This window comes from Arctopsyche grandis, chromosome 3 (genome assembly GCF_051622035.1).
Source record: "Arctopsyche grandis isolate Sample6627 chromosome 3, ASM5162203v2, whole genome shotgun sequence".
Lineage (NCBI taxonomy): Eukaryota > Metazoa > Arthropoda > Insecta > Trichoptera > Hydropsychidae > Arctopsyche > Arctopsyche grandis.
In genome coordinates, this window is record NC_135357.1 from 19930298 (window position 1) to 20002386 (window position 72089).

Below are 72089 nucleotides of genomic sequence, written 5' to 3' on the forward strand. Positions count from 1 at the left end.
CATTTAGTCACTGTTAAAAACAAATACACAAAACGTTCATTCATATGTAAATATACGAGATGGGAAGCTGCGATTAACAATAACTTGCGATATATTTTGCTATAACTAAAAATATACATACATAATTTAATGTATATGTGTAGATAAAGAGAGTATTAAGATTTTTCATACATTTCATTTATTTGTGTACCTGCTTTTATTCATTATATTTATTTGTGTACCTTTCAAAATACGATAATTTTAACTTACTTATTTATTAAATATTAAGTTATTGTTTATTTTCTTAAACTCTTATCTATCACCTCCATAAGGTAACAAAAAACAATTAAAGAAAGACATTTTCCAGACCTATAGCTTAACCTAAAAACTATAAAAATGAGAGTGAAAAAACTAACTTTTACCACTGTTCTAGTTTTTAATATGTGAGCTGCGAAGGGGCTATAGAAAGTCGCGTTTGGATAGCTATGTGTCATCGCTTCGATCTGACATAAGATTCCGATGTAATCTTTAATGATTTCGTTAATGATTAAACTTATGTAGCTCCATGTCGGAGACATTAGCTTATTTCAATGTTAACAAACCCCCCCCCCCTGTATGTCGGTAAAATATCAAAGCGATCTAAAGAATGAAAGTGGTTCAAAATGAGACTAAAAAATTGAACATGAATTTCACGAAACTAACTGGGTGAAGCTAATAAAAGTCTTGTAAAAACTTTTTATAAAACATGATGAAACTACATATGTACATATATGCAATGCACAATGCAATGTATAAAACATTAACTTTATCGCTTGTTATTGATGCTATTTTCTTTTTATTAAATATCAATTTGCAAAGCTATACAAGCACAAGTTTTGTGCTCTGTTTGAATTTCGTTAACAAGATTTTGTAAATCTTTGCACCGATTTTAGAACCCATTTTCAACGTTAACATTGTGATATTTTTCGTAGAAAGGCGCTTCAGAACGCCGCCATTGTTGATAATTAAATTTGAATTAACGTTAACGACGCTTCGAAAAGCGACGCGATGATATCCTTTTGTCAGGACGCGTCGTAACACGAGAATAAATACAGTTTAATAATATTTTCATTAACTGGTCTCGTTTAATCCATAGGCACGGAAGCAATATCAGACCAGAAGACAAACCCCCGTTGTTTCGTCGCAAATTAATGAATTTTCATATCGACCTAAACATATCGCTTGTGATCCTATTTCCCCCAAATTATATTCAACGCGAGAATAATCCACGTGTTATTCGACTTAATCTCTCGCACGTGATGTGAAATATTATCTAAATTTGATGCAATCGCTAGAATTACTCAAAATTGTACCATCACCGTATCGATAAACTATTCAATGTGAACCTATCAATTGTCTATCGATTACTTATCATAAGTAAAACTGTCATTATGTTTTTATGGGTTCATTAATTTTAACTAGAAAATGAAATTTACCGTTCTATTGACATTTAATAAATAAATTAAATTAAACGCTCACTATTATACATATATTAATACTATTATCTTACATTAAACTTAATAATATTTTTGCAAACAAAAAACCAAAATAAACGCTTAGAATTCTACCATTTCGAAGAATGTAACAAAATGAAAATTAAAGGTTTATTTATAGCAATGTTTCTTAACCATAACCATATTGAGAAAATCGCCACCTTTAAGCACAGTAAAATTAACCAACATTCCCCCCACCCCCAAAAAAAAGACATTATAAAATTACTCTATGTATTTCACGCACTGGATTTCCTACTACAAATAAAAATTATAAGAATCTAGTGGTTTTACCCGGCTTCGCTCGATATTTGTAATTTAAACCGCTCAAACATGGCTAATCAAATGTAAACATTTTGTTAAATTTATTTGAATAGTTTTATTTTATATAAATTTATTTGAATATTCATTTTTTTTATTAAATTTAACGTCACGGATTCTACTACCCAATCCTTACATACAAAGTTTCTTTCGAAATTATATATAACATACAAATAAAACACATGATATTATAATAATATGTAGAAGTTCTTAAACATTATGCATTTACAGGTATTCCTCAACTTACGACAAAGATACGTTCCTAAACCTCGGTCTGACGTCGAATCTGTCGTAATTCGAATCTATATATGTTTTTTTTCGGTAGTTTTACTTACTTTTATTAATAAAATAATTCAAATGAATACATATTTAAATAGAAAAAAAAAGTAAACATCTATGTATGAATGTATGTACATCAACCGTACAAAAACCTTTTTTATTTTATTGAATTTATTTTTATAAATACAAATGAATACATATTAAAATTGAAGAAAAAATTAAACATCTACATGAAAAATAATTAATTAATAAAATATAATAATTTTTCGGTCGTAAGTGCGAACCGTCATAAGTCAAGAACTACTTGTATTACCATACAAGTCATATTATCAATACAACATTATAATTATATTTATCTGGTAGGCTGCCCTCATCATTATTTTCTTAATTTGAATGTGATGTATGAGTGGAATCTTAATCTACTCTCTTCCATTTGGTTCTCGCTGTGACTTTATTTATTTTTTATTTTACTTTCTTTCTCCTTATGTACATTTTTATGTTCTATTTTTCTTTTGTTATTTTTTTTTATTTTATTTTATCATGTTTTTGCTTTTGCTTGTTTCTTTTTATTTTATGTTTCTTACTTATTTTATTTTTTGTTTTTCTTCTTTTTCAAATGTAGGCCATTGTGGCGCATTAGTTCTTCCTGTAATGCTACAATGGTCCAAAACTATAAATGAATAATATTACTTCAATAAAAAAGTAAATGATATAGGCGCTATTTTCATAATATCGCCTATTGTATCATTTAAAAATCAACGTAAGTTCTTTGGCTTATCTATAATCGATTTCGTGTTTTTTTAATGTATACATTACTGCGCTAAACCTTTTTCTATTAAAAACGATTAAGGAAATGCTATAATGTGTAATTTCTACACTCTAAGTATAAACGGCAATAAAGGACCTAAAAAAACATAATAACATTGATTGCATATTATTTTAGCTTCACAATCATTTTGTAGCACAATAAACTGTTTTAAATTTTGACTGATGCTTTCTACGTCTAATAGAAATGGATTAATTACCCAATCTGTTACTACAAGTTCATGCAAGTGTTTGATCACATCGCCCACTCGAATTCCTGCACCGTCCCCCAAATGCTAGAAAACAAAAAAGCACTCCCAGACAGAGAAATGTTATAATAATAGAAACGCCATTACGAATATATAATTTGTTTCAATATTATGATGTACGTCTCCATAACTACGCTAAAACGCACGGAATAAAATCAGGGTCATCACATATTCACTACAAAAATTAAAGTTTTATTTTGATATAGATTTATCGACAATTTGAGTATATGGTGGTGTTGGGCGTTGGTGGCCAATCCGTTTCTTTTCTCAGTTGGTGGATTATTTTTATCCACCTTTTTGTATTTGTCTGTTCTTGGGAACTTTAAATTAACGTGTAATGTATAGTTTCAAAAAAAATATGTATAATATAAAATGAACGATGTTTATATTAATTAAACTTAAATAATTGGTTATTAATATAATTGAGTAATCGGCACCACTAAGAGAAATGTTTTTACATCAATTTAAAAATAATTTTTACATTTCTCTGGTGCCACCCCTGAAATGTTATGTAGAATGCGGGCGATCGCCATGACACTTTTAAAAACTGTCAAACGACTATGTTAATTGAATAATATGTTACTTAAATTATCAATTTACTTATAAAAATGTATCCCATGTTGTTTATTGTGTGTTTTTGAATGCATTGTGCAATTTTTAACGATGCACTTGCCCATTGCTCTTGCCCAGAGAAGTTTTTATCGGACATACGTCGACCACCAAGTATCAAATACGACTAATGCTAAAATTATTTAGGATTGTCTGTGGACAATCGTCACTTGACAACAATATAACGCCTAAAGCTACTTCTATTATTTTAACATTTCTTTGCTCCCAGACCTTTAAAACGCCCACAAAGGAAAGCCTCCATTAAGAACCACTGGTTTATAGTCTCAAATTACTTCTTAATATTTTTTTACCAGTTTCATATTGATCGTCTTAAAATATTCGAAAAATTTGGTATAATTGCAGAAAAGTTTTCAACCCAAAACAATATACATACATTTGTATGCATGAATGTACTATTTTAAATTGTTTACCCCGACATGGAAACATCTGTTTTGGAAGACTTAAATTTTAGTGCTTATAATCAGTAGCGTACGGTGGTGTCAATGTTGGGTGTGCTGTGTATGAAAAATTAAAAACAAATGATAGTTTTTCAAACGAATTTTATTATTATTTTTATTTACCCATTAATTCGATTATTCGGTCTTCAGACATGAATTTTTCAATTACGCTTTCGTAAAATTAATTTTTCATACAACATCAACACCCACCCTACACCACTGCTTATAATAATAATACAATGTTACTATAGAAAGTAAAATGACATTGTATTATTGAGTATAGTGTGATTTATATACACATATATGTATGTATGTATATATGTATATGTATGTATATTGTAATACATATTTACGTAAAATGAAAATATATTAATATAATGCTATGTACAAAAAATAGTTATTGAACAACAACATCTGTTGCAAGAAAACCAATAAATGGAAAACTTCGATTCTTTCATTCTTTTTTCATATTTACGTACGCATTGAAAACTCTTTTGGCAAGTTTTCGAGGCAATGTTCTTTTGATAAGCTTTGCATTTTCACACAAAAGATTTCCGAAAACTAACATCTAATATATACAATTTCGAAAGAGGCTTTGTATGTAAGGTTTCAAGGTTTGGGTGGGAGCATCGAAAACAAATCAAAATTTCTATGACGACGATATTGATATCGATATTCAAAGAATATATTATATATGTATATTATATATAAAAATCAATGTTTGTCTATTTGTCTGTCTGTCACATATTCCTATACTATTCAATCGATTGCGATGAAACTTACAGGAGTTATTGTGTGTATGTCCGCGATGGTTTCTGTAAAAAAATCACCCAAAAGCGGGAACATAAACGGGAAAAACCGGAATGCGTGGCATCGCAACGCAATAATTACAAATGTTTTCGCGTCGCCACCTGCGTTGTTAGGGTAAAATAAACAAACAATTGAATAATTTCAATTGTGTTCGCCGCCTGCATTTTTCCAACAAATTATCATTACTGTAATTTAATTTGATTATTAAGTATTAATTAGAAACTGAAACATTCACTTATCGAAACACATCGAGAAACGGGAACGGAAACGGGAATTGCATGCGTTATTGTGGCATTGCAACGCATGCCGGGTTCAGCTACTCTGTAAATAAATATTTTGGGAAGTGATCAATTCAAATATTGATAGAATATTTCTTTTTCATCAGTAATATTTATGTTTAAATGTTCATATTTTAAGAAAATTGGGTTAGTGCACGTAGTTGAAAAAATCCTTATGATGTTAAATAAAACAATGTGATTTACAAAATAAAAACAAATTAAATGTAACTTAAAGGTGTTTAATTAAACAATGTAATGAATTATTTTAATCATAATTGTGGTCTATGTATATTTATCAAACATAAAAAAATATATATTGCTGCCTCACTTTTTACTTAGGACTTATTATTTTTAGCTTATATTTTTAGCTTATTATATATAGCTTATTTAGCTTATTTTAGACTTATTATTTAGCTTATTTTTCGTATTATGTATACAAGGATGTTGTTGTGGGTGTTGCAATAATTCTCTCACCTTTTCAAAGTCAATTTCCAACGCGGCCGATCTTTGAAAAAATCCATTTAATTTTTTCGGTCTATAATCCTTGTCCGGAGCTTTTGAGCGATGAAAGCTCCCCGTAATGAGTATGTCAACTTTACCAGTGGCAGGGTAGGTACACGGGGAGGGGTTCGACCAGAAATGAAAAGAAAGCAATTTGGTTTACGATGAAGATTTACACGGGGGAGTTAATTGAATTCTGTCGCAGATGAAACTCATCGATCTTTCATGTCTCTGGATATACATTCATACATACATATACGTACGTTGACATTTTGTCTTGGTTTTATTCAATATGAAAATTGCATTTTTGCGTTTGTGCATTGGGATCTCAGCACGTGAAAATATATACCTAATACTATTGTAATACCTTCAAAGGCTCACATTCATTCATTCATTATGTAGTTCGCTATCTGGTATTATTAATACTCACGATAATTACGTATGTACGTACATTTATTTATTTATTTTACATATATTCCTACTCCACTCTACAAAACCCTTTAATGATCCTTATGTACTAAAATTACTTTATTTTTCCTTTGTAAGGTCTCACCTTGAATTTGCCTCAATTATTTGGTCACCTTTTTATTTATCCCATATTAATTGTATTGAGAAAGTTCAACTTAAATTTATTAAATCCTTACGCTACCTTTTTCCTACCTATACCCATTCTACTGTTTCCGACATTTTAAAAATCCTTTCTTTTAATAATCTTTCTGTCAGGCGACGACATACTGATGCTATATTCTTCTTTAAGCTCATAAATGGTTTCCTTGATTGTTCTGATTTACTGAATAAGGTTAATTTCAGAATCCCAGTTCGGTACTCTAGACGCGTTGCACTCTTTTCACTTGATCCTTTCAATACTAATTCCCAAAAATATTTTTATCTGCAGCGCGTTTATCGTATGTTTAACGGAGAGCTGAAAGAGGTTGATCTATTTGGTATTTCCCTACATCAATTCAGGTCTAACATCAAGAGAATCTTGACCGATTGATTCATTTCTTCTCCTATTCTATTTTTCCAATATTTCCAATATTTTTATACTTTAGTTTAGTTATGTAATGTGCTATTTAATCATATTATAGCTTTCATTCTTTTCCTTTTCATTTGTTTATTTTGTATTTACCTTTTTCATTTGTTTTATATTTGTAAATTTCAATTTCTTCTTATATTCTATTTTATAACCTTTTCCAAATATTTTAATACTATAGTTTAATTATGCAATGTTCTACATATTTTGTCATGCCTTTATTCTTTACTTTTTAATTTGTTTTCCTCATATTTATCTTTTTCATTTTTGTAAAAATCTATTATTGGACTCGGATGTTACATATATTATTTATTTACTATTTGTTTTTTTATACATATCTATGTACATCCTGTCTGTTGATTTTTCAATTAATAAAATAAAAATAAAAAAATATATATACCAGGAAGGCCTTACAGGTAAATCCCAATGCGCCTTCCTGGCCAATTACAAATTACAATTACAAATACAAATGCAGCATTTTTATTACAAATCGTTGAATTACGAGACACTGCAAAACTCGCAAATCTATGAATTGTACATAAATTTTATTGTACATCAATCATACTTCAAATAGTGGTAACATAGTAGGTAGGAAGGTTTTTTTAGCCTATTTTTTTTCCGGGAACCGTTTCAACAATGAAATCAGAGAAAATTGGCAAACTCTGATAGGAAACGATCAACCTGGAGTCACAAATCCAGTTCTGACCAACAGCATACTCTGAAAAATTCATTTTCATTCGAGGCCCGGGCCCAGGAATCGAACCCGGCGCCTCTCGACGCTAAGCAGAAGCTTAACGACCGAGCTATGCTGCTGGCTAAATATTGTAAATGTAAATATATACACACATATGTATGTATGTATGTAATATTATATCAATAGCATGCGAATAAATTATGGGTAAATTTAAATCCTGCAAAGTTTTAGATTGTAATAACTGCGATGAATTCAAAACTTCAGGACTCACTTGCCACATAAAAAGTCATTACGTGTAGAAGCTTAAAAGTTCTATCATCATTAAAAGATCCTCGTGCTTTCGATCGGTATTACTATACATTTAGGGCTATTCACGAAATCAAACTTATGTGATTCAATGCCGGTGTACGGGTGACTTATTCAAAATTTTCGTGTAATTGCTTCGAAAATGTTCGATGAATAAAGTTTAGGGTCATTTCGAACAAAACTGCCGTGAAAGTGATTGTATATGTGACTTTGAGCTTTTGCATTATAAAGCCTATATTTATCGAAGACCAACAATTCAACCTAGTCAAAAAACTCATTTATTTGTGTATATAAAGGATGATCCAACCATTTCATCGGAACTTTGTTTTTTTTGTATGCACCAATTAGTCCTTAATTTATTGTGTGACTTCTGGTGACCGTACAAAAAAAATCAGACCCTTTTTTTCATTATGCTAGAAATGCATCAACTGTACCGTCAAAACAGTGTTCGAGCGTCCGCTGAAGAAAACGCATCTACATTGTTTTTACGCGAAATCGATTGCCGATTTTAGTGATTTTATATCACTCAGTGTTGTCTTTGAATATTTCTGGTGAGTTAAATTTATTTTATCAAATATTATTTCTCATTCTGTGTTTATTAAGTAAGAAATCGATTTTCAAGAAAAAATGGGTGGTTCAGATATCTCAGATTATAAAAATGCAGCCATTAAGAAACTTTTGGATTCTGGGAAGCTATCCAAACGAGAAATTTACCAAATAATTGGAGTATCCGTCAATTATGTGAGGCGAATAGCGAAGAAAGTTGCATTTATGGTACCTCTTGAATCAAGAAGGGTCAAAAAATGTGGCCGCAAAAGAAAAAAAAACCCGCATAATTTATCTTCAAATTGTAGCTGAGGTTCGGGAGGATAGGACAACAACCACTAACAAAATAAAAAAAAAAATTGTGACCGTTGAGTCGACATATCTGGACATATCGACAATGCACGTTTGCGCTAAATATGTATCTGTGGAATATGATCGTATAAATTCATATTTTATATATGTTTGTATTGACGTATTGTATAAAAAAACTGTTTGCAATACACTTTGTAAAGTTTGACCATAGATTTCGTGTATATATAAAATAAAAATATATGATAATTATGTATAATATTTATGGTAAATGGGTTATATCCAGTGGCGGCTCGTCCATACACACTGCGGTACTGCAGCACCCCAAAGGAAATTGAGAAAAAATTAATATTATTATATACATAAATGTATGTATATTATATGAAAATATCAATATTATTTAAGCGTGTATTAAGGTCGTCCGCACACCGATACATCCAATAATGATCATAGATCGCGGTACTAATATCAGAAAGTGAGGCATCGTTTATGATTTTGTGCAGTACGGTTTTCGTTGGAATATGCCGAGTGGGTGAAGGAGGGGAGCGGGGAGGGAGGCCGCGCTAGAAGCTTGGTCTCGTACTGCCACTCCCGGCTGTACGAGACATATTTTGCGTCGTATGCGCGCGCCCGACACCTCTCAATTTTCGTCATTCTTCTGCTTTCGTCTTTCCTTCTACACCTCTTACACTTTCTACATTTCTACTCTTCCTTCTTAACCTCACTGTAACAGTTTTATTTCTTCTAATTTATTTGGCAAACTATTTTTTTTAAAAGCGATATTTGCACCTATTCCTATTTCGAAACAGAATCATGGCTGTTAATTAAGTGTATCAAAATGAAGAGAAGTTGAGGCAATATTTTCAAGACCTTAAATCTTTTTCCGAAAATGCCGATAAAACAATAACAGATTCTACCAATTTACTTTTTAATTTTAACAATAACAGATTCTACCAATTTAATTTACAATTATTTATTTTGGTTAGAACTTTTTCACAAATTAATACCGCATGTAGAAATTATTTACAACCAAATGCAATCTAGTAATATCGATGCATTTTGAATTAAAGAAAACTTTTATTCAAAATGCTTTACTAATGCCATTATACAAATACGAGATTATTACAGAGAATTTTCTTCATCTCAGTCTCAAGAAGCCAAAAATATGTGCGATGTTATTATTAAGGATATAAAAGAGAAATCTACTATTTCTAATCGATTAATAGCTGTGAAATTATTTAATAAAGAAAATTTTGAAAAGTACTGAAAGAAAATGCCAATGGAAGATCTACTACTAACCGTTGAATCATATCCAATGCTAGATAAAGAAAAACTTCAAACTGAATTAGAAGTGTTTTACTCAAGGAAAGAAATGCATAGTATTAATGATTTATTAATATTTTTAAAACTTATTTTTGCAATCAATTTATGTAAAGTTCGTGTGGAAATAACAAAACTTATTCAAATTCTGCTTACAACTTCAACTACCTCAGAGCCAGAACGGTGTTTTTCATCAATAAATAGAATAAAGACATACATATTTAAGAAACACAATGATTCAGGAAAGATTGACAGCTTTGTCTATGCTGTCAATTGAAAAAAAAATGATTATGAACAGTGAAAAATTTAACGAATAGGTGATAGACCTTTTTTCAAGGAAAAGGAAAAAAGACAGAAGAATCAATTTTTTAATGAAATAAAATACATATATTGTTTAATTTTGATGTTAATAGTAAAATATAATCCAAATAAACATTTTTTTTTATTTTTAATCAACCGCAGCACCCCCAGATATCTTATCCACGAGCCGCCACTGGTTATATCCCAAATGTGAATCGCTAACAGGCTAACCGCCGCTGTGAAAACCTTTCCAAATATTGGTCAGCAAATGCTTTTTTTGCGAGATTTGGGCAATTTTTGGCCAGTTTTCTGTACGGCAATTTTCCTGTGCATCGAATTTTCGTGCGACAGGAGATCCGCGCGAGAGATTTTCGTAGCGGTGGTTATCCTGTTAGCGATTCGCATTTGGGATGTAATCAGTGGTATAGTGCTAAATAAAAAAGAACCAGGGTGGTGTTTAATTTGTATGACCCCCCCCCTTCCCCCCATCTTTTTTTATCACTTAAAAAATATGTATCCTAATATTGGTAGTTCAAATATTTATTAAAAAAATCAAATGTTAATAAACACATATACATACTTGTTGAAATTATGAAAATATAGAAAAGATATTGGAAAATAAGAATTACAAAAATCGTTTATAAAAATATTAGTTTGTTTTTAAAAATATTATGGTTTTCAGAATTTATTACATTATTGGGAAGATTATTTCAAACTTTAACCAATATGTTTGAAAAGAAGGAATCTCTAATCAATTTATTTGATTTTTCTTTTTGGGGTCTGAGAGTGGCCTCCAAGAGTGCTTGCATTGAAAGTCATAAGTTTGGACGTAAGACGATTATTTATTATTTTAAAGACTTCGATTAAGTCGCCTCTTATTCTTCTCATCTCAAGTTTTATTAATATTATATAAGCCAAAATATTTTTTTAATTTTACTCATAAAATTATTTTCATATCAATCAAGTGCCAGGGCGGCGACCTGAGTCAAAAAGAAGTACCAGGACGGCGACCTGCCCCGACCTGGCCCGACTACACCACTGGATGTAATCGCTGAACCAATCTTTATATACATATAATCCGGTGTGTTTTTTATCTGTGTAGTACACTCGTCGCATTGGAGTGATCTCTAAGACGAGTGTACATATGTACATGATTAATTGAATAAAATAAAATAAATATATTATACAAATGTAGCCGAGAAGATTAACATCTTACATGTACAATTTCAAAACTATTAATACTATATAAAAGTGTTTACAACTTAAAATATGCTATATTGTAATTAAATATAAAATTGTGATATTAAATCGTAAAATAAAAGCTTCCCCAGTAAAACGCGAGCTCATTATTATTTTTGAGCTGTAAAAAACATTTCAGCAACGCCTTCGACTCAGCCATTTATTTCCGTCTGTCTACTTGCTTTCCCGGGGGAAAATTGTTCAGTGAAAAGTAAATCAAACGGAAAATCGAATAATCGGCGCGCACACATCGAAGCGAGGCCATCGCTTCAGGCTTGAAAATAAGCGAACGGCGTTATTACGATGACACTTTTTTTGACGACAACCTTTTTTTCAGTTTGATTTCGCGAACAAGTCCAGATGTTGCACAGCCCGGAGAACAATCGCCAAAATGTATGTACAATAGTTTTGGCTATCGGTCAAAAGTATACTGACGATATCATGAAATATTAAATTATCGGTATAAAAATATAATGGAATAATTTCAAAATTGTATACATAGAATTTATGTATATTATACATATGTACTAAGCCCGCTTTAAAGGCCAAGGAATTTGACCCTTAAAGCCCTCAACATGAGGCCACCACCCCCCCCCCCCCCCCCCAACGAATACAGTCTAAGAGACCCTTTCGTCGGAGAACGAGACGGTTGTTCATGAATATCGCATTGGTGGTAATGGTTTAACTGTTTAAGTTGATGAGTCACGATTTGTGAAAATAAAGGATAGAGTTGGTAGAAGCAGTACTGGATTTACACACATATGTACTAAATAGGCTTCAGCCTAAAGCTTCAAGATCTAGGGGGGCCTTCAACCGAGGTGTATTAAATTAATAATTAAATTTTACGCTCAAAATATGTACACATTGAAAATTTGATCGCCTTAACTGACAATGCATTGTTAATTTCACACGCTTCATTATAACTTTCTCGGAAAAAATAGATATACAGTACACTCTCGATTATCCGGGCTAATGCTGGGGAGGAAGGTCATGGATAATTGAAAAACACGGATAATGCGATTCGTCGAATTTTGACTTGGTTTCAAATATAATATCATATTTACAACACAAATTTTTGTTTCAAAATTTTAATACTCATTATTTATTAAGAAAAACTGTCATTTATTTATTTAATAGTTTTGGACCATTGTGGCATTACAGGAAGAACCTAATGCGCCACAATGGCCTACAGTTGAAAAATATATAAAAACATGATATAAAAACAAGTAAACTGTAAATAAAGGAAAAAAGCAAAAGCATAAAACATGGTAAAATAAAATAATAATAAAAAAGTAACAAAAGGAAAATAATACATCATTCAGAGAGGAAAAAAAAATAACAAAAGTGTAAAAATCAAAAATAAAATCCATAAATCCCATTCTTTGTTTACACTGAACAAAATTAAAATAGTATATAAAAATGTACAAAGGAGAAAGAAAAAGTAAAATAAAATAAAACAAAATATGAATAAAAAATAAAATCACAGCGAGGCCCAAATGGAAGAGAGTAGATTAAGATTCCACTCATACATCACATTCAAATTAAGAAAGTAATGATGAGTGCAGGTTACCAGATAAATATGTTAAAATAATATCCGATAATCTACGCTCCCCAAGGTGGAAAATATCACATTCAGGGACAGCAGTCGAATAGCTCTTGGAATAGGAGCCATTCGAAAAAGAACTGTGCGAGCAGCAGGTACAACCATCAAATGATGATGTCTACCACGCACATAATTATTAGGGACATTAAGTCCCAACTGTTCCAGCAACAACGGGCATGACGTATTACCACGCAATAGCTGGAGAACGAAACGAATTAACGAGAAGTTTCTCCGAAGTTCAAGGGAATTATACCCGAGCATGCCCAAAAGGAAAGGAATAGGATAGAGATATGGGTAGTACCCATACTCTTTCTTATAAAGAAAATGAAGAAATGCTTTTTGCACTTTTTCGATAATAAGAGAGTAGTTTGCTTCATGCGGATTCCACACAATTGCATTATACTCTAGCTTACTTCTAACAAGCGAATTGAAAAGCATGCGAGAAGACAAGGGGTTGGAGAATAATCTAGCATATCTCAAGACAAATCCAAGTCGACGAAAGGAAACGTCAGCGACTGTCTTGTTGTGGTTGTGAAAGGTGAATTGAGGATCAAAAGTGATACCCAAGTCGACCATAGATTCCACACGCTTCAACAATACGGATCCAATGGAATATCCATGACAATAGAGCGAATTCGCACGTCCATAACTCATAATGGCACATTTACTAGTATTCAGTTCAAGCCCTAAACTGGAACTGAACTTTAAAACAGCGTTAATATCCGCTTGAAGGAGAGAGGCTTGCCTCTCATTCTTAACAGCAAAGAATAATTTAACGTCGTATGCAAACAAGAGACATGAAGCATTGCGTAGAGCTTTAGGGAGGTTATTAATAACTATAGTAAATAATAAAGGGCCTAAGGTGGACCCCTGAGTTACACCAGATCGCGTAAAATATGAAGGAGATTCATAAATACCATATCTAACAAATTGCTTCCTATCACTAAGATAAGAAGCAAATAGTTTAAGAAGACGTGGAGAAAAGCCCACTTCAGCTAATCTGATCATAAGAGCGTCATTATTAACAAGATCAAAGGCCGTACGAAAATCAAAGTAGGCTACATCAACTTGTTGACCACCGTCAACTTTAGACATGGTATAATATGAAAAGCAGGCAAGATTAGTGGTAGTGGAACGACATGGTGAAAAACCATGCTGCTCATCACACAACAATCTTTTGAACTGCAAAAGAATCAAACGGTGAAGGAAAATTTTGGGAATAGCCGAGATGATAGCAATAGGTCTGTAATTTTCAACCTAATTTTTAGAGCCACTTTTATGAATGGGAATGACTCTAGATAATTTACTTTTTTCAGGATAATTACCAGAACCCAGAATAAGGTTAAAAATAAACTGAAGAGGCTCTAAGAGCGAATTACAGCATGCCTTTAATACGTCAGGGGGCACACCGTCAGGCCCAACAGACCCCTTCAGCTTCAAAATTGCTATCCTAACATCTCCAAGCGAGATCCGTCATAGTTAAGCAGATACATAAGTGGCCGTTAGTAGTTATGTAGTACTAGTGTTGTACCGTTTTATGATTAATGTAACCACTGGTATCTTCTTCACTTGTAGTGTCACTCTTATTTTCTTCCTTTTGAGAAACAAAAGAAACGATATCTGCATCACCCATGCGTTTAAAACCTGGATCAATTGAATCATGATTGAGCCACTCCTCGATGTTTTCCTTATCCACGTTTTCAAAACATTTTGAATTTTCCAATAATCCACATATTTCAGATATATTATGTGCTTCATTGTCTTCAGAATCCACTAAATCTATTCCCATGTCAGGAAGAATCTTTCTCCATGATCACTAGTGTTATTGTTTTTACTTTTGACCAAGATTGTGTTATTCCGTGTATAGCATTCAATATCATCATTTTTCTCCAGAAATTGATCAGGTTGCTATCTTCCTCAACAAGAGTTTTCGGAAGACTTTGACGATAAAGACATTTCATTGATGATATAACACCTTGGTCCATGGACTGAATCAAAGATGCCATATTAGGGAGCAAACATTTTGTAACCATAAGTCCAACATTTCTTTTTGAACCAATCTTCAAAAATCTCCCTGTCCATCCATGCTCCCTTTTGACTAATAATCGACGGAAGATTTTTCATTTAAGTTCCCTTAAAAGATCGAGGTTTCTTTGCTTTCCCAATCACCAAAAGTTTAATTTTATAAGTTCCTGATGCGTTTCCGCAACACATGACAGTTATCCTTTCTTTGGACGTTTTATGTTATTTGTTTATTTAGGAGCGGACTTTTCTCTCAATAAAGCCAGTGTTTTTGTTGGCAAGCACTTCCAGTACAGGCCTGTTTCATCTGCATTATAGATTTGATCGGGTTGCAAATTTTCTCTTTGCAAATATTCTCGAAATTCAATGCAGAATTTATCAGCAATTGAAAGTAATTAAACATGCGTATGTTGCGAAAAAATCTGTTCTGTACTTCTGTTATGTACTTCTTCGTACATACAATATGTTTGTAAAAGCGAATGAAATAATTAACGCAATAGTAAAAGACATTTAAAAAGGGAACGAAAAACATTTCTGTTGACATAATTTGTTTCAAATAATACGCGTGTCTACGGTCGCAATCAATCGGTGCGTCTCATAATCATATAAGAAAAAAATTGAATTAATTTAAAAACATTAATTAATATTTTTTAAGCACGGATAATCCGCAAACCAGATAATCCGCGCCCGGATAATCGAGAGTATACTGTAGTCTCAATGCCGACAAGAACCGGGAATTTACGTGCAACCAGGCAATGTTATAAACCGTTCTCCAATACCCGAAAAAAAACTGATTCTTTCTAATAAATTTTTGCTAGCACGAAACGAGTGTTAAGAAAATATTTTTAATGGAATTTAAAATTGCAACCTAAATTTTCATTTTTTTACGATTTTATTTCAATGAAGCTTAAGATTTTATTTTACGAAGCTTACCTTTAGAATCGAAAACCAACAAATCCATTTTCATAATTTTCTACAAATCGCGAGCAAAATTAAAAAAAAACTCTAAATTTGAAATTATTGAAGAGCTTTTGCATTGGAATCACTTAAAGATCAAATTTTATCCAGGATAAAATTTGCGAAAATTGTCCTGATTACAATTTAATTATATGTAATTCATTGTACATATTATACATCAACAAGTATTGAAAAAAAATGTGTTAAAAGTTGAACATATGACATCTTATATTATTAAACTTGTAAATTTAATACGATCGAGTGGCTTGAAACAGACAATTAATTGCTTTTCTTTAAGATATTGAATCTGAGTTCACAGATATTATTTATCATAATCATATTCGATGGCTTAGCCTAGGAAAAATACTTCGGCGAGTATGGGATACAAAAGAAGAAATCGTTCTATTTTTAAAAATGAAAAATATTATCGACTTTCCCGAATTAATTGATAATGACTGGCTGTGTGATTTTGAATTTACTTTGGACATCTTGACACATTTAAATACTTTCAACACGGTGTTCCAAGGGGAAAATTTGTATGTCCATGATATGGTAAAAAGTTTGAATGGATATAAATTAAAACTACGACTGTTTCTTCACCATTTATTTATTAAACGGGTAGACGGGTACTTTTCAACCATGAAATTGCTGAAGATACCAGAAAATAAATTTTTAGAATAATGGTGAAATTATCAACGATTTAAGTGGTGAGTTTCCATGAAGATTTGGCGACTTGAGATAGGCTTGGCAATTATACGAGATTAATTGCAATATATATTGATAGCGTATCGACGGAGATATAAATTAAGATTATATATTCACAGTGGGATGCTGATTTAAGGGAATTACACCATTATGAAGAAATTTGAAAAATATTACATCGACCTTAATTAATACGGAAAAATTCGACAAACTTTTTGAGATTTTGCTCAAAAAATGCTGGTGGTTTTTTGATCAACCTACATATGTAAACAAGCATATTCAATCATGAATATCAATAAAAACTCTTTACAATCAAGCATCACAGATGAAAATTTACAAGCATTTTTAAGAATTCAACTACAAAATTTTCTCCTGAAATTAAAAAACTGTTAAAGATGTAAAACAGTTTCATTCGTCAAATTAAATTATTTTTTTGTATGAAATTTAAAAAAAAATTATGTTTTAATTCCATTCACGATAATAAATAATGTATATCTAAAATAGTATTTTACTTGCGGCCCGCCGCTCATTTTTAATTTCTAATGTGGCCCTTCATCCAAAAAGTTTGCCCAGGCCTGTCATAAACCGTTCTCCAATACCCGAAAAAAAATTTTTGCTAGCACGAAACGAGTGTTAAGAAAATATTTTTAATGGAATTTAAAATTGCAACTTAAATTTTCATTTTTTTACGATTTTATCTCAATGAATAATAGTATTCTAATGTGGCCCTTCATTCAAAAAGTTTGCCCAGACCTGCTGTAGATGGATCACCTATTCAGACTATAAAAAAATTGGGCTAATTTTAAAATAAGGAGCTGTAAAAGAGAATTTTTAAATTCATTCTTCAAAAAAAGCTTAGTTTAGTATTCAATAGGTGCAGAATGATATTTTGTGCAAATACTGAAACATATTGCAAGTTATACATTAGACAAACAATAAATATTTGTGGAACTTGAGAACCATTTAAAAAACATTACGTGTGAAAATATTATAGTAGTCTCTTCTTGTAAGCAACGAATTTTTGTATTGCTTTACAAAACGAAAATTTAATTTAATCAGAGTGAAGTCTGTTTTGCTCGGGATTCGAGTGTGACATTTATATTTCTAATATAAAGAGGTGCAATTAAATAAGAATACAAATATAAAATTTTATATTTTATTAAAATAATAGGATGAAAACAAAGTCAAAAATTAAATACACAAAAAATATATATAAAAATGACGACCTATACGAAAACCATGTGAACTGTATAAGAGGTATGTAATATAAAATTAAAAGATACATATTATACCTACATATGTATATTAACACGAATTTATTAGTAAATAACTGATTTTCCTTAACTAATGAATGAAATAAAACTCAAAAATATTTGAATAAAAAACGTTGTACATAGTATACAAAAATACATATTGTAAATTGTAATACACACCTAAATTAAATTATACACATAAAAATAAAAATATATAAAATAATCACCTACTATATACATACATACATACCTCTATGACAAACTACACACATGTTTATTAAGGTGATTTTGGAACACACATTTTCATTTAACTAGAGTATTTGCTAATTTTATTTGATCTATTTAGAAAAATATTATATATTCTGCAAGGAATGAAACTCAGACTCTTGAAGGCTTTGATATGGCAGCATGAAATATTACATTGTTAAAATATTCAAATTGGGTAATACATAATACATGTATTTCATAATATATGTATAATAAGATTCTCAACAAAGAGAATCTTAATGTTGAGCTAACTTTGATTATAGAAAACGTGGAAACCAACAAATAACTATTCTGAGGTGACAATAAGAACTTTCAAATACAGTCTTACAGATATAAATCTTACAATGCGGTTACTCTACATATATCAGGGGTACCCAACCAAATTATGGTGTGGGCGCATGCCAGATTTTAAAACAATTCATATTGTATATATGTATATTAGATAGTTATTGAAGTATTAAATTTACAGATTTTTTGTTTTATTTTTAAATAAAAAAAGCATAGTACAATTATTACGATCGTTGACATTGCATTTCAATTGATAAATTAAGTCAGGTAGGTCGAAATCTGATTCTTGATTTAATTATGTTCATGGTGGAAAACGAAGATTCGCATAAATATATGGAACCAAAACTGGATTTGATTTCGCAAGCCCCCTTTTTAAAAAGAGTGTACCTTTTCTGGTCAGCTATGTTCCAAAAGTTTTCACACGTACCGTAGGATTTTAATGTCATTTTGAATTTTCAAAATCTCTTCTTCTATTTTTAATGTATCTTCTTAAATAATTCCTGCTATGTAGACACAGGTTCAATAATGTTTAATTGCTGGAATCTACTTTCAAATTGTTCCAAACGTTTTTAAGTTGCAATAAATAATTTTGGGTCAAAACTATTTTCATCAATCACCTTTTTCATCATTGGAAAGTGTAAGAGAAAATATTTTTAAAAATTATTCATCCAAAACTGTATCTTAGCCTTGAATGCTCTTACCGAGCTTATTATTAATCGGGCACATGCAAATAGCACAAGATTGGGAATCCCTGCTCTATGATATAAAATTGAAAATAAATATTTTGCATTATTATTTACTTACATGTAATTTGCTTTAAAAATACCGTTCTTTATTAATTTTTTTTCTAGCCTACAAACTTCAAAATATAAAAGATTATTTTCCATTTCACAAGTGATCGCACACTGTTTCAATAACCAAGCAAAACTTTTAGGAAAATAGTTATCCAACTCCAAATCAAATGTAGATTTACTAAAAGTTAGCAAATAATTATAATAATGCCGCAACCAATATTTTTTATAACATGATGTCAACTTGATGCGTTTTTTTATTTTGTCTTTAATTTCTATACAGTCGTTTGGGGTAATGGTAAACGTGATAATTTTATCTTCCAATATTTTTCTGTGTTCAATCTCTTCAATGGCTTGGTGAACTCTTTCGGTCTCTAAAATATTCATCCATTTTGACAGTGAACAGTCTAATACTTCTACAGTGTTTCCATTACTCATCAGACCCTTCTTTTTTTTAGGCTCTGTCAATTTTGGATCAATGTGAATATTTCTTTCATTAATAATCTGCAAATCAACTCCTAATTTTTTTAATGACCTTTGAGTCATTTTGGGACTCAAAATATAAGACAAATTATAGCATGAAAAATCTTCTTCTAAAATATCTTTATTAAATTTTGGTCTGGATGGGAAGAAATTTCTTGTAAGTAAGTTTTCTACGGCAGAAGTCAGGGGATATAAAGAACAATCAAATTTCGGAAAAGATTCCTTTTTAGAATCATACGCATCATCAACTCTATTTAAAACTGATTTGATAAACATATTTGTCATATTTTTGGTTTTGTATTCTTCAGTTTTGTCTTTTTTATCTATTTGGTTTTGGTGTAAAAATAAATTTGGCATATCACAATCATCAAAATCTGCTTGTATTCTTGTGGGATAATGATATTCGCTGATACACATTTTTCGATATTCAATATACCGCATCCAATCTTTCCAAACAAAAAGGCGCCTTTTTCCCGGTGGGTTTTTATTTTCATGAAATGAATACAAATCGCTTGGAAAACTTTTTCTTTCTCTTTGAAAAGACAAATGATTATTGATTTCTTCAACTGAATTAGATATATCATTTTCTACATTATCATCTAATCCAAAAAGAATTTTTAAACATACAATTATATAAGACATTGCAATGCCTTCATAATTTGGTAATGTACCATTTTTTTTAGGTATATAGCACGGTAATGGTTCAATCATAGAAATTATCCTAATAGTAAAATTGTATAATTCAGATGGCAACTCCAATTCCACTACGTATCTACGAATTAATGATGCTATATCAGGAGGCGCAATATCATCCAACTTCAAATATTTTGCGATCATATTTATAGTATTCCTCATACCAACATGTGAAAGACTTGCTTTGTATATTACAAATTTTTTATCAATTTTTTTTAAAATCATATCTTCAGGAAAAAAGTGATCATAAACGCCATATGATATGTGACCTTCTCTACACCACCGCAAAATATCACCAACTTGTATCTCATTTCCAATTATTCTAAGAGATAAAATCAGTATAGCATAAAGATTAGTAATTCCTAGTTTATTTTTTCTTTGCCAAATACGATCAGTTTTATATTGAAGACATCTGCATCCTGGTCGACAAAGGCCATCCTTCATATGATTGGCTATTGTTGCGTGACTTAATTTTAGGCTTAATAATTTTATGGTTCTTGAAGTAAAAGATATAGTACTAGGTTTAGATTGTGGAACTTCTTTCAAATCTGCAAGGGTCTGTGAAACCACAGGACATGTAGAAACTTGACTATCGATTAACTTCTGATATTCTTGGTGAATTAACATTGCCTAGAAATACCACATATGTATTACAAAATAATTTATCAAATAAACATACCTAATATATTTAAAAATAAAAAAAAGCTTTTAACATAAATGTTATGCATTATTATTAATACCTTTTTCTTGGCTATGCACCGTTTCATCTCAATGTGTCCCATATTCTGAGTATTCATTTCTTCATTCTTAATCTTACGTTTTCTATTTTTAATTTTTCGAATATCATATAAAAATTCAAGATCTCTGCAAATAATTTTTTGAAAACATACTTTTATCAACAAAAAAATGTAGATATATATTGCCTTAATGTCAAATGAAAGATTATATTGAAACTATGGTAGCTATGAAAGTAATTAATGAAATTTTAGTTAAGCACATATTTATTACCTATCTGTAAATCCAAACGGTAATCTGGGTCTTGCAGAAAAATTTTTTTCAAAGAATGCTATTTTATTAATCTTTAAAAACTTGGCAAACAACTGAAATGTTGTCACTTTAAGTTCTTTTTCAGAAACACCTAAATTGGCTACTTCTTCCGTTAATCCTAATAGAATCAAATTGTGAGCATGCCAAGTACTCCACATTTCACCAACTAAAAGTTTAAAAAAATGCAAAATTTGTGAAAAAATATATTAAAGAGGTCTACCTCACGGGCCGGAATCTGAAATGCCGGAAAATGCAAATATCGGAAGGCAAACATCGAAAATCGAAAGATCAAAAAAAAAGGGTGCATGGTAAACGGTACATACTCACTTAATTTGCGCGAGTAGGATACAACAGGAACAAGAAGAACAGGCTTTTCCTCCCGTATTAAAGTGCGCGCGCAGAATACGGGAGGAAAAGCCTGTTCCTCTTGTTCCTGTTGTATCCTGCTCGCGCAAATTAAGTGAGTGTGTACGTGAGTATGTACCGTTTACCATGCACCGTTTTTTTTTTGATTTTTCGACTTAAGATCTTTCGATTTTCGATCTTTGCCTTCCGATATTTGCGTTTTCCGGCATTTCACATTCCGGCCCATCACGGAGACCGATATTAAAGATATATTACAACATACTATAAATTTATATGTAATACAAATGTTGAATACACATAATATTCAACATATAGAAAATAAATTATAATTTAAACATAAATCTATGAATTTTTACAAATAAGAACAAAACATAAAATAACAATACTGACGTTTTAAATTCTTTGATTTCAACCGAGTAGCTATTATTTTATTTATAGAAGGATTATATGACTGTGTGTATTCCATCAGTGGATTAGCATCACACTGGGTTCCACATTCAATGCAATATTGAAATCCTGCTTTTATCACTGCTTTACTTATTCCACAAACTGCACATGGTTTCTTCAAATCAACTATATCATCGGTCTCCATTGCTAAAAACAATACAAAAAATTATTTCATCAGTAATAAAGTTAAGCGCCTATAAACCAAGTCAAATAATCAAAAATTTCTGAATGCATATCAAACATATTTTGTATACCATCTACTCATATGTAATCTTGTGATGTAACGAGACGGTGATATTATGTTTCCATAAAAAAAAAGATATTCTACTACATGGGCGAACTAGTTGTGAAATAATTTCTATTCAAAACTATTATCTAGATTTTGCTAAATGTAATAATAACCCGTCGGATGATTAATGTTAAAGTAAAAATAACTGGTAAGCTATGCAGTAAACTTTATGCGAAGAGTGAAAAACCAATAAACAAATTATTATTTTAAACACAAGATCGGTGGAAAATTATTTTATATACAAATATTTAAAAAATCATATGTAAATACACACATATAGATATAAATCATTCATCTTGAAAACAGAACATCATTTTCATATTATTTTAATTATAAAAGTTTTATTTACTGGCAAGGATTATATTGTAATAATCACTACTATTTTTAATCATTTGTAAAATTCTCATAAAAACCCCATCAATATAATAACAATATATTCAAATAATTACAGCGATTATAAATTAGAAAATAATCATTTATTTACATTGGTAAATAAAAACATATACAAATATGGAAAATGTAACGCTTTATATAAATGTTAAGTTGACACATTAAGCTGTTTCTCTTAAGCTCGGGTATTTCCCTTTGGTGAACCCAAATTACAACAAATAAATACATGTGACATAACCTATACGTAAACAAGATATATAGTCTTTAAGAAATTTGAAAATATACCTGCTGATTGGATTAATAAAAAGTAAAAGGTATATAAAATTGTACTACAATACAAAATCGTCTAAAATTAAAAACAGATTAAGCTTAAAGCTCATCAAGAAAATACTGTCATCACAACACTGAGCGTCATGTAGACATTATTTCTACATGCAATGTTGCCAGTACATAAAACTCATGGTTTTTCCAGTACGTACAGTACTAGTATTTTGGGTGGTTCGGTGATTACTGGTCACAAATTACTCGTCACAAAGTCACTAAAATCTCTATAACGGAACATCTGGCAGCCGAAAAGTCCATCATACTATCGATAACTATCATAGTAACGAGAACTTGAGTGCCAAATATTGTGTATTCGCGATTTTCGTGGCAAAAATTGTCTTTGTGACCACCCCAATGTGACGAATAGTCCAATTGCCATTTTGGGTATCTGTCTTGACAAGTCATGAAATAAAACCAATATTCTTTTTTATCTAATAGACATTGAAATATTCAAAGTCTTCAATAAAAATAATGGCAAAACTTAGGAAAATTTGTCGAATCTTTTCTTTGTTTACCAAGAACAAATTTATTTGTCAAATGGGGCCTTCAACACAGTCAATATTTCTAACCCGTATCGAGTTCCCATATAGCCAGACTGTGTTGAAGGCCCCACTGACTTACTTAATTGATGAATAATATATGATTCAGTGATAAAACGCAATAATTGAATGTAGAAACTTCAAAATATTTGATAATCACTATACATATTGTTGCGCGGACGTGAAGAGGGGTTTCCAGGATCGGAGAGAAAGACGCAGTAGGTTGCAGAAGCGGTTTAAGGTCTGTTCATACCTATCCAGCACGACCCGTATCCTGCAGGTGTCATGCAAGTGCGGATAGTATTCTTTGGTACATTATATGGACGTATTCATACTTCATTCGCGCATGCGCATTTACGCATTCATGCGCGTCCAAATAGAATGTACCAAATAATACTATCCGCACTTGCATGACACCTGCAGGATACGGGTCGTGCTGGATAGGTATGAACAGATCTTTATCCGTCTGCACCCGTCGGCGCTTCCGGTCGGAATGCTTTCCAGTTCGAGAGCCCCCAATATTTATACCCATTGGGTGTAACATAGATACAGACATAAGTATTAACCTATTGGTCGATGAGTCGGGCGATCCTATTGGCCGTTACATACGGCTCATTTATACGGTGAGGCCATTTTGGCGCGAACGACTGAACGTCTGTTCATACCTATCCAACACGACCCGAATCCTGCAAGTATCCTGCAAGTACGGACAGTATTCTTTAGTACTGTGGCGGCTCGCTTATACGACATGGTCGAGTTTGGTTGCCTTCCTGCGAGTGGGGACCAACCCGGCTGGGTTCGGAGAGCCGCTACCCACTCTGTCTTCAGCTGTCATATAATAAACACGTGCATTAACATGCCAGTCGTCTCATTCGTTCATCCTCCATACTGGTGACCCCCGACATCGAGTCACGCAGCCTCGATCAATTTCAACATGCCGCTCATCCCTGCCTCGCCAAGCCAGGCGGGGAAGCTACCCGCCGCGCCCCCATCGCCATCAACACGCGTCGCGGCCCGCGGGTGACAATAAACGAGCAGACACAGCTACCTACCTACCTACCTACCTACCTACCTACCGACGTCCAGCCACAACGTCGATGACAGGTGCTTTAAAAAATGGGGGAGCGAATGAGACGACGATCTTGACAGCTGGATGTGGAGTCATGCGCGATCCACTACACATAGAACGGTCATCCAGCACCACAAGACATACACCACCTCAGCACCATCATCATCATCATCATCATCAAGGCCCCGTCCGTCCCCACGAGCGTCGTCACGCCGAGACGGGCGGTAGCGCTACAACACCTCCACGAGCCACAACGACTCACAGTCCAGCTCGCAGTATCATCAACCACATCGATGCCCCTGCCGCCCCCGCCGCCCCACCAACCGACATCAGCCTCGGAAGAGCGGCGCCGCCGCAGCATCGCATCGCATCGGCGCGACCAACGGACCACCCACCGTCCTGCTCGCGACGTCACCGCCCTCGAATCTACCGACCATTCAGGGCGGTACACCTATGTACACAGCGGATGACCCACGTCAACAATTTTTTTTTTCTCCCACGTAATAATTTTTTCTCTTTGTGTAACAATAATTTTTTTCTTTTGTAAAATTTGTTTCTTTGTAATTTTGGTATCGCTGATGCTGGGGGGGGAGTGATGTGGCGGCTCGCTTATACGACATGGTCGAGTTTGGTTGCCTTCCTGCGAGTGGGGACCAACCCGGCTGGGTTCGGAGAGCCGCTACCCACTCTGTCTTCAGCTGTCATATAATAAACACGTGCATTAACATGCCAGTCGTCTCATTCGTTCATCCTCCATAATACATTATATATGGACGCGCATGAATGCGTAAATGCGCATGCGCGAATGGAGTATGAATACGTCCATATAATGTACCAAAGAATACTATCCGCACTTGCAGGACACCTGCAGGATACGGGTCGTGCTGGATAGGTATGAACAAACCTTGATCAGGTGATTAGCGCTCGTAAACCATCGGTCCACGAGCGCCACCCATCTAATCTCTACGTTACAATATGTATATAATTTTACTTAGTCGTGTGTAAAATTTTATAACAACATCCAAGAAAATTAATTAATATTTTCCCCGTAATTAAATATTAAAAATAGTGTTGTTTATTCGTCTGTTCTCGTCGGCGCTCTAGGTCGGAATGGTTTCCAATTCAAGTGCGCCCCATATTTATACATATTTGGGCTCAATAACTATTGGTCGATGAGTCGGACGATCCCATTGGCCGTTGCATACGGCTCATTCATACGTAGAGGCCATTTTGGCGGGAACGAGAGATCAGGTGATCTGCGCTAGTAAACCATCGGTCCACGAGCGCCACTCACCTAATCTCTACGTTACAATATATTTAAGGGTGGGTAGCATCAACAGATTCGCACCCGCCGACTAACAACCTTCTTAGGACGAGTCTGTTTATAATATAGGGCGGGTTAAAGGTTTGGACCGTTTCCCGTCTTATGGAAATTCAGTTGGATTTTGAAGAGGCTCTTTATTACTCGATTAATACATTTGTTATTGTATTGACGACGAAGTATAAATGTAATGAGGTTGCTTCGCGGAGTGAGCCATGTTCGAAGGGCTGAAGCTCACTGGCATCTGGGGACGATGCACTGGTTTATAAAGGTGTTGCTTGAGCAACGTGTAGCTGGGCTGGTGAGATCTCGTTCTGGAAGATTCCGACGGGGTTGAGGTCTTCCTTTGTGTTCTATGTTTGATGCGTAGTTGCGTAGCTCCTTGGGATTTCCCGTGTACTCGTGATTGCGTATCTGGAGCGAGTCGAATCGCCTTTATAGGTAAGCTGGACGAAGTATTTCGGCCACGGCTAACTTTCGTGTACGAGAACAGGACACGATGATGTCATTTGGACGGATTAAGTTTAATGAGGGAAACATCATCGACCTAGTTTCGTATGGTACAAGTCGTACTATATCCCTACAATAAGCATTAAAATTACATTTTCTAAAAATGAACATCCACGATTACTTAATGTTTGTTAAACTTTTTTGTAATAAATTGAAATATTGGAAAAAAATATGATTTTGAATTTGAAAAAAATGTTCACCTTATCATAAAATAATTGATTATGTGTATTTAATTTCTTTAAATCGGATAGTTTAAAAATAGGATATTAAATGAAACTTTTGGAAAAATAAAAATGAAAACGAAATAATGTTTTATATGCTTCAGTGACTATTTCGTACAAAGCGACAATTTACTAAAATCTCGATCACGGAACGTCTGGCACCCGAAAATAATTCTTTTCGTTTGAAAAAAGCTGAGTACAATTGAACGAACTAAAATGCAGAGTGTGTATATTCGGTTAATCGGTTGAACGCATGCTTGTTATTTGAATTCCTGTCATTTGAAACGTTCACGTCGTATTAAATTCCTTTAAACGGCTACATAAATGTACTCATGAATTGTAAGGTACAAGTTAATTTTTAATACTCTTTTATTTTGAATATATTCTACTACACGGAAAACAATGTCATGACCATACAATAACATAACCTCTTCAAAATCAAGTTGATAATATTTTACATCTCTCTAGATGAATGTGCTGTATTTTATCACTCTGCTTGTTTTCGTGAAGCACAGATTAATTTTAAAAATTTACAGAAAATACATATATAAAATAGATATTGTTATGATATTGTACTATACATTTACCCGTTTTGACTTAATGCTATTTTTTTTCCATACCTCTTACTTCCACTTACGATTACCATTATTTATATACATAAATATACAATAAATTATTATAGTACATATGTATTTCTAATTTCGTCATGTCATCAATTAATCACAAAAATAATAATCCTGGTACTATGGACCAGTAGCATATTGCTACTAGCATACTAGTGTACAGTGATTTAATCTTGTGAGGGATCAAATTAAATTAATTTTTATTTGCAAATTCGATGAGATCCATTAAGCGATTATAAAAATGTATTTGAATTAAATCCCAGCTATCCCTTTCTTTTCTCATTTCACAGCTTGTGAATGACTGTAGTTGTAGTCTATTTTTTTTTTTTAATATTTTCTCTTTGGTTTTATGGGGAAGAGAATGCAGGGTCCTTGGGTATACAACTACTATGAACAAACATTAATTTATTGATTATAGATTTTTAAATTGAATAACATCATAATATTATTTAAATATTTCCGATACTTAAGTAGTTGTGTAGATACTCAACTTGTACTACGGATGATGTTCTATAAAGTTCATCTTATCATAAATTATAGTTATTTTGCTAAGAATTAACGTTCAAACATTCAAGAATATGCTATTATTTGATTTGTTTTTGTCTTTCCTCAAAGTTTGTATTTCAACACTGAAATACATTTTCAAATAAGAAATTTTCCTAGTGATAATCTGTTAAAAAAAATTGTCTATTTGTGTGTCCCAAGTCTGCCACGGAAATACCATTATGGACACATATTTACATGTTTACAAACTATTTTGATAAATTTTCAAATATTAATTCATTAAAAATTCACTAACATTATTAATTTGTTTGTTTGTTTCAGATACGATATGTTACAAATGCATCAATTAAAATTTTAAAAATATTAGGACTGTTTTTAAATATCATCAAAGTGATCTTTGTTATCATCGTTAGATTTATAAACTTTATTTTTTCGTTGTTTTCAATATTCTTCGCTATGTCTGAAACAAAGAAAATGGTATCAAAAACGAAACGAAAGAACAATAAAGAATCGTCTACTATTACAGAACGCAATGCCATTAGCCCAAATTGGCAAGCCTTTCTCCAAAATCAGGAAAAAAATTCATTTAGTAACAAGAGCAAAATGAAACAAGAAGTTAACGATTACTACAAAGTGCTTCGTGCAGAGGCACAAATTCCTCAAATGAATAAAAAATCTATTTTAAATAAAAAAAATATTAGCAATGTAAAGAATCCAGATGGATCTCCAGTTATCACTAGATACGTAGCAATGGATTGTGAAATGGTGGGCATTGGAGAAAAAGGTGTCGATAGTATGCTAGCACGAGTATCCCTCGTTAATAAATTCGGAGATTGCATCTATGACAAATTTGTTCAAGCTAGAGAAAATGTAGTAGATTACAGAACTTGTGTTAGCGGTGTTAGAAAAGAAGATTTAATAAATGGTGAACGTTTTGACGTCGTTCAAAAAGAGGTGGCTGAAATATTAAAAGGCAGATATCTCGTAGGCCATGCACTCAGAAATGATTTGGATGTATTATTTTTAAGCCATCCTGCTTCTAAAATCAGAGATACTTCAAAATATAAACCATTTAAAATGGTAATTTTTTTGTGTACATTCTTGATATTGTACGACTGATTTGATTTATATATATTTTTAATTATGTATTGTTAATTTTTAGATCACCAAAGGTAGAATACCATCATTGAAGAGACTTTCTGAGGAATTATTGGGAGTCAATATTCAAAAGGGAGAGCACAGTTCTGTTGAAGATGCACGTGCAACTATGCAACTATATTGTCTACATGCCCGGCATTGGGAAGACATGATTAAAAAGAAAAAAAATCGAAAATTTGATCATTCAAAATCTACATAGAATTAAAATTATACAAAATTTTGTAAATCAATTATGTATATTATATATAGGCGAAAATGTTTTTAATATTACAGTCGGCGCTTACCTAGCGGCATGTCGAATTTTATAACCATTGTAATATATTTACATATTTACTAAGTACATTCCCTTTTCATACCCTCTGTTTATTCATGAATTTAGTAATCAGTGTTGTTAATATTAACAACCTACATAGATCATTTATTTCACTCAATTGATATACTAATCCATTTATTGAACATATGAGAAAGCGCTGACTGTATTTTTGTTAAAAACGTGTCAAATTTTGAATTGTATATTTATATATTTCTTCAGTAAAATATTTCTTTATTTAATTGTATTTATTTTATTGTTACATCTAATATTTCATATGAAACCTAAATTATTTTATCACGATCACTGAACTACATGTTATTATATTAAGGCTTCTTGTTTATTATTCGTGCTTAGTTTCAATTTACTTACACTATCTTATTGTGCAAAGAATGCAATTGGTTGTTTTGTTCATCTTCATCTGGTTTAAAATACGGAGAGCACTATTTCTTCGGAAGCGTACGTAATAAATAATAAACATAAACTAAAAACAAAAAAATTGATAACCTTTTGATATGTGTTCTATGTACATACACATTATAAACACATACCTCTTTTCCATATAAAATACACATTTTTTTCTCTTCAATCACTTTTTTCGTTAAGATAATGTATAATATTGAAATAAAAAATTAAGTGTCAGTAAATTCTATTTACACTCCACTTGATGATGGTTATATTGAAAAATAACTTTCAACACGTATCGCTTAGCTTAAAGGAGAATGCCCTCATTAATAGCTGATTTGAGGATAGGAAGAAATAATGGCATGATATTCAATGCTATGTTGTTCATATGTATATACATACACACATATGTAGGTGGGCTGCTGTGATGATTTTGATTTAAGTTTTTACTTATTCGATTATAAAGATTTCAAAAGTTATCCATTTGAGCTACACTGGCCTTTATTAACGTTCTCATTTTACATACATATGTATGTAGCATGAATAGTAAGCATATAAACAATGGCAAATCTAATATATGGACTAAGAAATGAATGCATGATTAACCAAATTATAATTCAAGATTGATCAATGGTCTACCATAACATTATATACATATGTATTATATTATATAAAGATTAATATTTTAAAAATATATACACATTGTTTCCACTATACTTAAGTATATTGCTTGAAGAATAAGAAGAGGCTAGTAAAAAAAATAAATACTGTTTTCAAAGGTATATAAAAAATATTTATTTGTATTTACCAATCTATAAAGTGTACACTGTACACCGATTAATAAATGCTTTGGCTGAAGCCCGAAATCTTTATTAATTCGACTACGTTGATCTCGAATATAATATTGAAATTCTTTCATTCCAACAGGCTTATCTGTTACAACTACACAAACATCGACATCTTTCTCTTGTTTATTAGTTTTGTAGCGTCTTAACTCACAATATAAAAATATCGTATTGCTTATCTGGAAGATTAATTACATATGTATAACATATAAAGAAAAATCTTATTTATTTATTAAAATTATTCATTTTTTTCTGTAGGATTTTTCACTTTATTTTTAGTAAGATTAGATATTTCACCACAGTAAAAATTGGAAGAATTATACAATTTCTAACGTGTGTTTAAAAATAAGAAAAATATAATAAAAAAACTTGTTAAGATTGTTTATTGTTTTCGTTTAATTTAATATCTACTTAAGTTTTTAAATTTTGTTTATTAAAATCGTCTATTGTAAATTTATTTTGATTCCAAATTGCACTTTTCTAATTAATCTAAATTGATTTTTGTTTCCACATAAATTAACTGTTTTCAATACACAGCAAGAGTTCGAGGAAATTCAAAAGATTAACATTTTCTACAAATTATCATATCTTTGTTTTATATAGGAGTTTGAAGAATATTGCTAAGGTCAACTGCGTATTTATTGCAAAAACAAGTATGTCTACACTATGCAATCATTCTTTTTACATTTCATAATATATATATATATATATATATATATATATATATATATATATATATATATATATATATATATATATATATATAAACTTTGTACATACATATGTATATATGTATGTATACAAACTCAGTTACCAGTTCCTAATAAAAGCACATAAATAAATGGTCAAGTATGACAATTTAAACAATACTCGTGACACTTGCCAAGCGGGCTATTCCAGCCCTTACTACATACATAACAAATACGGGCTATACTCAGCCCTCACTACATAAAAGATCAATACTTATCAAACTTTCCAATCATATTATTGCAGAGATATTTATTGAAATTGATATTTCATGATTTAAACAGTATTTGTTTTGTTATTTTAATTTCAATAGTATTTTTTCAGTAGTAACTGAAAAAATAATCCTGAACCAGAACTGAATAAGGAATACGGAAGCTAAACTAAAAAGGGAATCGGGATCCAGAACTGAAGCAGGAATCCGGAACCGGAACTGAAAGAGAAATCGGGATCCGAAAATGAAAAAGGAATCTGAATCCGGATCCGGAACTGAAACGGGAATCCGGAACTGGAAACGAATAAGGAATCCGGAACAGAAAAAGGAATCGGGATCCGGAACTGAAACATGTATTGGAATCGAAATCTATATATATTGTCGTCATAGAAAATTATATTTTTTCGATAACGTCACAGATTCTACCACCCAAGGTTTACATACTTACATTAAACCTTACAAAGTCTCTTTCGAAATTATATATTAGATAAGTAAATATGAAGCTTCATTTTCGGAGTTATTGTTACCCCAAAAACCATATTTATACTGACGAAATGAAAATAAAAGTTCAGATCATACTGAAATTTATAATAATTTGTACGGTGTTCGTTGATCGTAGACATTCAAGATTGGCCGTCCATATATAGTTGTTGAGTTCTATCTAGTTATGTCAGTTTTGTAACATCTGTCTTGACGAACAGCTACATATATCTCGCACGCAAGAAACTCGTGTGAGTAATTCGTGTATTTTTTACTGTATTTTTTTCTTTTGTTAAAACGGATTTGTCACATTTATGCTAAAAAGTTCAAAAATGTTTAGTCTTCCAATAAATCTTTGTTCCACTGGTCACCCACTTAAATTTTATATATTTGGACAAATTTACAATAGTCGTTCACTTTTAGTCATTAAAATCATTTAAGTTGTCATAATTTTATTAGTGTTAAGAATATATATACATATATCTAATATGTATATATATATATAATCAAATGAATGTTACTATTAGATTGTTTTGCCATGTTTAAGCTGTTTGTATTAAAAATACCGAGCGAAGCGTGGTATAACCACTAGTATACAATACACATGTAGGTTTATGCAATTTAAGATTATTTGACTAAATTTAATTATTCTTCAAAGAAATATTCGTTTGTTTTCAAAAAACTTCATCAATAATGCATAATAGTAACATTGTATTATATAATAACTAAATTTCGAATATTACGAAACATTATATCAAAATGTCAATGACTTACCTATGTATGTAGTCCAAACCGGTTGATGAATGTACATATATACATATGTACGGTTGACGATGTCTTATATGTAATAGATTCATAAAAACTTCTTTTCCTGAATTATTTAAAGAGTTATTTACGTATATCATTTTGAGTATGTACATATATAAGTGAATTTAAAATCTATTAGCTCCCTTATTCAGATGCTAAAATTTTTCGAAGTATCATATTTTGTCTTCCGTCACATCACTGGGTCATCAACGTAACCCGTGACCTGTTGATACAATACCCATTTATCTTGTTAGCAAGGTCATAATTATCGGTGGACACGCAATTACCAATTTCACAACCTACTCGGTAAATTCTGTTGATGTCTATTACCTACTTGTTGGTATGATATTTAAAATATGTTTACCTAATCCTAGGTATGTAAAAATATGTTTTTACTTCATGATCCCACATCCCTGTGTGAATCATGTACTTTGAATCAATTTATTATATATGCATATATATTCCTGCTATCCAGTCTTTTTTTTACATATTTTAAATATTTATTTTTGGAAATGTGAAAACTTATACTTTGAAGTTTTTGCCAATTTAAGAATACATATTCTCTTTTACATCTAAATTATAATTTGTCTTTATATTTCTGGTAGGGTAAAGGGGTAACCTTATAATATAACCCTAGGCAATATTGAATCCGTTTCAAATTCTACTTACATATACAGTAGTTGGCAAATTATGGAAACCTATGCATGTTTTATCAAAAAATACATGAGAGCAAGAAAACGTTCTTATGGAATTAAATACATATATATTATTTTATTGAAATATTTAACTTTATCCTTTTATATTTATGCTGTCGTCTGGAATTCTGGTAATTATTAATTTTTCATTGCTTTCAACACATTGTAGTATACAGTATTATAATGGATTAGCTTAAACAATAAATACAGTTGTGTATAGCAAATTTTTATATGTACATATGTACGTTTTTGTGTTGTGCTTAGTGACATCTACATATTTAAATTTACAATGAATTTCAATCCGTCAAACTTACCTTGTCCAGTAAATTATATGAATATATTGACTCAAAATTGTGTATTATATATTATGTATGTACTTTGAATTAAATAATTAACACAATTTAATGAACCAATTTTGATATTTCTCAGTAATACAATTTGAAAGTGAATAAAAATCGTTTGTGTTTCCAATTATTTATTAACAATTATTTTTGTGACTTGCCTTTGACTTAATTTACATAAAACTTTATAATTATGCAACTGCACATATGTATTTCATTGGCCAGTCATTGGTCAAGTAATAGATTTATCCCTTTTTTAACTTTTTTAAATTTCCTTATTGGATTTTAATAAAATTTAAATTCAATAGTACACTTTATGTATGGATTGGTATGTACATATGTATATTTGCGATAGTTTAAAAGTCTTAAATACCTTTCTGATATAAATCCTAATTCATGGTCACGCTTTTTAGTTCTTGATTGATTTTTCGACTTTAGATCGAACTCTCCAAAAAATAGCTTTTGTTGCCATGTGATGTTATTTGAAGTGAAGAACAAGATATCACTGTGTGGACATCAATAGTGCTTTTTTATTACTATTAATATTCTTTTATTAAAAAGTAAACCAAATTATAATCTTAACCCAAAAGGTTACCAAATGCAATTGTTTTTAATCGATTTCCATACAATAAATTAAAATAATTTAAAATTTATTTTAGAAAATTTCAAGTTCCATTCATGAAAAATATTTAAGAAATAAATTTTCATTTATACATACATATATGTCAGAAATGATTTGATATTTGAAACTGTTTATTTATCATTTTCAAAATAACCTTATTTTTGTTTGCAGTTACCCAAGATGAAGCTCTATTCAGAGTTTTTTTTCGCTGCTGCACTTTTATCAGTGTTTTGCAATGTCAATGCTGCTACAACACAGAGGAAACCCGCAAGACCTGTTCAGACTCAAGGTGCGGATTCTTTGACATCGAAGGTAATATAATACATGATAAATATGAATCATTCACATGATTAATGTTTCCAGATCTGGTATTTTATTGGAACGTAGATACTGTAGAGATTCGGTATAAAATGTTAAATAGATAAATGTGTTGAATCATCCATTTCCAAATGACTAATTTTATTTTACTTTTTTCATTGAAATTATTTCGAAACTAAAATGATTCTTGATAGAATTATGACTTTTATCATAAAATCGAGCATCACTGTGAAAATTTGTGTCATATTTTATTTTCGGCTTCAGCTAATTTTATCCATCAGAAAAACACATTTCAACAATTTTAGTACATATGTGTGTACATACATATGTCAGAACACAATTAAATTGAATCTGAATCAAATTCAGTTCTTTTGATGTGTAACACATGTTTGCTTAAATGTGATGGCTCTCAACTGAATATTGGTATTTTATCTACGCAATAACTTTAAAATATATATGATTTAATGCGAAATACATTTCAATCAAAATAACCAAATTTTTACGCTATATAATTAATTTTTACAATTGCCATAACAAGAAAATACACCATCACTTGTTTTGATGATATTTGTCGTCGGCTTATCAATTTATCTTCTTATTACAATTATTTTTTCCCTTCTATACATGACTCATCGCCTTATCAATTCTTAAAGTCCTAAATTCTTTTTTTCTTCAATTTGCAACTATAAGTATGTATCGTTTAATACTAGAAGTTTGTGGACGACTAATACAAAGTTTATCTATTGAAATAGAATAATTACATACATATGTACAATACAAATGTATGTTTATATCATATATATGTATGTATGTAATTTTTTTATTTATTTTTAGGAATATGTAATTTTTCTTTCATTTTAAACCATCTTAAAATACATCAATAATAGGTATGCTAGATACTAGAGTTTCCAATTATTTTTACTATTCGAATATCGAATAGTAAAATTCGAAATATTCGAATAATTTTAAACAACAGAACAGTTGACGTTGACTTAATTGTTAATAAAGGATATCTAAAGCACGCGCGTTCAATCCAATTATTTAATTTGAGAAAAAATACCCGGATCGATAACGTGTCACTACGAACTTCGAAACACAACTGAAGTGAAGTTCAAAACAACATAAATGAAACGAAATATTTCTGCTTATCCATAAAAATTGCGTTCCCGCTTCGGACTATATTTTCGTTTCCATTTCAAATAAACGCTGCAATAAGTTCGCTTTCGTAAAATACATAAGTTCAATTTCTAAAGCGATCCATTGCATTGAGGCGATAAAATGACTCCGAGTCGACGACTTATAGTCTTTCACACAATACTGTTGCATTAAACATTTCGAATTAAAAATAAAATTGTATTTTGTTAAAAAAATTTCAAATTTGTAAAATATTTTATTAAAATTTCACGAATATTATTCGAATAATTGCTCAAATATTCGAGTAACTAATAGTCCAAAATAGGCCGAATATATTCGAATATTCGGATTTAGAAACTCTACTATATACTATGTATATTAATATATTTGAGCACATTTTAATAGGATGCATGATTATTTGTACAAATGTTTATAAAATTATGCAAAAATATTTGAAAAATTCAGTTGATTTTGAGTTCAGGTTAGTGAATATTTTTGAGTTTTTAATGAGGTGCTAAATTTATAGCCACTTCGTAACTTTTTAGTATCTCGTAAATTGCACACTTTATCGGATGTTAAGTATGTAGTTTTATTTTTTAGACTACTGCATATAAACAATACTTACAAATTACATAAATGTATGAGTAATGTTGAGAAACACCGCTTTAATGCATATCTTCCACATCTTCCGGCGTTAGTACTATTGATACCAGTCGACTTATCAGTTTCATTTGGGCAACCGTCTGAACGACTCGTTTTTGCGTATTCGCTTGCAGTTTGTCCTGAGTAAATATACATATATTTTCTACTAATAACTGTAAAGGTTTTAACACTAGTTAACCTTGATTTTACGCATAGATGATTATGCGCTTTTTATGTACTTTTTATGAGCGGTTTAATTGCACTCATGCATTATTTATTTCGTGTGATGTACGAAGACTCTTTAATCGATGAACGTAAAATACAAGTATCACTTTTGTCAGTTGATATTTTTAGATTGCTATTTTCTTGTCATGCGCTAGCCGTTTATTGCATCCACTTTGCGTTATCTTCATTTTCAAATTTTCAATAAAAAAGTCTAACAATGCTAAGAGTCATAGTTTTTATGACTAATTTTTGTCATGTGTAATTTTTATATACGTGTGTGTGTTCGTGCTATGTTGGCAATTACATATATTCAATTAGTATAATTACTTAAATATTATGTAATTTATTTAGACGAGTACTACATATATTAAATTTCGACTGACACATTTCATAAAACTGTCATACAAATTTCGTTAAAATATTTCTTAAATTAAATACACCCAACTCTTTTTGCATGTGTAATACCTTCCATTACTTTAAATCAACTCAAATTATGAAATTCTCAAACTCCAAAAGAAATTGAGTTTATTTTTTATTTATATATGTATAAAGTATTCTCATAAGACATATATGTATGAACATAAAGAAATAATAAACTGCCGGTAGCTGAAGACAACATATGTATGCGCGCAATATAGACGACACTTTTTTTTATAAATATATATTTTTATCACTTTTTATTTTTTTAAACTTTCTTATAACAAATATGATTCATTTTATTGGACCGTGCTATTTCTAAAACCGTACATAAAAAATGTCAAAATGAGAATCAGGTGTATACGAAACATACAAAATATATATATTTTTTTTTTGCTTTCCTGTATGCCTGCGTTGCATTACTAATTTATTACTCAAGAACACCGGTTTCACGGTTCTTGATCTCTGGGTTTTTAAACGTGTATTGTTGTTATTTTTTACTAGTTATCGTTAAAATTCTACAAGGTGAGACATCTAACCTTGACTTGCATCATTAACGAGTTCTCGGTATCCAAGCGAAGCGCTAATAACAGTTTTCCGGCATCTAACCATTTCAGTGAAATGTCACAAACCATTTGGGAACAATCGATATTTTGGTCGCCACGCTTATTCGGGGCGTGACGAATAGGCCACAACCCAGAACGGCCGTGAAAACATGGCCTATTTCAGTAAATGTCGATGTTCATTATTTTCATAGCAATAGCATTGACGCATACCCACATTGCTAACGGGAAATCATAATTGATGGTTATTTTAAAAAAAATAGGAGAAACAATAAGTTTAACTTTTTCACAAGTACATTTATTTTCTAATTTAGTGACAAATCTAGAATAAAAAAACAAAATATTGAATTTATAAATATGTAACATTATTAATGTACTAGTGTTGTGCCCGATGAAATATCATCGCATGACTGTTGGCATATTAACACACCTTAAGCGGGTCACGTAGTACTACGTTTCATATGAGCTTGACGAGAAATGTGGGATACGTAGTATTACGTTTGATATTGGTTCATCGCGGAAGGCGGGATACGTAATGGTCCGTACGCACCAAACCAACGACGATTTTGGGCCAACTTTTAAAACCAGTAGCATACAAAATATCGAAATAAAAAAATTGAAATTAAATATCAAAATTAAGCTAACGAGCGAGATTGAGCTAAAATTAGACCATCGTTGATGTTTTGAATTACAACAATGTTTTGAATTACGACGATACGCATTATAATCAGAGAAATATTATAATTACGAGCGAAAAAAATCTTGTTATTGTTTCTTATAAGTCGTCACGATAACTACTGTGTTTCGCCGTCGATGAAATATTTAACAAAAAAAATGACGGTGATTTGTCAAAGGGTTTTTTTTTCTTTCGTCGAAATAAAATTAATAATCACACATTATCCGATAAATTTTACCTCTGAGATGGATTCAATTATTTGATTTATTTCGACGAGAGAAACAATTGAAGACATTATCCGATAAAATTTACCTCTGAAATGATTTAATTAATTGATTTATTTCGACGAGAGAAACAATTGAAGACTAAAAAAATTTCGTTTGATAAACCGACAACGTGCCGGGTTGGGACCATCGCTCGGTCACCCATACTAACACATGATATATTCTCAGTAACTGCGCATTACGGGGAAGTAAAAATAATAATTCTTTGATTTTTTTTTCGATCTTAGTGCGTATCTTCGTAAGTCAAAACATCTTCGACAAACAAAAGTCGAGGATTACCTGTATGTGATTGTTGATGATCTAATTTTAGGTCAATCTCGAAAATTTATTTAAATTGGGCATGTTCTGTTTTAACTTTCAATATTTTATTTTAAATTTAATATATTGATTATAATTTTATTTTGATATTTGAATTTAATTTTAATTTAATAAAAATATTTTTAATTTTGATATTTAATTTCAATTTTTAAATTTAATTTTTATTTCGATATTTTGTACGCTACTGGTTTTATCCTGCTGGTTAAAACGTTGGACCAAAATCGTCGTTGGTTTGGTCCGTACGCAGCATAATACTACGTTTATTCTAATAGTATATGGAGATTTTTTTTATATAAGTTTGAGTTTTGAGCGATTTTTATAATCTATTGTATTTATTCGCGCAGCCTTGTGATTTTGCCCACTACCGCTAGTCGCCACAAAAAAAATTAGCCCGCTAAAGGTGTGTTAAGTTATTAAATTAAAAGAAATGTGTCGGTTCTGTGTTCGATCCACGCGGGTTCAATATATTTAAAAGGTATTTTTTTCAAATATCTTTTAAATATATTTAAAAATAATGGTAAAACCTACCTACCTACCTACATATAAACAATATAAAACACCAATAGAAAAGTTAATTAATTAAATAAATTTTCAATAGATGGCGGTAAACGCTCGGAGACTAAGCGTCGTGTATTTGCCTAGAAAAAACATTCGTAACAACCAGTATAAATAGAAGTTTTTTTCTTTTGTTATTATATTCGTATATACTAAGGTTTCTGCAATGGAACTTTTTCTGCAATGGAACACTTGGCAAACCCGGAAATTTTATCGGAACACTTAACTTATATTTTAGGTTGGGTAATTCCCAGGGACCAGGGACAAGGCCGCCGAGAGGAATCTCGGGCCCTGGAAAAATAATTTCGGACCCTATGACAAACTAAAAATAGATATAGGTATTTTTAATATTCGAAAAATACATCAGAACTATTAGAAAAATACCTATAATATGTAACTATAATATAATATAAACATAAAAATATGAATATATAAAGCACTTAATGACTGATGATTTAAGTCCTCGAATTGCATATCTTCTTGATAACAGGTAAGTTGCATTCTACATAATATCTGGTGTGGCGTCGAGCCTGTCCCTGCACTTTGACTTCGTTGCAGCATAATAAGAAAATCCCACTTCGCATAAATAGGTTGTAGAAAATGGAAGTAAAACAATAATAGCTTGTTTTGAAAAATTGGGGTACTCTTCCGACAAACTCACCCAGAAATCATTTAAAGGTTGATCTTTGTATTTTTGTTTCAAATCAGTCACTAATTAAATTAATTAGATTTTCATACTTACTTGCACTTAAGCCTACCGGTTTAGCTGTCACGGAAAATGGATTCCGAACCCAGGAATCGTCTTTACTAGTTTTCGGAAAATATTGCAAGAGTTGTTTTCAAGTTATATATATATATATAGGTGTTCTAAAAATACTTTGGAAAACTATCAAAATTATTAGATTCAACTAGGTTTAATCCAAAATTGTATTTTGTTATCAAAAGATGCAATTTTATCCCTTGTATTAAAAATTGTAATACTTTTTCCTTGTAATGATAAGATATGCAAGTTTTATCAACCATGAAGGATTTGTTAAAACTTCAACAAAATTTTGCCTGATCTATTTTGTTTTGTTGAATTATTCAATATGAAGTAGAAAATCTTTAAATGTGTTGCGGTGTATAAAACCTTTCCAAATTGTCGCGGAACACCTATTCAGGTTCAGCCGAACACTGGTGTTCCGTGGCTCGACGCGGCTCGAAAAATCGACTCGTCATAGAAATTTTGACTTTACGAAATTCCCAACCAAAGATACATTTATACATACTTACGTACAAAGTCTCTTTCGAAATTATATATTAGATTATGGGTATAATTACCAAATATAAAAGACTATCGTTGATGTTGACTATTCTCTTAATTGAAGTTTTATTTTTTGACAGTTGTTTAATCTTTGTATATATCATAAACATGGCTAATTGTGTATTGCTGTTTTACAGGACAGCAAAAGGAAAGGAATGGATCACCCGGCTTTCAGCAACGCAGGAGCCCACAAAGGCATTGAGCTATGGCGTATTGAGGTTCGTTATTATTTAAAGAAATGTCATATGTCATAACTGTTGAAAATAAAAACTTTTATTTTACATTTGTTGATAACCATATTTTTGACATACAAGTAGAAATATATATATCATTTCGATTATATTAGCTCCACGATTTTTGCAAAATTACACAGAATATATATGTACGTATAAAACTAATTCAATTGTGATATTTTAGACTTTATTAAGATTCAATCATTTTAAGCCGATTTTTTCGGTTTATTGAAATGTTCACCAACCCCCCCCCCCCCCCCACCTTAATTATTTTTTATTAATTACCTTTCGACATGGTACAATTTTCTGGGAGAAAGTCATATTTTGTGGGAAAAATTGAATTTTTATGAAAATAATTACATATTTAATATATGTATGTATTGTAGTTGAAAAATTAAATTTAATAATTTATATTCAAAGTCGAAAAGTTCCTGCATATTGGAGTTAAAATGATATGTAGATTTTACTCAAGGCATATATATATATATATTATATATATGTATAATATAAACACTTTATGTTTAGGTTATTAAGTACTATGTATATGCATATGTAGACCTTCATATGTGAAAACGAGTTTGTAAAAAAAAAATATTTTTCTAGCATTTTCGTTACACTATTTCTAATACTTTCATAAAAATATTACTTTGTACAAAAAATACATTATCTAATCTTTCTTTTATCTCGATGGTATTTTATATATTAGATTGACATAGTATAATAACATATATACTATGTAAAATTTTTTTTTTTTGGTTTATACTATGTTTATATAATATACTAGCCAATGTTGACCGGCAGAGCCAGGCAATTCTCGGTTTCAATCACCATTATTCAGGCAGCTGAAAGCTGGAAAAGAAACTTCAAAGAGCTCCGAGCTCTTTCAAATCAGGTCTACAGCTTAAAATAATATACCAAATACGGCAGTTCTTTGTATATTGAAATTTGTAAAATAGCATAGCGAACAAACAAACTTTTCTGGACGTTTTTTTTCTCCTCAATAGAATGAGTTGAACCTTGGACAATGAACTAAGGTTGAATTACTCCATATACATATGTACATATGTGTGTATTTATGCACTTGTAGAGTCTTTATTTTCTTTATTTAGAATTTAAGAAGACTTATATAATAACATTGTTTCATTGATGAAATAACTCATTAATCCATGGTTTCAATTGAGGTGCTAACATATGGCAGTTTTTCGATTTCAACATGTTTTTATTTTATTAAAATAAAAATTATATCGTAGAGACGTCGAGTATACTGTAGTTTATTGATTTTCATTGATTGCCAGTTTATCCAATGAGTCAAGAATATTTATAGAATATCAATGAAGTGGATTAAAATGTTGATATTATATATACCTGATATTAAAACAAAGTAAATAAAACTTAAGTGAAAAGAGTTCTATCTAATCTAATCTAATCTAATCTTTATTTGCACATGTCATATTTTCAGTGTTTCATCGATACCATGTACGTATGTATGTATATATGCAATGATGTAAAGTAATGCAAAACGTATTTTTTTTATATAAAACTAGTCAAATTTAGCACTTTAAAACTTGGGTGGGCAATTAAAGCTTTTTTAGGATTTTTTTATGGTACCCCTTTCTACAGACTATGTAAGTTTGAATACTATGTGGTATTCCACACTGGAAAAATATTTGTACATATAATATTTTGAATAGAATTATGTTTAATGATTCATTATGGAATTACATATATATATATTACGTATGTATGTACGTCCATATTCCCAATCACAAGATAATTCAAACGAAAAACATGTGTTTTTTTTAAATCAAATATTTTTTTGCTATTTTATGTAATATTTATTAATTTTAATTTATAATTTTTTCAGATTTCTCGTATGTATTGCATATTATATTCATTTAATATTTCATTTCAGAACTTTGAGCCAGTTCCTGTACCAACTGGTGAAATTGGAAAATTCTATACAGGAGATTCTTATATAATTTTGAATGTAAGATCATTAATTATAATTCTAGGATGTTTATTTTAATACTAATAAAATTGTACTGTTTAGTAAATTAATGTGTAATATATTTTTTAAGACCAAAGAAGATAATCGCAAACGTCTTTCATATGATTTACACTTCTGGTTGGGAAGTAAAACCTCCATTGATGAAAGTGGCACAGCTGCGATTCTCACTGTTGCCCTTGATGATAAACTTGGTGGAGCACCAGTCCAACACCGTGAAGTACAGGGACACGAGTCTCCCGTATTTCTCGGGTATTTCAAACCAGGTTTGTAATTTTTATTTCTAGTTCCTTGTATCACGTATTACAAATATATCTATATTCATATGTGTTCGAAATATATTTACGTAACGTAACCCCTGCGATAAATCAAAAAACTTTTAAAAAGTCTGTTGTTACCATTTTTTGGAAATAATTTTTTTAATTGTATTAATATGTCATTACATTACATATATAATTTTAGCTATTAGATACATGGATGGAGGTCATTCCACTGGATTTAACCATGTTACTACAAATGCTGGAGCCGAAAAAAGAATGTTCCAAGTTAAAGGAAACAAAAACATTCGCGTTAAACAGGTACATGAATAAAATATTTAATTTTTAAAGGGATACATTTATTGCTTTTTAATTTTCCTAACTTGTGGATTAACGTTGTTTACTACTAGGTTGGGCCTGGAGTGTCATCAATGAACACTGGAGATTGCTTTATTCTCAATATTGACCACGATATCTATGTTTATGTTGGACCAAAAGCGAGGAGAGTGGAAAAACTTAAAGCTGTTTCGGTTGCAAATCAAATTCGTGATCAAGACCACAATGGAAGAGCTAAGATTGACATAATCGGTGAATATAATAAAATACTGTTATTTCGAATGAAATACTGTTATTTTTTTAATAAAATATTAAAAATTGGGTTTTAAAAAATCTTATTATTGAAATTTTATAGATGACTATTCGAGTGATCGTGATTTCGATAAGTTTTTCGAAGCACTTGGATCTGGTTCTAAAAACACAGTACCTGAAGACAGTGCTGGTGGAGACGATGAGGTTTATATTGATATATATTTTTTTATATTCACATGTCTATTACATACATATTATTATACGAAGGATTAACACATTAAATAATTTATTATTTAATTTTTTTCAGACGTTCGAAACATCGGAACAACAAATTGTATCACTTTATAGGATTACAGACGAATCTGGAAAAATGGAAGCAATTCCTGTTTCACAAAAACCATTTAGACAAGACCAACTCAATGAAAATGTATGTATTTACATATTAGATTTATATTTGTTATGCAATGAATATATTGAAGGTGAATTATATATTTATGTTTTACTTTTTAGGATTGTTTTGTGCTTGATACTGTTACTGGTGGAATTTACGTCTGGGTTGGAAAACAATGCAATCAAAAAGTATGTCCCTCATTATTAAATTTCATATTTTAAATTTATTTTGCAATCATATTTAATAATTTTCAGGAGCGAGCAGAAGTTATGTCCAGGGCTCAAAACTATATAGAAACAAAGAATTATCCTTCATGGGTATGTTAAAAAATAATGTTTTCTGTATTTTGTATTAAGATATTGGTTTGATTAATTATATGTACATTGTACATATTTGAAAGTTTAAAATCAAATAAAATTGAATCGTATTGTTTATATATTTGTGTTTTAAAAATAGGTTCATGTCACCCGAGTGCCCCAGGGAACTGAACCAGCTGCTTTCAAACAATATTTCTCTACATGGAAAGACCATGGTGCATCACACACTAGACTAATTCGTTCTATCAGCGGTAATTCCTAGCATTAATATTAATATATTTTATGTACATATACATACATACATGCATTACATATAAAATAAAAATTTCTTTTGATCGCCCACATTTGTTTTTAGATGAAGAAATGTATTCATCAGATGCAGAGGTAGCTGATGCAAGAATTAAAAAAGTTGTCAAATCAGGAGCGGCACGTGGATTCATGCCGGATAAAGGCGATGGCCATACTATTGTTTACAGGTAAATATTTTATATTATGGTAAAATATTATTAAATATTACTTTATGTGAATGTGCATTAAATATTTCAGAGTTCAGGGAGATGATTTAATTGAAGTAGCTGATTCTGCCGATCCGGAGCGAAGTGCTGACGATGGATCAAAATATGGTCAATTTTATCAGGGAGACTCTTATGTCATCAAATATGAATATACAAATAGTCAAGGGGATACTGCATATGTCATCTGCTATTGGATTGTAATATAATATATTGTGTTTTATGTATTTATGTACATACAAAATTAAATTTTTCACTAAGTTTTCTTTAATTATAGGGAAAAGATTCTACTCCAGATGAACAAGAAAATTCATATGCACTAGCAAAAGTAATGAATGAAGATCTTGGAGGTGATCATATTGTAATAAAAGTACCACAAGGCTCAGAACCAAAACATTTCTTAAAACTTTTCAATGGTAAAACTTTAAATTAGTTTATTTGTGTTATATAATATGTTTTAAATGTAAAATTTTATTAACTGCATGCTTTTTTTTATATTAGGTAAAATGATTACACTCTTAGGTGGCCATGGATCCGAATTTAAATACTTCAACACTAAAGATTCATATGACACTGATGGCACCAGACTATTCAAAGTAATTTTTCTCTATTATTATTATATGTTTAAATAGTAATGAATCGTTACCACTTTTTTTTCATTTTTACATGTACATACATATATCTTTCACAGATTCAAGGTAATGAAATGGACAGTGATATGAGAGTTGAACAAATTCCTGAAGATGCTTCTAATATTGATCACGAAGATGTCTTCCTGTTAGAGACGCCAGATAATATTTATGCTTGGATTGGAAAGGTTGTTGTAATATTTTGTCATTTTCTTTTTTTATTAATTTTATTAAATGTTTATTTCAAATAATAATAAAAAAATCTAGGAAAGCTCTGATGAAGAAAGGCAAGCTGCTACATTCTTTAGTAAAGTATTATTTGGTGAAGACAAAGAGCCAATTACGATAAATGAGGATGAGGAATCTGAAGATTTCTGGAATGCACTTGGTATGTAAAATAATATTTTTCTGAAATAATAAAACAATAGTCTGGTCTAGTAGTTATGGTTTTTTATTATTTATTTATTTTTAAGGGGGTGCACCTGAAGAAGTGAGAAGATCTTCCATTCTTAAACAACGCACGAGACTGCGTGTGGGTCAAGAACCTCATTTGTTACAGGTTAATATTCGTAAAAATGGACGTGTCAGACTTCAAGATATTGGAGGATATCAACAAGAAGTAATTATATTTTCAAATTTTTAAATTATTTATTAAGTTGAAGTATGTATGTTTATTCATTATTTTTCTGTTCGATTTTAGGATTTAGATAGCGATTCTGTGTACATATTAGACTCTGGTGAAGAAATTTATGTTTGGATTGGAAGTGAAGCTTCAAATGTTGAAAAAGATTCAGTTCAATCTTCATTCAGTGTAAGTATTATAGAAAGAAATATATTTTTACAACACAATACATATAATATACAGATTGGAGTTATTGATGTTATCAATACAAAATTCAATATTTACATCATAGCAGCAGTTAGCATACTGTTTTTCTGAAGCAGAATTATTGGCATTATCAAAATTAGTACCTCCAATTTAAACACCTTTTAAAAACCTGACTCCATATACATTTTCAAAAACATAAAAAAGATATACCGAGTCCTTAGAAAAAATGAAATTCTTAATCATTCAATCAACCATCCTAACACGTACATATTAAAGTTTGTTCATATAACATTGTTCTAGTAGGTATACACACATCGATTGAATTAATTGATAATTAACTTATCATTATTTTTTGTAGGAATATCTTAAAGATGATCCAGCTGATAGAACAGTCGATAATGCTTTAGTTATAATCATTAAACAGAGTCGTGAGCCTGATGTTTTCAAGCGAATGTTTGAAGATTGGGATGATGATATGTGGACTGTAAGTACATGTTTTAATCAATGTTAATATTGTTCAATATTTCCAATTTATCTTTTATCATTCCATTTTATCTAATTTGTCTATTTTGATTTCAGAACCAATTGTCTTATGATGATGTGAAGAATAAGGTTATTCAAACTAATGAAATTCTCTAAGCTCATCATGTTTGAAAGATGTCAGATTTACATTTACATTGAATTACAGTAATTATTAGTATTTGTCTTAATTAGTCTACCCTAGTTTATAAACTATGGGATTTTCTTTGAACATATAATAATACATATATTGTGAAAATCTTATGTATGTATGCATGCTAAAAATAGTGCTTACTTATTTGTTGTAATATTTATTTATATATCTTAATAAATAATAAAACATAACTTACCAGTTTTTTTAATTTTTTTGAATCCAACTTTTTAAACCAAATTGAATTATGTTACTAAAATGTTAAATATATTTGCATGAATTGCACTTTTTCAATTTTATTTTTTTCGATAGTGTTATTATATTAAAATTTCAATAGTCAACAATATTATACATTTTTTATGCAATTTTGTATATTATAGTGCGAATACATGGAGTATATTTATTTACGTTCAAATGTATGTGTTTATGGGAGCATGCATATCAGCTAATAATCGTAAGTGAAACGTAAAGGAGGTTTGTAAAAAGGTGGATTACGGTAGTGTGAGTGGAGATAAAAACGTATGTGAGATGCAATGCCCAATCGTCCTATCCTTAACCTATGAGCGTCTTTATTTATGTCAATCATCAATGACCAATGGTATTGCACAACATTACATCACTTACACTACTATCACACTAATCCACCTAAATTGAAATCTACTATAAATATTATGTATAATATATACGTCAAAGTTCGTTCTTTCTCTCGCAAAATTGAATACTTATTATTAAAAAAAAATCTTGTAAAAAGAAGCAATTTACATACATATATACAATTTTTTTTAAATATGTAGTTCATATTTATGAAATTATATCAATTGATATCTATTTTGACGGTAGTGTTACATATTTCAAAAGATATAAAAAATATTTAAATTTTGTTGATTATTTATAAAAATTTATTCTTAATATTTTTTAAATATTAACAAATTTTATATTGTCATGCAATATGAGTACATTTTTTTAATAATAAATAATCACAATTCATACAGGTACGCATTCAAACAATGTTTATCAAAGCTAACAGTGTATTAGTTTTGATATAATTTAAAAAAAATTTTTGAAATTATCTTGAAAATGTCGAATTTTGTATAGTTGAATCTGTTGACTGGTCTTCACCGTTGTTCTTATGTAGATTTAGGTACTATAAAAATATAAATCAATTTAAATAGTTTTGAATAATCAGTACAAAATGTAAGAAATGATTTCTGTATGTCGGTTTTAAATTTAGTAATGGTTTTTGGAAATAGTATTTTCAGTTGTGTAAATTGAAAAATGAAAAGAATATTTTATGGAATTATTAATAATGTATGATATATGTACATGCATATATAAAGTGGCAAATTTATTCTACACATATTTCTATTACATTTAATTTTGCTTTAATATTTTTCTTGTGATAAGATCAGATACAACACGTTTTGATTCAATTTCGTTAATCTGTAAATTTTGAAATGTACATATATTTATCCAATCAATGGTTAATACCATGGATAATAGTAGTTTCCATATGTAGGATATGCATATGGTGAATAGTTATATTTCGCAGGTCTTTTGTTATTATTATATGTAGAGGCAATCGAATTTCCATCACTACTCCAAGCATTAGCAAAAGCACCACCACTTGCTTTACCAACAGAGTTAGCACCAGCCATAGATATAGCATTACTGCCGGCAAAAGCAACGGCACCAACTATAGGAAAACTGTTGGTACCAGCTACAGTACCAGCACGTGAAATTACTCCAGGTTGACTATCTGGAATACCAGTTTCATATACAATGGGCATACCATTATGAATTATATCAGTTTTTTGACAGTAACTACCTAAATTTTCAGAATTACCTGTGTCTTTGTCAACGCTAGCATAGCTTTTAGCAACTCCATCGCCAGTAGTGTGAGTATAAGTTTCTGGTGCTTTTCCATCTTCACTTTTGCTTATAGATACACTAGTTGATCCTTTACTATCAGTACTGCTACTCCATGATTGGCTCTGTCCAGTCCCAGACGAATAGGAGGAAGAGGATGAACCAGGAGATAAATCAGATGATGGATTTTCAGATTTGTTGGTTTTGCAATTTGTAGGATCATCATTCGATTTACTTACAACTCCGGCATTATTTATGGCAACGCTTTGAGCTACACCACCACCTGTTGCCATTGCAATAGTTTTTGGATCCATATCACCATTACTGGCACTTGCAGAATAACTGGTAGAATCATCATTTTTTGCGGAACTTGTGGCTTTTCCATCGCCAGTTGTGTATGTGTATGTTTCTGCAGTTTTTCCATCCTCACTTTTACTTTTCGATATACTTGTATTTCCTTTATCATCAGTACTAGTACTATATGAAACACTTTGTCCATTACCCGATGATGAAGAAGAAGAGGAAGAAGAGGAAGAGGAGGATGAAGAGGAACGAGAAGGGGAGTTTGTATTTGTATCGCAAATAGGACGTTCTTGAGGTGTATCATTTTGTTTTTTGCTAGAGGGTTCATCTTCAGAATGACTGACAACACCACTATTATTCACTGCATCACTGGAAGCCCTACCGCAACCAGTAGCTTTAGCGTATGTTTCTGGTTTATCGTTGCCATTGCTCGAACTTTGTGATATGGAACTAGATGCATCATTATCAGCAGTAGCAGTAGCCTTGCCGTTTCCTGTAGTGTATGTATATGTCACTGGTGCATTTCCATTTTCACTCTTACTGCTCGATATTGAAACAGTTCCTTTATCATCACTACTCCATGAAGAACTCTGACTTGATGAAGAGCCCATATTAGAACGCTTAGTATATTCCATATTTTCTTCAGGAGATTGTGTTGTAGTTGGAGGTGTTGTAGTTGGAGGTGGTGTAGGAGGTGTTGGAGCATCTTTTGGTCCAATATTATATGCACCACCCATTCCAGCTGCACTGCCCCTTCCATCGTCATTGACACTTATAGACCCACCAGGGCCAGAACTGGTATATCCACCACCAGGGAGTGTACAGTGTGTTCCATTCTCATCAGTCCAACACCTAACCACATTATCATTTGCTACCGGAACAGCCTGTAAGAATACACACTTATATTATAAATTTAGTGTGAAATACGTATACTTTTTATTTAATACATTAAGTATTTTAATTTTATTTTTTAAATATTACTGAGTCAATCCAAAATTTTTTCATTGCGGTTGCAACTGAGTTTTTATTTGCGTCGCTATTCTTTAATGTCTGTGAAGCAGTATATTATTTTCAATATATAACCAGCAAAAAATAATATTTATTCAATGACAATTTTAAATGTTCACATTGTTAACATAAAGCTTTGTCATTAATTTAATGAATGTTTATTCAGGTTGTTTCTTTGACTTAAAATTTTACAATAAATTTTATGTAAACCAATAACCAATACAACTGTGTAATCAACGCAATAATTTCAGACCTGTAAACAGGTTTGATGGTATTTTTCCTTAAAAGGAACTTCCAAACAAATATTTGTTATTCAAATTTGCATATATTTTTTTCATAATATAATAATTATTTTTCTAATTAATCTAATTTAAATATGTTTGTATAATTATATTGGACAATTTAAGCTTAATATAAATTCTTCTTTGAAAACAGTTGAATATATATATATATATATATATATATATATATATATATATATATATATTTTTTTTTTTTTTTTCCCTATATTTTTTTCCCTATATATATATACTTTTTTCCCATGTAACGCGGTAGAACGGCGTTCCGGCACATTTTTTCTCAGCATTTTTTGTATTTCAAACGAATATTCTATATATTATAATTTTAATATAATCTTTTCTAATAAAAAACTTGACACTAAGTGAGTTCCGGCACCTTTTTTTTCAAAAAAAGTCCTCTATATATATACATATATATATATATATATATATATATATATATATATATATATATATATATATATATATATATATATATATTTGTTTAAAATAAACTGTTTCATTGATATACATATTATGTATATTAAAATACATATTATGTATATTTAAAATTCGTACATTGGTCTAGCAGTCAGGAATGAATGTACTTTAAAGCTATTTCTATAATAATTCAGGTAATTCTCACCACTTTTGGAATAGTACTTTAAAAATGAAAGTGTGTAATTTTCAAGATGGTAAGAGTTTAAATACCTTTATTTATATTGTATGCAACTTAAACTTTTCTTTATAATAAATTAAATTTTATTTGTATTATGTATTACGTATGTATGTAGATATGTATACTATCAACATGATGTAAAAACCCTATTGATATTTTGGGATAAAAATATGTAATGAAATATGAAATTTACTTACCGATACAATCACCAGGCATAACAAGACACAGATACTTCGAGCGACAGCGTCCATGTTCACGGTGTGTTGTCGACTGGCGTATTCCTAATGTGCTACTTCTGTTTGTATCTGAAGATTATTACTATGACGTATTTAATGTGCAGAACTACCCAAATACACTAACCTTAAGACTTTTCTTTTGAAAAATCTAGTTGGTGTGTGTATGTACGACACAATTGACTTGACTAGTCTGTCGTGCAGGTGTTACTGACAAACGCAAACATTATTTGTCTGTTATATATTTATATTAAAAAAATCGACAATGCGTTACTTCGCTTACATATTGATTCATAAGCAATGAGTATTGTTCGTGAGAAAAGGTGTATCATTAATTAACTACGTGATCTAATTATTTACCTCATTATGTTATATTCAATATATGTGTGTATCTGGGAGTCTGAGCTTAATAATAATTCAGCTATTTTAAAATTATATATTCATTTATTTATTTTCAAATTAATATGAATTTAAAAAGATATTTGTTTGGTCAAACCAGATTCAAAGAACTATCTTTGCTTACAATTGAGCTCAAAGAAGCAGCCAAAATGCACCTCAAACAACTACGTAATTCATGATTTTGCAAACAGTAAGGCTCGAAAAAAGAAATTTAAAAATTGGTGTGTTAAATTAAGATAATTAAATTATGTACATACATATTAACAATAATTATATTTATATTAATACTGCGTCGCGAAAGCAAAATTTTGGTATTTCAATTTAAAAATTCCTTGATGCTTTTTTGCTTACGCGGGTATATAAGCGCGGGTTTTCACACATGGGCGCCCGCAGAAAATTTTCTAAGGGGAGGCAAAATATTTTTTATAATGTTTTAATGTAGTTTTAATTTACTGTAGCGTATTTGTATGGCGAACGAACGGACAGTCTTCTCGCAGAGCTTGTTCAGACAAATTGATCAAATCATTCTGCGTTTGGTGTGATATGTAACGTGCATTTCCAGCAGCTGTATCAAAATGGTTTTTTAAAATACTGTCTCCTCCCTCAATTCGATACGTATAAAGTTGTTCGACATTTCCTTTGGTGCTATCTTTCCAACGAATTGCCAAATCATTTGTTCCGCAAAATAAGATTGTTGAAATAATAGGATACAGTTTCTTTCTGTTTTATTCAATAGTTCGTTTTACAGAATTATCTATCTGACAAATAATATCCTTATTTGGATCTCTAATGGTTGACGCGAAGTGTTCAGCATCTCGTTGAGACCCACGATGCCATGCTGAGCTGGTATGGTTTCTGGCACATTCATTAAAATCTTTGTACTTTGTACAAGGAGTAGTAATGAATGCACCTTGAATTCCTCTTTGAACTGGTTACGGAAATAAAACACAGAAAATGCAAAAAGCAACTTTTAACCTAGGTGAATATGATAACCATGGAGTATACTGGGTTAGCCAAGATTCCCTGAAACAACGTTTTCCACTTCCTGACATGTCGCCTTCAAAATCATATGACGGGTGAGCTTGTATGGATCAGTTAGCAAACGATACTTAAGCTTAAGATCGATAGGAATCTTCGTAGTAGATTTTACATAGAGTCCAATGTCATAGGTTAACCTAGTATCTCCACTTTCAAGCTTGTCAGGGTTTGGTTCTGGTGATAGCGTTGCTGCTGCAGATGAACAAGCAACAGCATCCGTTTTCCGTTTTTTACAGACAGGAGTTAACGTTCTGTCTCTCCACACTTTCTTTATGCTAACACGAAGTGATTTAAAATAAAAGTAACATTATTTGACTATTTTCAATCAATCCAGGGGGGAGGGGCAAGTGCCCCCCCTTGCCCCCCCCCCCCCTGCGGGCGCCCATGTTTTCACAAATGAATATAATTATTACCGCAATGAGAGCCTCGTTGAAGATCAAAACAGCTTCCTCACTTCTGTTCATCAAAGCCGTGGGACCACCTTTGACACCTTTCGATCGTACAAAATACGTCGATCGGTGGTTACCCAGCGCAAAGCGAAGCTTATCAGTTGCATCACATGCAAATAACGATATATTTTAAAAGACTAGGAAAGGAATTTAAAATAACAGTTTTCGTATTATTTTCTACAACTCCTCTTCATCAATATGCAGCAATAAAAAAAGCGATTTCGTCAATAGATAACATTATGAGGGGAATCATTGTAAATTTGGAGTAAAAATGAACATTTTTTTAATACCTGGAGTAGATTTCATGAATTAAAAAATCGATAAAAACGGATTTTTTTTTCTTCTTCAAGATTTTCAACATATAAAGGGGACTTCAAATAATAGTAGGGAATACAAATAAAAATGCTTTTTTATTTTAATATTTAATGGGACCCCCTTTGTTTTTAATAAAGAATTTTATTCGTTTTAGTAGTGATCTAAATTATTTTTTTAATAATTCATCACTAATTTCATTGTATCATACATCATAAATGTATGTATTTTAATTATTTTATGGTTTTTGGTTTCTTATCTCTAATTTTTTTGCCTATTTTGCTTCACATATTTTCGATTATATTTACATCCGAGCTGTTTCCTGGTCATTCAATGTAATTTATACCTAAATTATCTTTATCTTGATCGATATTTAAAAAAAAAATAATTCAAATTAATTGTGAAAACAATTTGAATACTCTCAAATTTTGAACAATGCGCCGGTGCTGAATCATCGTGAAAGACAAGATCCTTAACCATTTCCGGTAAGCCTTCTAATGTAGGAATAACGCTTTTGTCGATGATTTTTTTATACTCTTGTGAGTTGACTATCCCATCTAGTTTAATGATTGACCCAACACCATACCGTGTGATGGCCCCCAATCAGTGGCGGACTGGGACTGAAATCGGTGCATGCCAGGAGTCAAAGAGGGCCCACCCAGGGTTAAAAAAATTTGTCCCCCCCCCTCCCCATATAACAATTTTATTTTCTTTCCATCACGCTAAAAATCATGGGAAAAAAATTTTTTTTTTCAAAAATGGTAATAAACAAAATTAGGTACGAGAAAAATGGCAAAAGCAAAATAGATCAATAAATTACATTGTATATTTCGTTACTTTGGGGGGGGGGGGAGCAGGCAAAGATTGGTCAAATTGAATTTTTATTCAAAAAATCTTTTTTATATCGGAATAAAAATGGAAAATATTATTTATACACCTTATTGAGTTATAAAATATGAAAAAAATAAGCTTATTTTTGAAAAAACAATTATAAAAAAATATTATGTAAAAAGCGAAAAAAGCGCTGCAGCGAAAATTTTTTTCAAAAAATCTTCACATGGTCAACAAAAATTGACCATCAAACTGAGTCACTAAAAAACTATCAATTAACTTAATTTCTACCGACTGTCATTTCACTTTATCTACATACATATATATGTACATATGTACGTAATAACAATAGATAAAGTTTTGTGATCATGCGAAAATTTGAACTGAGAATCGATCACTGATCAGGTTTACATAACATAGAATAATGTGTGTGGCTCTGTGTGTCTGAGTGTGTGTAAAATTTCGTGAACACCCGTTAACCGAAAGTGACCTTTCTAACGATTCGCTCCATAGGATGAACAATTTCTAAGAAGTTGACCCAAGGCATACCACTTAAAAACCAAAATATACTTGCTTTGAAATAATTTTTTTTTTCAAAGCACACAGCAGCGATTATTTTATTAGTTACCCAAAAGTAACATATATAACAAATAAACGTAGCATTCATACATCCATAGTATCTCATTAATCATTAAATTCATAATATTTTCTAAATTCACACAATTCCTTAATTTGGGGGGGCGAGTGCCCCGCTATGCCCCCCCCCCCAAATTAAGTCCCTGAAAAAGATGCATAATATTTTCAATTAATGTTACTCGAAAATCGGGATTTTGGGGAGGGGGCCCCTATTCTATAATTCTATTTACATAGATGTGTCTAGATTAGGAATAGATTTTATATTCGGAAACTGTTTAAAATTGTGTATTTAAATCTTACTCTATCGTCGAAGTATAATCAAATGTTATTTTTAAAGTATGAAGTAAATTTAAATCGCTGGTTGATGATGAATCGTCCTATCAAAATTGTTTTACGCAATTCAGTTTATATTATTCACGGAAATTTGTTTATTACTAATTTTATTTCAGTAGGTATTTGTTACATAGGTAGTGGTATATACATAATATTGACGTTGGAAATGGGCCCGGCAAAAGGGCCCACGCAAATGTTGAAACTTACATTTTGAGCCTAATAAAAAAAGTTAACCGATCCTTGGGCTGTTAAAGTAGGTATTAGTTGTTTTTGTATATCGTAATAAATTTGTTTTGTTGAAATACCCAAACTTTAGGTCCCAAAGTGCAATATCCTATAAATTTTTACACACGTGAAATAGTTAAAAGTTATTTAATTTTACTGAGGGCCCATATTTTCTAACAGATAGTGGGGCCCACATGCCAGCGGGCATGTACCATACCATGGCGAATGTTAAACAGTCTGCGCTTAGCACGATTATTTATCGCGTTCGCCTGATTTTCGTCGTAATAGCGCCATCCCATCTGATCCAATCAGGTTGAATTTGGATTCATCTGAAAAAGTAATCGTCTCCCAATCTTGAACTGTCCAATTTTTCTTCTCTTTGGCCCACCAAAGACGAGTATCCTTCATTTTCTTCGTGAGGAGGGTTTTTTTTGCACGGCGCCGTTAAAATAGACCAAGTTCATTTAGTTTATATTGAACTGTTCTAAGGCTTACTGTTTTTTCCAACTTCAATGAACTCAGACCTAATTTCTGTAGCAGTTTTGAAACTGTTTTGAAGTAAAATTCTCTTTAAAATCCGGTTCTCTTTAAAAGTCAGTTTTTTTGCCATTTTTCCTCTTTTGTTATGTCGTTTATGATTTTGTGCAGTACGGTTTTCGATGGAATATGCTCGAGTGGGCGAAGGAGGGGCGCGGGGGCAGCTAGAAGCTTTGTCCGTACTGCACTCCCAACGAGTGGCGTAGCCAGGATTTTGTCAAGGGGGGGGGGGGTTGACAGGAAAAAAGGCAAGATAATTTATATTTAATTAATATAAAATCACAACATATAAAAATAAAGTAAATACGCAATAAAAATATGATATGAACAAAATTCAAATAAAATAAAAATAATGAATACTTAAAAAAAGTACGAAATTCACAGATCCAATCTTCACGTCTTTATTGTAAACATATCTAATATTTTTTCTGTACTAACATTTATATCCCTATGAATATTTAATAAAGCAAGTCCATTTAGTCGATTTTCCGACATCGTATTTCTGAAATATGTTTTTATTCGTCGTAGTGTGGAAAGGCTTCATTCACTTGTGGCTGTTGTCACCGGAAGTGTTGCTAGAATTTTTAGAAGTATGTAAATATTGGGGAATATTGAAGGATTGCAAATTGCAATTGCAGCTAGTGCGTTTTTTGGTCGATTTTCACTAGTACTTATATATTGCCACCACATTTCCAACTCTCCAATTAGAATGCAAGGCCCACAAAATATATCTTGTTTGTAAATTCCCCCCAAAGTTTTTATCTTATTTTTTAAAATACTTGATGGTTGAGAGCTTTTTCCATCAGGAAGCAAACATTGGAAATTTTCAAGTATATGTTTATGTCCTAAAAATCTGTCATGGATTTCTGATCAAAAAACTATCCAAAAATGGTACAAAAATTTTTAAACGAAAATAGTGCGATGGATTAGATTCCAGATTTTAAACAAAACTAGATTCTTCTATATTGAACTTTTTCGATATTTCTTTAACGTCACGGAATATAATTGAAAATTCACATTCATTATTTTGTTTAAGGTTTTTTATTATAGATTCGATGTTTATGGCCACATCCATTGCAGTGCATAAATCTATATTTTCCGGTTGCAAAATTCTACTCAGTGGCAAACTTAGGTATAGATAAAACTTTGGCTAAGACATGAAGTGCTACAATGAATTCCATTTGTTTCATGGCACATATTAAATGATTCGCATTAATTGATGAATCTCGATCGTCCCATGATGAATTTTTTGCTAATGCTTTCATTACCAATTCTATCATTTCCAAAAAGACCCCCGGACCCCCCCCCCCCCCCTTCGCTACGCCACTGCTCCCAACAGTACACTTTCCTTACACTTTCTATGTTTCTACACTTCCTTCTACACGTCACTTTAAATATTTAAGATGGTATCAAAATCAAGAGAAGCTGAGCCAATGTTTTCAAGAACTTGAATATTCTTCCGAAAATACTGATAAAACAATAACAGATTCTACCAATTTACTGAATACAATTTTTTATTTTAGTCAGAACTTTTTCACAAGTTAATGCCGCATGTAGAAATTATTTATAACCAATTGCAATCTAGCAATATCGATGCATTTTCAATTAAAGTAAACTTAAAAAGTTTTACTAATGTCATTATACAAATACGAGATTCTTATAGCGAATAGAAGCCAAAAATATGTGATGCATATATTATATGCATATATTATCGCACATATTATAGAAGTCAAAAAGATGTGCGATGCTATTATTAAGGATATAAAAGAAAGATATACTTTTTCCAATCCATTAAAAGCTGTGAAATTATTTAATAAAGAAAATTTTGAAAAGTACCGAAAGAAAATGCCAATGGAAGATCTACTACTAACCATATCCAATCATATCCAATGTTAGATAAAGAAAAACTTCAAACTGAATTAGAATTGTTTTACTCTAGGAAATAAATGCATAGTATTAATGATTTATTAATATTTTCAAAACTTATTTTAGCTATCAATTTATGAAAAGTTCGTGTGGAAATAACAAAACTTATTAAAATTCTGCTTACAACTTCAACTATGTACTTCTGAGTCAGAACGGTGTTTTTCATCAATAAATAGAATAAAGGCATACATATATAAAAAAAACACAATGGTTCAGGAATGGTTGACGGCTTTGTCTATGCTGTCAATTGAATAAAAATGATTATGAACAGTGAAAAATTTAACGAAAAGGTGATAGACCTTTTTTCAAGGAAAAAAGACAGAAGAATCAATTATATAATGAAATAAAATACATATAATGTTTAATTTTGATTTCAATAGTAAAATCAACCGCAGCACCCCCAGATATCTTATCCACGAGCCGCCACTGGTTATATATAATAGATGATCTTAAAAACAATACAATTGATGATAAAACCCATGTCAAAATAACAATTTTAGCCATTTTCATATCTATGCACCGGAAGATAAAAAGGATTAGTAAAAACCTTTTTAGTGATAGTGGACTTTTACGCTACCTTTTTGAAATAATGGAAAAACCCCTTTCCAAAGTTCCTTTTTTACGGGATATCATAAATAAAGCACATTCAGTCTTAGTTCAACTTTCGTTTAAAACATTCATCCGTTATTTGTTTCTTTTCATTTCACATTTATCCGGCCCGTTTTTTTTATTGATTCGCGACTATTGAACTTATCTACTTGACTTCCCGCTACACATCTACAACCTGGACCACCCTTGGATTCATCTTAGAGAGTGCAGTAATTATATAAATGTATGAATATAATTTTTCTTTTAATTAATCATTTTGAGATTTTTTATGTTGATGTGGTGAAATCTTAAAATTAATTAATATTGGGTATCCTATTAAGTCTCACGTGTTTTGAAATTAAACAATACACTTACCTTGAACCCAACAATGAAATATCATGATATCATAAATTCTATTAGGACAATTATACATTAAATTATTGGAATTTCATTCGTTTTAAACCATGAATTTCGTATAATCACATTTGCTACACTATATTTAGAATATGATCGATTAAATTATTTTTATTTTTTTGAATATATTTTGTGAAATATGTCACAAAAGAAAACATCGAAAGTTTGGGATCATTTCACACTGTTGCCAGTAGCGGGATCTCCGTCAAAAACACGAAATAAAGCATGCTGCGAAGTATGTAAATCAGAAATAGCTGTTCAAAATTCAAGTACTAAATCAGCACTAATAAATCATCTTAAAACACATAATATATATCCAAATGAAAAACGAGAGAGTGACACGTCAATTAATTCGGTTTTTATCGTCTTTTACATAATAAATAATTTAAAATCTGGAAGTTTTTGATTTTGATTTTGGACCTGGACCCGGATCCGAACCCGTCGGGTTTTCAAAATATTGGACCCGGATCCATCGGGTTTTGAAAACCCAGAATTTCGGAAACCCTTCACACACACACACACACACACACACACACACACACACACACACACACACACACACACACACACACACACACACACACACACACACACACACACACACACACACACACACACACACACACACACACACACACACACACACACACACACACACACACACACACACACACACACACACACACACACACACACACACACACACACACACACACACACACACACACACACACACACACACACACACACACACACACACACACACACACACACACACACACACACACACACACACACACACACACACACACACACACACACACACACACACACACACACACACACACACACACACACACACACACACACACACACACACACACACACACACACACACACACACACACACACACACACACACACACACACACACACACACACACACACACACACACACACACACACACACACACACACACACACACACACACACACACACACACACACACACACACACACACACACACACACACACACACACACACACACACACACACACACACACACACACACACACACACACACACACACACACACACACACACACACACACACACACACACAAATTACACGTGCAAATTAAGTGAGGCTGTACGACGGGAGGAGAGATAGTTTTACCGCTCGCCACTGATATATACATATACTACCCGCTCTTTATATGTACATACATAAGCACGGTAAACGAACATTTTCGATTTTTCGACTTTCGATGCATTGACGGTCACCGATAATTTAGGTATAAAATCTGTGTTTACATTATATACATATATACACAAAAAAGTTTGCAAGAAATATAAGCAAATTTGTTTGATTCCAATAAGATTTTTCTCATCTGGCCCTCCATAAATTTAAAAATTCTGAACCAGTCCATTTCCCAAAAAAGTTGGGGACCCCTGCTTCACATGATAAATACTGCAATTTGGGAATAATATTAAAAAATACATATATGTACATATTTACATATTTTGAATTGAACTTGAAAAGTTATGAAAATTTAAAACAATTTCGAAATTATTTATGGAATATATAAATATATAAATAAAACTAGTGAATAGCCCGATGAAACATCATCGCATGGGTATAAAATTATTATATACTCTTATAAAACTAAAAAAAAAAATCCGGAACCGGAACCGTTATTTTCGTAGACTCTCATAGATAGTTTTCAATTCTTTATTTGTAATAATTTTCGATTCTTAAAAATACGCAGACTCCCATGGAGAGTTTTCAATTATTTATTTAAAGACTTCCTATTTTTTTCTATTATTATTAGCTATCGCCCCGAGCGATACTGCAAATCGAAATCGATTCACTCGATCCATGACACCCGACTTCTCCCGACAACTACCGAAGATATGACTCCGTTTTGATTGGTTGTCCATACGTTCTGTACGATTATTGAATATTAACGTTATTTAGAGCAGCCTTTACATCCGTATCATGGTGTACTGGTCAGTGTATATTGATCTGGGCGCGATGGGGGTAGGTTCGAGTCGGCGTCCTGGAATTGATTTTATTTTTTCAAATATCGCTAAAATATAAATTAATTTCAATTAAAAATATATATTTAATTGTTTTATATGAAAAGAAAAAAAAATGGTTCAAAACTTCGATAAATGAAATTATTAAAATTACGTATTTTTATATGGCGAGAAGGAATATTTCAATTAATGTTTAAAAAAAAAAGGCGAAATGAAAAATTGGATTTGGCACGATGTCCGAGACGATTAGCTCATTTAGACCCATATTCAGGCTATTTGGGGTGATCGGTTCGAGTCGCGACAAAGTCGTCTCGTCGAAAAATGAATTAATCGATTTTTATCGATTCGTTCATTATGTTCGGCGAGAGTTAGGACACACACACACACCCACACACACACAGATTACCGTCGTTATATATATGATGTATCTATTGTAATATTTCGTAATAAAAAATAATGATTATTTCAAGAAAATCTATCAAGATGTTTTGTTGTATGCGAATAATTGAAATTGTGAGAAAATATTAAATACTGCCGCAAGTGCATGAAACATGTAGTGTGTACATACATATACCTATATACATGCTTCTAGAACTCTCATTTCAACTTAATTCACCACATAATTGATTCAGGTGCAAATACTTATTTGCATACTTTACATCATGCGAAATTCCTTGTAAACATGTCGATATTCATTATAAATTTCAACTGAAACAATATTAAGTTGAATACATACATTTTTAGTGAAAAATAAATCATACTTGAGTTTTTTGTTAGCAATGATCACACAAAAATGATACTGTCTGAAAAACATATAATTTAAATACTTTTTGATATCTTTGTCGATACTATCATATTTGTATAATATCGTCATTCCAACTTGTAATCTTTACAAATTCATTTTAGTTAAAATCAATATTTTTTACTTTACTTCTTAAGTTGAATCGGTCGTATATCATATATATATATATATATATATATATATATATATATATATATATATATATATATATATATATATATATATATATATATATATATATATATATATATATATATATATATAATCAGTGGCGTGCGGTCCATGGATGCGGTGGATGCGGCGCATCCCCTATAACTTTAAAAAGCCAAGAGTATTTTTAATAAATATTTGAATTTCGCTTCGATGTATTCTTAGTGATGTACGTGATTATGATGTAGTATATGAGTATATATATATATTTCACATATCACGTGTTTTTTGTTACATGATGCATTATATAGGATCTTTTGATAATTTTTATTAAGGATTCGCATAGGCGGCCGGCCGGCCACAGGCGAGTGACGCTGGCGAGTAGACGCTGAGTGAAGTGCGCGCGCGTCATGGATTCGGAGTTCGGACCGATCCCATTTGCGCATGCGCACTATGAGGCTGTCATATTCGCGCGGACGCGTTGACACTTGTTTAACCTCTACGGTGGATTCGGTTTCTCTGTTTGCTTATCTATTGAGTTTCACTTGGAAGCCGCTGTTGATCGATATTTCCGCACGCTACGCCCCAAGTTATTTATCAAAAAGCTAGCCGATTCATTTCTTTAGACGAAGTTAATCATTTATACTGTAAGTTGGTTATTTTTTACTTTTGAATTAAGTTTTCATTTAAATTAGTTTCGTCTAACTTTATTTTTAGTTTACTGTTCCACTACTTACGAGTTTTCATTATAGCCTTTAATATGGATATCGAAAATAACAATGAGAGTGGACTTGTCGTCGAGATCAATAATAATTGCAATTGTTTAATTGAAAATGTGCTGAAAAGAAGATTTGCTTCTCTCCCATTTAATGAAAAGGAGATTATTGTTAAGAGCCCCAAACCCACACCAATATTAAATATTCAGTCTAAAACAAAAACATTTAAAAGGTATTTTAACACAGAAACATACGAAAAAATTTCATGGATTTGTGGATGTGCTCACTTAACGAAATTATTCTGTTGGCCATGTATTTTATTTTCTCAAGAAGTGAATGTCTGGAGTAAATTTGGATTTTCTGACCTAAACAATTTAAGTAAATCGCGCAAGAGACATGAATGTTCTCAAGCTCACATATGTTCTGCTGCTCAATTTAAAAATTTTGAAAGGGACCTCGTATAGAAAATTTTTTAAGTGCTCAATTTAAAGCAAATATTGAAATGCACAACAAAGAAGTTACTGCAAATAGATACATTTTGTCGAAATTAATAAGCGCGATCTGTTTTTTAGCAAAACAAGAACAACCTTTACGAGGACATTTTGAACACCAGGAATCGGAAAATAGAGGGAATTATATTGAGTTGCTGTATCTGTTGAGTGAATCAGACATAAAATTGAAAACTCATTTAGATAACTCTACGGTGTTTACTGGACTATCGAACCATATACAAAATGACTTGGTATCCGCAATATCAAAAGTCTTGCTAGATGAGATTAAAACTGAAATACGTGCATCAAAATTTGTTTCCATAATTGTGGACGAATCTACAGATATCAGTCGCAAAGCTCAGCTATCTACTATTTTTAGATATGTAGATGAAAAAAATGAAATTCAGGAGAGATTTGTTGGATTTGTCGATGTTAGTCCCAATAGAACAGCTAATGCTCTTTTTCAGCACATACGTGAGACCTTGGAAGAATTTGGTTGTTTGGACAAATTAATTGCACAAACGTACGATGGAGCGGCTGTAATGTCCGGGGAGCATAATGGAGTGCAACGAAAAATTCGAGATATTTGTCCTAATTCTTTATTTGTCCATTGTTACGCTCACAGATTGAATTTAGTTTTGTCGCAATCTGTTAAACATATATCCGGATGCAAACGTTTTTTCAGCCGTATGTTGTCATTTTCAACTTTTTTTTGTAAGTCTTCAAGAAGAATTTCCCTTCTCGATTGTCAAATAAAAAAACGATTTCCCACTGCTGCCCCTACACGATGGAACTACAATAGCAAAATTTTAAATATGATATTAGAATATCAAACAGAATTAATGGAAATATTTAATCAAATAATTAATGATGAAGACGAATGGGATACTGATGCTGTCATAAATGCTGAAGTCCTTCATCGTTATTTAAAAGAGTTTGAATTCAATTTCAATTTGCATTTATTTTCTGCAATATTTAATTCGGCAGATTTTTTATTTGAAATTTTACAAAAAAAAACCTTTGACATATCGTATTGCGTAAGTGAAATTAAAAAATTTGTAAAATATTTAGATAACAAAAAAGACGATTTTGATTCATTGTGGAACAAAGTAATAACTAAAAATTTTAATAGAAAAAGAAAATATGCTGAATGTGAAGAAGATGTGAAAACAACGTATAAACTTCACTATTCTGAAATTTTAGAAACTCTTTCAGTAAATACAACCAATCGATTTCGAGATATCGAAAATTTAAAATTTCTCGAATTTTTTAACGTCAAAAAATTTAAAGAATATGAAAATAATTTTCCAGATTTCCTATTTAAATCACTCCACCTAACTTATGGAAAATACTTTGATTTTATGAAATTAAAAAGCGAATTAATTTACATGTACTCAACGCAAGATTTTCATTTGAAATCTATAAATGACGTAAAGGAATTAATTGTGAAAGATGATCTAATAGACGTTTTGGAACAAGTATTTAGTTTAATACAATTAATTTGTACGATACCTTCCACGAGCGCATCGGCTGAACGATCATTTTCGACTATGAAAAGAATTAAAACGTTCACCAGAAGTAGTCAAAATGAAGAAAGACTCTCTGGTCTTGCTTTAATTGCAATCGAAAAGAAAATAATGTCAAATTTAAAAAACAATAAAAAATTCTATGATGCGGTTATCGATGAATTTTGTAAAAAGGAACGAAGAATAAAATTAAATTTTAAAAAATAAATTGGTCGGTTTTTTTTTCAAACAAGGGACAGCATCCCTTGTTTGAAAAGTCACCGCCCGCCACTGATATATATATATATATATATATATATATATATATATATATATATATATATATATATATATATATATATATATATATATTTATTTATATATGAATATGAATACAGAGAAGAGTCTACGGCGGTAATGACTCACTCCTTGAATGGAATTCTCTCTCAAGTACCGCCTTTTTCTCAACACATCTTGGATAAATGCGAGAAAAATAATATCCAAACCTCCAACAAGGTAAGAGTGACGATGGATGATAGCTTAGCTAATAGAAACCTGTATTTAGCCACGTACAATGTAAGAACGTTATCGAGTGAAGGAAGTGTGTTTGCATTAGAGAATGAATTAGAAAATATCAAATGGGATATAGTAGGACTTAGTGAAGTAAGACGAAAACAGGAAAATCAAATAATCCTAAAAAGTGGTAACTGTCTCTACTGGAGAGGGCTACCAAATGGTAGAATAGGAGGAGTAGGGTTTCTTATCAACAAGAGAATAGAAAGAAATATTATAGAAATAAGCGATATATCGGAACGTATATGCTATGTAGTATTAAGAATCTCGAGCAGGTAAACTTGTCAAATCTTCCAAGTGTACGCCCCCACATCTAGCCACCCAGACGAGGAAATAGAAGACTTCTACAAAAAACTATAGGGCGCATACGATAATAGCCGCCACCACTTTAAAATAATCATGGGCGACTTAAACGCAAAAATAGGACAAAAGGCAAATACAGAAAAACAGTAGGCAATTTTGGTACCGGCCAAAGGAACGAAAGAGGCGATCGCCTCATAGAATTCGCAGAACACAACAGGCTCTTTATCACTAATTCAATTTTCAGGAAAAACACAAACAATAAGTGGACTTGGGAGAGTCCTAAAGGAGACGGAAACGAGATCGATTTCATCCTAACAAATGCCCTGCATTCCGTTAAAGACGTTAGTGTTTTAAGTAAAGTAGTAGCGATCACAGATTAGTCCGTGCCAAGATGGCCATTAATATAAACTGCGAACGTAGGAAATTAATAAAAGGATGCAGTAACTCTCCAGATTTCGCTCAACTAAGGTCTAGGAAAAAGGAATTCGAACTCGAACTTGGAAATCGATACGGGAAATTAAACCCAGAAGCAGACATCGAGGAATTGAACACTGTAATTAGTTCGGTTCTAACCTCAACAGGTAAGAAACTAGGTGGATTCAGGAAACAGATTAAGCTAAGCAAAATTTCAGAGGAAACAAAAAACCTAATTAAGCATAAAAGGAAGTTAGATAGGGATAATAATAAGCAAGAATACAATCTAGTAAATAAGGAAATTAAAAAGAGAATAGTCAGGGATGTCAGGAATTTTAACAGCAAGCTAATAGAAAATACCATTAAGAATAACCGTAGCCTGAAAAAGTGCAAACAAGATCTTTTCTTAGGCAAAAACCAAATGATCGCAATCAGATCAGAGAGCGGAGTAATAATTAGGAATAGAGAAGAGATCATAGACAGAGTTTATACGTTCTATGCAAAACTTTACGAGAACAACAACGGTCAATTTCCCGCTCCGGAATCGACACACGGCCAAAGGGTTCCTGCAGTATTGCCTAGCGAAGTAGAGGCTGCGCTAAAAACTGCAAAGAATGGTAAAACCCCAGGGGAAGATAATATTCCCATTGACCTACTAAAATGTGGCGGCCCCCCCCTAATTAATATCTTAGCTAGGCTTTTCAGCAAATGCATCCAGAACCAAGCTATACCAGAAGGATGGAATAACGCAACTATCATTTTAATACACAAAAAAGGCGACAAAAGTGATATCAAGAACTACCGACCCATTAGTTTACTTTCAGCGGTCTACAAGCTCTTCACGAAGGTTATTACAGAAAGGATGAAGAATATCCTCGACGAGAACCAATCTATAGAGCAGGCAGGGTTTAGGGCAAATTTCAGCATAATGGACCACCTCCAAGTAGTTGGCGAACTAATCGAGCGCGCCAACGAATATCAACGGCCATTGTGCCTAGGTTTCGTCGATTATGAGAAAGCCTTCGATACAGTTAGCCATAATGCAGTACTTAACGCCCTACAAACACAGGGAGTCGCTTCTTGAGTCACCTTCGGTTCGCAGACGATATAGTTTTAGAAGCTCATGATTCAGCTGACCTACTTATCAGACTAACACAGCTGGACAGGGAAAGTAGAAAAGTAGGATTAAAAATTAACGTAGATAAGACTAAACTAATGTTCAATAGTTATTGCATGCCTGGTAGCATCCCCTTAGATGATAAACCAGTAGAAGTAGTAAATAATTATTTATATTTAGGTCAAATAATTGACATGTCTGGTAGTAAAGATGAAGAGATAGAGAGACGTATGAAATTTGGATGGAGTGCATTTGGACGGATGAATGCTGTACAGACTCCAGGGATGTTCAACTCGAGAGCACCCCGGAAGTCGGTTTCGTAGAAGCTCGTGGTAAGCGTGGGCGGGGCTGGTTTCCTCCAAGGGATCTACAGGTCGTCGTCTGCGGTCTGGTCTCTGCTGCTGTCGGCTCGGCTCGATGTATATCTCTCTCTCTCTCTCGTACAGTGTGCGTAAGTGAGGGTGATACGGGACAAAGGCGGGAAATTGAATAGTAATGAAAACAGGTTATAATTCTGTTTGTATGGTGACTGTATTTTATATATATATATATGTATATACAGAGATCAAGCAGGGGGGACAGAAAAAGGGGGGGGGGGGGGAGTCCGACTTGAAATTAGCGCGCACGTGTTCAAGAGGTTATGGTAACCTCACTCAACCACGTGGCTACGTGATCTGACTTCGACGAAGAGAGACCAGGAATTCCTCACTTCTCACCGGACGTATACTGAAGCTGTACTTCCAGTATCGTCTGCCGATCAAGGCTGAGCTGATCGGGACTCGGTGGTGGGAACCAACTCGGTAGCGAACAGAGATGTTCACTCGACCGACGCGGAAAACGAATAGGGGGCGGGTACGCGCGCTCGGCGCCGATCTCCCTCCAAAACGGCTCCTTTGGTCGTAACGCCACGAAAGCTGACCATGAAGACTTGGTCGGAACATACTCCCCCCGTTGGAAGTCAGAGGATCGAATTCCAAAACAAACAAGAATTAATGGTGCACAAGCGACTAATGAAATACACAAAAACCAAGCAAGTAAGCAAAAAAATAACAACAAAATAAAAAACAACACAACAAAATAACCCAGTCAGCAAACAAAATAACATTAGTCCACCGTCAGTTTCCCATCCTACATAAGCAGCTGACTAAGCCGGCAAGAAACAAACAAAAAATAGACAAACAAACAACCAAAACACCAACAAATAACCAACACCAATGCTAGGTAACAATATTGTTCAACCGTTATCTGTCCCAATCTATCCTGATAGCTCCATTACAAAGCACCAATCAAACCAACAAGAGAAGCATAAAAGAAAAGCAACTCAAAAACTTAAGTTAAAACACATAAACTGAATCCACAACACAGATACAAATAACGCGCCAACTTTAATGTGGGACGTTATGAACGCTCGCCACTCCGTTGCACAAATTAACCGAATGTTGCTCAACAGGCAGTCGAGCAACTCGCCGAGCTGCTCTTTTGATAACTCCCTTTACTGTGCGAATGGTGATGACTCGCACCACTCCGTCGTGGCCAGGATGAACGGCTAGGATCCGTCCCATGGGCCATTCCAAGGGAGGTGCGTTTTCTTCGGCGACTATCACCATATCCCCCGGCTGCAAGTTGGGTGACTCCCTGGAGCCACTCTTGTGGCGCTGCTGCAGTAGCGTGACGTACTCTCGGGCCCATCTCTTCCAGAAATGCTGCAACATCTGCTGCAGGTGCTTGTAAGTTGACACCCTCGCTAAGGGTTGATCGACCAGATCTTCCTGAGGTAGCGCAATCAGTGGCCCACCAACTAGGAAATGACCAGGAGTGAGGGGAATTAGGTCGGAAGGGTCAGATGACAACGGGGTCAAAGGTCGCGAGTTCTATACGGCTTCTATTTGTGTTATTAGAGTATTCAAAGACTCGTACGTTACGGTTGTACTACCCATGACGCGTTTTAAGTGGCGCTTCATTGACTTTACGGCGGCCTCCCACAGCCCACCAAAGTGCGGAGCCCGTGGTGGAATGAAGCGCCAGTTCATTCCCTTTTCAGAACAAAATGAATGTAGCGATTGCTTATGAGCGGTTGATGCTAGCAGTTTAGTGAGCATTCTATCGGTTCCTATAAAGTTAGTGGCGTTATCGGACCAGATCTCAGCCACGAGCCCCCTCCGAGATATGAATCTCTTCAGTGCGTCGATAAATGCCCTGGACGTTAAACTCTGCACTACCTCTAAATGAACAGCCTTGGTAGCAAGGCAAACGAATATGCAGATGTAGGCTTTCAGGAAAGACCGATTTCGGGACGCTTTCTCCTTGATGAGGATCGGGCCGGCGTAATCTACGCCACAATTAAGGAAGGGACGTGCCGGGGCAGTGCGTAATGCTGGCAAATCTCCCATTATGGGTTGTTGAAGTCTCGGTATGACCCGGGAGCACCGTACGCACCTTCGAATTTCGCGACTAACGGTGTTTCTCCCCCCGATTAGCCAATACCTTTCTCGAAGGTGGGCGGACACCAATTGTGTGCCTGCATGGAGTAATTGTTCATGAGCGGCTCTAACTAGCAACTCCGTAATATGGGCTTTAGCTGGAACAATCAGAGGGTGCTTGCGCTCAAACTGCCAATGAGTGTGGCTCAATCGCCCTCCCACCCGTAGGGCACCTTCTGGATCCAAAAAAGGTCTTAAGGCCTTCAGGCGATTGTTAGGAATTGGCAACGCTGATTCGAGTAGGGCAATTTCCCTTTTGTAAAATCGCGACTGAACGTGCTTGATGATTTTAGTTTCCGCGGCGATTAGTTCGGTACGCGATAGTGGACCACTAATGGACCCCCTTCTTCTCAACGCCGCGATAAATCGTAGGCAATAGGCAGTAATTCTGGTCAACGTGTGCCACGAAGAGTATCGGGATAATAACTCCCAGTCACTAGTACTAGCGACTAGGGCTACACGCGTCCCTTTAGCCTCTATTTGAGGCTCTTCAATGGGAACCTGGCTCTTTGGCCATGTGTTCCTGTCCTGGAGGATCCATTTGGGTCCATTCCACCACAATGACATGGTTTGTAATTCAGAGGGCATGAATCCTCGAGACAAAGAATCAGCGGGATTGTCCTGGGAACTTATATGGTTCCAGGAATGCTTTCCACTCATTGACTGGATTTTGGCTACCCTATGGGACACAAAGGTCGTCCAACGTGAAGATTCACCCTTGAGCCAAGCTAACACGATGGTAGAATCAGTCCATAAAATCACCTCGTCAATCGGAACGGTGATTGCGACTCTAACTCGCTCTACCAATGTGTGAAGTAAATGGGCGCCGCACAGTTCCAATCTGGGAATAGTCAAAGTCTTTAAGGGGGCGACTCGAGATTTTGCGCAAAACAATCTACAGACGCGATGTCCCAATCGGTCGGTGGACAGCGCATAAATGCATGCGCCGTATGCCTTTTGCGATGCATCGCAAAACCCGAGTAGCGTAATGCTCACCGGGTTAGGTAATAAAACATGTCTGGGAATCATTATGTCCCTCAATTTGGGCAATTGTGATATGAAAATCTCCCATTGGGACGCTAATCTCTCGGGAATAGCCTCGTCCCAATTGAGGCCCCCGCGGAATAGTTCTTGCATTAACTGTTTTGCAAGAACGATGGTAGGGCCCAATAAGCCCAGTGGGTCAAACAACCGCGCTATTTGGGCTAGTATATTCCGTTTCGTGAATTGCGCATTTGTATTCAGATTGATGGGGAAAGCGAACGTGTCACATTTGGTGTGCCAGTTCAATCCGAGAGTGGATGTCTCGTCCTTGCTGATCACATGGCAGTGATCGGTGCCCTGATCGGAAGCGGGTATTATGGAGATGGGTTCAGTGGTGTTGGAAGCCCATTTTCGAAGAGGGAGACCAGCCCGAGCCAGAATATAGTTAATTTGCTCGGCCAGTTTTGTGAGTTCCTGGACGCTACTGGCACCCGAGAGCAAGTCATCGACGTAAAAGTCTCTGCTTAACACTGTGGAAGCTTCGGGAAATTCCGCCCTATGTTCATCGGCTAAGGCCCTCAAACAACGGGTTGCCAAGAATGAAGCACAGGCAGTGCCGTACGTCACAGTGTTTAGCTGATACGTTCGCGCCCCTTTACCCAAACCCCAGATAATGC

The 72089-nt window shown here is 32.3% G+C and overlaps 5 protein-coding genes across 12 annotated transcripts in view; 2 read left to right on the forward strand and 3 right to left on the reverse strand.

Annotated features, from left to right (window-relative positions):
• Positions 1-18018: 18018 nt before the first annotated feature.
• TAF1B (TATA box-binding protein-associated factor RNA polymerase I subunit B) lies at positions 18019-23634 on the reverse strand. Its single transcript, XM_077446701.1, has 5 exons — positions 23468-23634; positions 22447-22650; positions 21652-21856; positions 21384-21507; positions 18019-21273 (listed from the first exon to the last, which is right to left on the reverse strand). The coding sequence occupies exons 2-5, from the start codon at positions 22646-22648 to the stop codon at positions 19477-19479; spliced, it is 2328 nt and encodes a 775-aa protein (XP_077302827.1). The 5' UTR covers positions 22649-22650; positions 23468-23634; the 3' UTR covers positions 18019-19476.
• Positions 23635-27344: 3710 nt separating this feature from the next.
• LOC143909934 (RNA exonuclease 4) lies at positions 27345-30246 on the forward strand. 2 transcript variants are annotated; one of them, XM_077428252.1, is made up of 3 exons: positions 27345-27505; positions 28615-29373; positions 29456-30006. In XM_077428252.1, exons 2-3 carry the CDS (start codon positions 28750-28752, stop codon positions 29648-29650), a joined length of 819 nt encoding a protein of 272 aa, XP_077284378.1. In that variant the 5' UTR covers positions 27345-27505; positions 28615-28749; the 3' UTR covers positions 29651-30006. The 2 variants fall into 2 exon arrangements, with proteins under 2 accessions (XP_077284378.1, XP_077284377.1); XM_077428251.1 differs by having other exon boundaries at positions 27361-27510; positions 29456-30246.
• Positions 30247-32587: 2341 nt separating this feature from the next.
• Positions 32588-48064, forward strand: Gel (Gelsolin). 2 transcript variants are annotated; one of them, XM_077428186.1, is made up of 22 exons: positions 32588-32700; positions 35086-35226; positions 41487-41567; positions 43495-43569; positions 43661-43853; positions 44050-44165; positions 44255-44432; positions 44536-44636; positions 44740-44859; positions 44943-45011; positions 45078-45140; positions 45280-45391; positions 45496-45616; positions 45687-45852; positions 45930-46068; positions 46154-46248; positions 46344-46469; positions 46549-46669; positions 46755-46900; positions 46982-47092; positions 47469-47594; positions 47690-48064. In XM_077428186.1, exons 2-22 carry the CDS (start codon positions 35095-35097, stop codon positions 47747-47749), a joined length of 2451 nt encoding a protein of 816 aa, XP_077284312.1. In that variant the 5' UTR covers positions 32588-32700; positions 35086-35094; the 3' UTR covers positions 47750-48064. The 2 variants fall into 2 exon arrangements, with proteins under 2 accessions (XP_077284312.1, XP_077284313.1); XM_077428187.1 differs by lacking the exons at positions 32588-32700; positions 35086-35226 and adding an exon at positions 37078-37152 and having other exon boundaries at positions 47690-47983.
• Positions 47743-52880, reverse strand: LOC143909924 (uncharacterized). Of its 6 annotated transcripts, none has more exons than XM_077428201.1 (3): positions 52112-52880; positions 49624-50833; positions 47743-48924 (listed from the first exon to the last, which is right to left on the reverse strand). In XM_077428201.1, exons 1-3 carry the CDS (start codon positions 52163-52165, stop codon positions 48908-48910), a joined length of 1281 nt encoding a protein of 426 aa, XP_077284327.1. In that variant the 5' UTR covers positions 52166-52880; the 3' UTR covers positions 47743-48907. The 6 variants fall into 6 exon arrangements, with proteins under 6 accessions (XP_077284327.1, XP_077284324.1, XP_077284329.1 ...); XM_077428198.1 differs by having other exon boundaries at positions 47744-49536; XM_077428203.1 differs by lacking the exon at positions 52112-52880 and adding an exon at positions 50931-51214 and having other exon boundaries at positions 47744-48924.
• A 16453-nt stretch (positions 52881-69333) lies between these two features.
• The window catches only part of LOC143909149 (uncharacterized), a 5205-nt gene continuing 2449 nt past the window's right edge, over positions 69334-72089 (reverse strand). The window contains exons 1-2 of the mRNA XM_077427050.1: positions 69826-72089; positions 69334-69717 (exon numbers count right to left, since the gene is read on the reverse strand). The exon at positions 69826-72089 is cut by the window's right edge and continues 2449 nt beyond it. Coding sequence (XP_077283176.1) covers positions 69334-69717; positions 69826-72089 — 2648 coding nt within the window. The remainder of the gene's footprint in view (positions 69718-69825) is intronic.

Bases quoted from the DNA above. Each gene is read 5' to 3' on its own strand.
- TAF1B (XM_077446701.1), bottom strand. From the start codon at position 22,648: ATGGAGACCGATGATATAGTTGATTTGAAGAAACCATGTGCAGTTTGT. The intron at 21,508-21,651 runs GTAATAAATATG...AATTATTTGCAG, and splicing joins CCGTTTGGATTTACAGATAG to AGATCTTGAATTTTTATATG. The intron at 21,274-21,383 runs GTATTAATAATA...TGGTATTTCTAG, and splicing joins GGTGCATAGCCAAGAAAAAG to GCAATGTTAATTCACCAAGA.
- LOC143909934 (XM_077428251.1), top strand. The intron at 29,374-29,455 runs GTAATTTTTTTG...GTTAATTTTTAG, and splicing joins AATATAAACCATTTAAAATG to ATCACCAAAGGTAGAATACC.
- Gel (XM_077428186.1), top strand. From the start codon at position 35,095: ATGAAGCTCTATTCAGAGTTTTTTTTCGCTGCTGCACTTTTATCAGTG. The intron at 44,637-44,739 runs GTTTATATTGAT...AATTTTTTTCAG, and splicing joins GTGCTGGTGGAGACGATGAG to ACGTTCGAAACATCGGAACA. The intron at 46,901-46,981 runs GTAATTATATTT...GTTCGATTTTAG, and splicing joins TTGGAGGATATCAACAAGAA to GATTTAGATAGCGATTCTGT.
- LOC143909924 (XM_077428198.1), bottom strand. From the start codon at position 52,165: ATGGACGCTGTCGCTCGAAGTATCTGTGTCTTGTTATGCCTGGTGATT. The intron at 50,834-52,111 runs GTAAGTAAATTT...GTATTCTTACAG, and splicing joins TATGCCTGGTGATTGTATCG to GCTGTTCCGGTAGCAAATGA. The intron at 49,537-49,623 runs GTAATTCTGAAA...CTGGTATTCCAG, and splicing joins TAGCGTTGACAAAGACACAG to ATAGTCAACCTGGAGTAATT.